Here is a 72,089-nt window from a genome sequence, read left to right on the forward strand (position 1 = left end):
CAAAAGGGTCATTAAGAAGAGGTGGAGAATTGTAAACAATCACAGACAGTTCTGTTTCACAGACAGTTATTTTAATTGCACAAATAGTTCTTTGTAGTGGCAAACGGTTCTTCAGATTATTGAAAGGTTCAGATTATTTCTGCTAAAAAAGAAAAATCTTTTAAGAACTGTTCCATGGAAGGTTCTTTGGTGAACCCAAAATATACATACCTGTAATGTAGTAATAAACATTACTAATAAGACAGCTTGATCATTTTGCTCTTTAAGCACTGAAAAAAACATTTAGTCTAGATATAACAGAAATTTGATAGAAATGTGGACCTGCACTCCCAAAATACACTGCAAGCGAATGATGGAAAGCTGTTGAACATCGCAGGACTCTAATAGTTGATATGTAAACTTGGGTTCACATTGTAGCTATGATGATTATAACTGACCATGAATATTATAAGAATGTGTGATGTTGTGGTTCTCAATTTCTTTAATTATCTGTTCAGAATTTTTCACACTTTTATCAGGTCAATGTGATGTTGAACTTTTACGTACAGTACTTGATTTACACACCTAAAATTAAAGTTTCAAAAAGTGCTTATTTTTATTTTTATAGCAATACCAGAAAAGAGCAATTTTTTGAGGAGCGTCTCGCTGCAGAACACAAGATCCAGGGGGCGTGGTTGGATCCAGATCCAACTCCTCCCACCTTACATATACTTAAACCTACCCGTCTCCACCCCCTGATCCCTAAACCCACCCATCTCCACCCCTAAACCTACCAATCTCCACCCCCTAGATGTGGATCCATCCATGCTCCCTGGTTCTTGTGTTGTGCAGCGAGCCCTACTTGAATTTTTTTGTTGCTTAAAGAACCTTTTTAGTGAACACTTTTTCTTAGTGCGAAAAAAAATCTACTATAAAATAGCTCTCAAGTTATATTGGATATGTATAGCCTACATAAAGTCATTAACTGAAATTAATTGTTATTACAGTTTCATGGGTAATAATCAACATTTAGCATGTGATTATTTCTCAGATAAAGTGCAGTACTGCTCTTTATCTTCACATATCACATACACATTTTGCCGTCAACCATCCAGCTGTTGTAAGACAGCATCACCCTACTCCAACAGCAGGAAGTAAAGCTTGCTCTGTATGGAGATTTACGCTTCATTTGTTTTGCCCCAGGGGAGCGGGTGGCTGGGTGTGAGTTTTTCAAGGAGATGGGTATCGTCTCTCCACCAGTCAGCATCGGTAACATCACCGTATGACTGAGTCCTGTCCCCACATCACAACCGCTCTTGTCTGCTTGTCAGTCACTTCTGGCCTTTCAACCAGTGGTTCTACAGTTGCTGTGTGTCAAAACTCAGTGCTCAGCGTTCCAGAAATAACCGTTGCTTCCAGGGAGATGATGGGGTCTCCCAAGCTCTCCCCGTCTCCTAGTTTGCTCTCTCTGTGTCTCATGGCACTCACAATGTTTATGGCTCTCTCTGTCTTCCATTACACATACACTTACACCCTTTGGCCAAAATGTCTATTTCTGCATTTTCTCTCGGGGGATCCCTATAGATGACCTCGGCTTTAGATCCCTGAAGACACTAGTGGGAGGAGGAGGATGGAGAGAAGGATGTGGAAACATTACAAGAAAGGGGAAGAGAAGAGAGAATGGATTAATAGAGAGAAAGAGAGGAAAGAGAGCAGGGAGGTGGAATTAATGTGCAGGAAAGCAAAAGCTTGGTCACTGGTGACTCACTGGTTGACTGTTACGTAGGTATTCATGTCCTATTCACACCATAGTGTACAGCTATGCTCTTTACGAGCAGTGAGTCACACAGAGCATCTCAAGCTTCTTGGCATATGATGTCTTCCATATTCTGACTTACTACAAAGTGTGGGGAAAACGTTGTAAATGGAGAGATGACAGGAAGCAAATGTGAAAAAGATCTTTAAAAAGCAAGAGTTATAATAATAATAATATATTTGTCATCAACATCAGGGCAAAAAGCATCCTCCAACGTGTTCGACCTTACCATGTAATGTATTTGCATATTTATGTAATGTATTATTTCTAGGTATATTTAAAGGGGCTGTATGTAGAATTCAGAGGCCTTTGTTATTTGCAACACCGGTGGCCATTAAATGAACTGCAGCCAGCAACTTATTGCTCATGCTCGCCCTCGCCCAATCATAACATACAGTACAATAGACTGAACACGGTACGGTACCTGAAATACTCACAGTGAAGTTCTTTTTTGTTCTTTGCTTAGAAGAAAAAAGAAGTTGAAAATATCTTTGTAGCGAAATACATATTAATGTCCAAGCTGCTGAGAGTGACGTTAATATGAATGTGTAAATATGTGCTGTGCACTTTCCTCTCAATAACAAAATAAACACACCACAAAAATGACAACGATGAGAAAGCAGCTGTTAAGAAAGCATCGGATCATAGCAATGTGGATATGTCTGCACCAGCTCTGCAGTTTGGCGGCATCAAGTCAGCAGATGAAGTAATTAAAATTATGCTGGCACGATAGTTTGATTATAAAATAGCCTATATATGATACTATATAGATCTGGCTATGTGATACTATAGTTTGAATTACTCCATTGTATTACACACTGGCATTACAGTTCAGATACACACACTAGTAGATGCATAAGAATAGATATGATATATTTTGATATTATATTTAATAAAATTCACATAATAAAACAATTATATAGAGCTACAGCTATACAGTTTAGATAGAAATTTTGAAATAAATAATCAAAAACTAATTTTCTTTCTTCCACATACATTTTTACCTGCTTAACATTCTCTTTTTTTCACCATCATTCATCACCTCTAAATACAGTATTTCCCGCTGATATTTTTGCTCTCTTAAACTTCCGCACTCTCCTCCATGTCTTCCTCTACGGTTTCCCTTACAGCCTTCCACTCTTTCCCTTCGTTGTTCTCTGTCTTTCCTTCTGATGTCATAATCTGTGTGCACCTTTGTGCTCTCTCTCTCTCTCTCTTGTATGCTACTTTTCACCTCCCTCTCTCTATCTCTGCAGAGCTGAGCTGACAGGGAGACTTCAGTGCTCCAAGTGCTCGGAGTCTCTTGCTGAATTATTTACAGACTGGGACCCCCCCGAGTGCTTATGCCACCCCTCCCTCTCTCCTTCCCTCTCTGTCTCCTGCCATTTGCTGCTGGCAGCTTTCTCTAACTTGCGTGATTTTGACACACTGACTGACTTCAGCTGTCGTGAACAACACTATTTAGCCATGGATTTGACTGAATAGGTTTTTCCTGTCAGTTCTAAATGGAATGTGAAGAATAACTAGGGAATTCTGTGGTCTCAGTAGGCTATTAGGAAATACGAGAAACAGACATTTTCTTTGGGAAATGACTCTGAGGTGGGCGAGAATGAGTATATTCACACATACACAGACAATATATATTGTGCATACTGACCAGATGAGTATGTCCGTACATTTACAATTGTTCATATGGCAGATGTTTTTCTTAGGGCTGACAATGCATTCAAGGTTTATATTTTAGTATGCGTGATCCCTGGGAAATGGCATTGCTAGTGCTCTGTCATTTGAGCTCTTAAAACAAATCCCATTTTCTATTTTACTTATGCATTAGCCCTATTATTTAATTTATTTAATGTCCTTTATTTAAGTCCTCCTTGAATTTGAGAAGCCCTGGCAATGTTTAATAAATGTTTGGGAAACACTTTAACCTGATGATATACACTGCTGTTCAAATTTTGAGGTTAGTCTTATGCTCACAAAGGTCACATTTATTTAATCAAAAACAGTAAAACAGTAATATTGTGAAATCATTTAATTTAAAATAACAGCTTCCTATTTTAATTTTATAAAATGTAATTTATTGCTGTGATGCAATGCTGAATTTTCAGAAGCCATTACTCCTGCTTAAGCACAATAGGTCTGTTGTGGCTCTGGTATGCTACTTTTCGCTTTAGGAACATTTATGTGTGAATGTGAAAGAGACTGAGAGATTGAACTAATTTAGCACAATCTGCTTTATTTCAGGCTTTGCACAGTCTTACATTGTACAAAGGCAAAATCTTCAGTGAACATGCATTTTTCCCATCACATTTCTCTCATATAGATTAAACAAGAATCAAATTTAGCATCCTTTAAGATTAAAATGGAACCTGTTACCTTTAAACAAAAAGACATACATTTAAACGCAACTTCCCATCACCAAGACAGTGATGCCACATTCGGTACGCCATGAATCCAAGTATGACTGCACAGTCAGTAAATCTGTTCGACATCCCACTATTCCCAAACTTAACCCGATCAATAAAAAGTTTTATCACGTACAGACAAGAACATTAGCCAATCAACAGCAATGACTCATTTATCTGATGAACGAGCCAGCTTCAATTTGCTGTATTGATCCGAATTAACGATCTAACCTCAGCTATCCAGGAACTGCCAATGTGTGGTGAAGTGTTTAAAGGATAAAATAATATGAGAACCAACTAATTCTAAACTAAATCTATACTACGGATCCTAAAAATATCAACTGTGCAGATTCTGGCCACTTAAATGCATTGTTGAAGGGAGTAAAATGTGTGTCTCTTCAGGGAACAGAACACAATGAAGGAGTGATACTGTTGCAGTTTACCGCTGCTGCCAGCAGGGGGAGTTTAGAAGTGAGTCACTCCTTCAGGCACAAAATTAGATCAGTAACATGATTGGGAATTAACTTATGAGGCCGCAGTCCCAGCGCACTCAAACAAGGGATGAGGAAATAACAAAACAAAAGTATGCAACAGATACGCATTACGTAAACTGTTGCGTTTAAACTACAGTTTCCGTGAAATACATTTCCTCCTTTGGCCTTTCTGGTGTCGTATGTGAGTAAAACCCTTTTTTCAAAGGCGCAAAAACACAAGTTCTACTTGTTCAATTACTCCTTTCCATGCGCACATCTACATACATACAATAAAACAAAGAGTTTTAAGCTGTGCTTTGCTGGCATGTGATTGGCAGTCACCACGGTATTGTACATTCACATTTTTTGCACCAGAAAACGCTGTGAATATGTATAAGTTCAGCGTGTGTGAGTGTGTGTTTAGTGTGTGCGTGGCACGGGGTGCTGCAGGGTCATGTGTTCTGCTCCGGTGAAAGGTAGGCGCTGGGTACAGTAGTGGTGCACCACTTCTGGGATGCTTGGGAACACACAGCTGGTCTTTTCCAGTGTGTAGCCGCACTCTTTAGTCTGTGCTACGATGATGTGCACGCATCCTTGACTCGTCCTGTCGAGAGAGGGGAATAAGGATCTTATATCATCTATGTCAGCTTTTCAGGACTGCTAACTCATTTCTTGTTCTCTTGATTTCAGAGATATACAAGCATGCACTTACTTGAGGGCGATGGAGTACTTGCTGGTAGCTGATTCGCTGTCTCGCACTAGGAAGCTGGCCTCCCTACAGTGCTGCAGCTGAGCCTCCGCCTCCTGACGACTCACACTGCCATGATACCAGCTGAGGAGAGAGACAGAGAGGGGAGGAGATTCTTATTTCTATGTTGTATGATTATGTAATATGATTATAGACAGTATAAAATGTATAAGAAGAGAATTAGGAGGCATCACGAAAGATGTACAACTGTACAAATGGATAGATTTGCCAAATAATGCATTTTAAGTGTTAAAGCAACATTTTCAAACTAAAACTCATTATTAAATTGACAATGTATGACTTTCTTTCTTCTGTGGAACACAACAGAAGACTTTTGGAAAAATTTCTCAGTGTTTTGGTCTAGAGTGAAGTCAGTGGGGTCTTTGAAAAACATTTTTCAAAATATATATATTTTATATATTTTTAATATTTTCTAAATATCTATATTTTTCTAAATATCTATGTTCCACAGAAGAAAGAAAGGCACGTGTTTGAAATGACATGAGGGTTAGAAAATTATGACAAAATGTTTTGAGAACGTGCTATACTGTAAATATAGTGAAGTTACATGCACTTTGTGAGGCATGTAATAGCCATAATAATAATAAATAAAAATTCATAATAAACTCAATAGTAAAATTTGCACCCTTCATGTTTTTATTTTGTTTTATTTTGTGTCAAAAGTTTGGAATAATTGAAAAATATTAATGTTTTTGAAAGAAGTCTCTTATGATCACCAAGGCTGCATTTATTTTATCAGAAATACAGTTAAAAAAAAAAAAAAATAATATATATATATATATATATATATATATATATATATATATATATATATATATATATATATTATTACAAGTTAAATATATTTTAAATTGTAATTTTTTCCTGTAATGGAAAAAAAAGGAAGTAATTTTTCCTGTAATGGACTGCAGTCTTCAGTGTCACATGTTTCTTCAGAAATATTTAAAAAAACATGATTAATTGTTTCAAACGTTATATAAAATAATATAAAACATTATGTATGCAAAAATGACATAATTCTATATACATTTTTAAAAACATACAAAATAAAAACATTAAGGGTGCAAATTTTCATTAGAACATAATGTTATAGGCTAAATTCACAAAGTGATGACATTCTCCTTGATATAGTTCCTGTCATGTAAACTAAGGTTAAGTTGGCCTCTATTGTACAGTAAGTGCTAATATACACAGTAGCTAGATGATCATGTTTTTCATGTCATAGCTGTTAACATACTGTATATTTTAGCACACATATTCTCATGACAAATTTATTTTCATCATTTCGTTCTTTGAGTTTCAGGTCATCCAGATACAATCACCACATTTTAAAGACACAAACACATACCTCTGTTTCTCCAAGGGCAGGGTGGGATCAACTATTGGTGTCTCACTGTCTGGGGTGGTGCTGGGAGATGAAGGAGAAGTTGGGGACGGGGGATTCGGTCGAAGCGTTTTAGGGGTCCAGCTCTTATGTCTCAGTGTTTGCTGTTTTACAGTAGGAGAACCTGGTTCTTCCTTCGACATGCGCTCTATTCCATCAAACTGAGCTGTACACAGAAAGAAACATCAACCACCACAGGCTTTATAATGGCATCTGGCAATAATGACCCCCACCCTGCTATTCCAAATGTTTTGAACAACTGCTACATCATAAGTACCTCAATAACATGAACTGACTTCTAAATGACTGTTTAATAGCTTTCCTCATTATACTGCACTGTAAAAAAAAAGATTTTTGAGTTTTCTCAACTTGTTGTTTTAAGTTTATACAACAAAAATAAGTTGAGAAAACCCTTGGCTGGTTGCCTTAATTTTTTTTTTAAATTTTACAGTGTGTGTCTATGTAGCAGTAAAGTTAAATAAAGAAGATGCTTCTAATATGAATGTGACGGCTGTTACCTGACAGTGCTCTAACAATCTGCTCCTTCTTCCACTCCCAGGGTAGCTCATATTCTGCCGGTGGTCTGGGGTCAGACTCGGGTCGGGTCAAGGGGATTCCCTCCAGAACCTCCTCATATGGGACATCATAGATCTGAGGGGGTCCAGAGCCTTCGCTTTCTCCTCCATTCAACACCACACACACTTTCAACATGTCCTTCGAGCCTCGTCGACGAATCTCTGTGTAAGAGCACAAATTTACATGTGGGATCAGAAGTCTTTCAAGAAGATTTCACAGGATAAGAACATTATTAGAAAGTTATTTGTGAAACATTGCCCAAGTAAACTAGTTATTCTTCGGCATTAATTACAGTGTGGTCACATTAGCAAAATCATTTTTCAATTGTCAATAATGTAGAGATGTATGACGTAAAGATCACATAGAAGTTACTTTCAAAATAAGCAGATTTCTGTTGGTCAATACAATTGTTGGTCTGTTGGTCAATCTGTGTGGGGAAATCTTTCAGTCTCATGTGAAATTTCAGATCACGTGGATTCCTATTGACTAGATTTTGCGAAAAAATTTGCAGATGCAGAACAACGGTAAATGTGACTGCACCTTTAGGCTCACATTTATCAAGCTTCCACATATTCTCATACTTAACCATAATAATATAATACATTCTGTTACGGACCTTGCATTGGAGCAGCCAACCACTGCCCACTTTTTTAAATTCATCATTAAATCAGGACTGAATTAATCGCTCTGTTTCACCGAAAGTGGAAAATATGGCCGTACATGTCCCTAGAAATCACTACCTAATATGCATCTCCAGATGCTTCATTTACAAGTAAATAGCCCGTGTACTAAAGATGCAGAACAAGCTGTCAACATTAATGATTCTCTCTCTCTCTCTCACACACACACCATTATCCAATGTGTTAAATATTGCAATAATTGTTAAAAATATATAAATGTAATTCTTAATAATTGCAATATATGACACTGAAAAGTTTTTAGAGCTTCATACACAAAGTGATTTTTCCCCTATTTGACACATTCCTAACAAATCACTGCATAACTGTTGAAATAGCAGCTAGGTAGAAGTTAGCTCACCTTACAAGTGAGTGAAACCACAGGAAATTATGATTAAGTCAAAGATGAATCTATAGTATACCAACAAATACCAAGATAAATCATAAGTCTTTGTAATCATAAGCAACAGGCAGCAGAATAAAAATCTAAGTTTAGATTTTATGTTTAGACTGAATATTTAAATGTTTAGATACACATTAAAATATGAAAAAGGGAAAAACTAAACCTTAATACATGACACAAAACATAGAAACCTATCTTGTATATAGACTTTCTAAAGAAAAAAAAAAAACGTTTTCTGTGATGAAAAGAAAAAATATAGCACTTTATATCATTCTCATCTCAACCATAATTGTATAACAGTGCATTTTACTTTCATCTCAAACTCCATGTACTCATGCACCTATCCATTCCTCAAGATTTAAAGTTCAACATCAACAAAACATTGCCTGGAGCTCCATCGTTCTCCCTTCACTCACTGTTTCTTTGCTGTCAGTTTGTGTCTGGCCTATTGTGTGAGAAAACAATGGTCATACCAGGGGAAAGTCAGACCGAGTCTGTGATTGGCTGGCTTAGCTGGCCACTTCCTGAGTTCTGGGAAGTGATTGGGGGGAGTGAGGAGTGTTGGGGGGTCTTTCTCACATAGCCAGGCATACTGGGGGGACGGCAGGGGTCAACTTCCTGTCCATAGAATGGGGCAAAGGAAACACAGACAGGAAACAGGAAGTAGAAAGAGGAAACTGCACCCATTGTCCCAGCACAACACTGTCACCGTGGAAACCACCAAAGAGGGGAGAGAGAGGGAGCCGTGATTTTTCATACCCTTCAAATCCCTGAAAATCTACTTGTTACACCTACAAATACTGTGAGCAAATACTGTGTATTTGTAAGAAATGTTTTAGATGAATATACGATTATAAGAAAGAAGTAAAGAAGAGGTGATGTACCTGTAATAATGAGCTGGGCATCATAAGGTTCCATGTAACCATCATTCTCTCCTTCTCTTTCAGCCTCTCTCTGTTCCCTTGTTTTCTCAGCATCAAATGGGTCAGCATAGTCCTCCAGGATGATCTATTACGAGTCAGAAGAAAAGAAGATGTCTATGATTTGTGTTCATGTCTACAAAAGAAGATACACCCTCAAAAGTAAAGAAATATTCAGAGTTTAGATTAAGTTTAGCTCAAACAAAAGCATTTGTGGGATAATGTTGATTACAACAAAATTTATATTTTGACTCATGCCTCGTTTCTTAAAAAAAAACCCAAAACAAAACAGGAATTAAGGTTACAGTGTGACTCTTACAAATAAATTGGATATAAATTCAGAAATGTGGAGCTTTAAATGTTTGGAAAAGCACTTATGTTAATTACTCTTAAAACCTGTGCATGATTTCAGCTGTAAATATGTTCTCTTAAATTTTATGGTTTAGGCATTACAATGTCATGGTAACAAAATTGGATATTACTACACAGAAAAGGTTAGTAAACAATGTTTCACACTAAAATAATGTTAACATGCTTGAGACTATACTACTAAAACAGTGAGTAGGCCTCTTAGTAACAATGAGTATTTTAATGTTATGGATAAGCCCAATTCCATTGTAAATGCCTGATTTTTGTTTTAAGAAAAGGCGGAAGAAGTTGAAATTAATTTGTGCTAATAATTTTTTCTTTCTTTCTGTTTCTAACCTTTCTTTCAGTGTTGCCAAGTCTGCAGTTTTCTTGCGTAATTGGGCAACTTTTATACTGTTGCCACTTTTTATTTTTATTTTGCTTTATAGGTTGAAGCGAATCCTGTCGGAAATCGATTTTAATAGTTAATTTCACCCAATTGGTCTAGTTTTGAGTACCATTTGGGCTGGTTTTGTTACGCAGACCTGGCAACCCTGCTTTCCTTACATATCAATGTAACATTATAAATTACATATCAAAGTATATCAAAGATATTGACTGAGCTTAACTTTACAGGAACTTAAAATATTATGTAAATAATATGATACAAATGTTCGTTAGTGGAGGTACTGCAATCATCTACTTCAGAAATAGTGCAAACCCAGCTTTAAAAAAAAAAGGGGGAATTTTGTCAAAAACTGGAGTTAAATTACATCTTATTGGGTGGAATGGAATTCTTTGTTCCATCTCATAGATGAAGAATCAATGCTTCTTTAGCTAAAGAGCTTACGCTTATTCTCCAGCCCATCTTTCCCCTTTCTTTCTCTGATTCTCCCTCTGGACTTAATTTTTTGTGTGTGTGTGACCTCATGAGATTCTGATTTCTGTGCTATTATGTTCAAAGTGAAGCTGGAGGGGATGTCCGTAAATGGGAGAGGATACAGTCTATGTATCAAGTGACATAATTCTTCAAACACTGCCTTCACCAGGGACTGGAAGAATGGGATGGAGCCATTGTGTTATGTATGCATTGTATTCTTTGCGTATTTGTGAGCAAGGGTGTGTGTGTATGCGAGCACAAAAGTGTGTTTCCCACAAAGACAGAGTGAAGAGTGTGTGCATGACTAGGTAAAGAGACAGGAAGAGAGGCAAGGAAAGGGCTCTCATTGTGTTTGCTGCTTTTCAGCTCCACTGTGTCTGCTTATAATACAACATTTCAATGAAAAGAGCATATAGGGAGAAAAAGAGAGATGCGGGGAGGGAGGAAAGAAAGATACGAAAGAGAGAAGAGGGGGGCTGAGGGAGGGGAGAAGAAGATATTGCTTAAACAATGAACTGGAAGAGAGATATTGATCTCAATTTTCAAAACAAAGACGTTTGTTTGGTTCTCACAGTCAACGGGGTATATCATGTACTAAAAAGAACATCCTCTCTGAGGCCTACTTTATCACTCAGATCAAACCTATTCTTCCTTTATCCCTGCTAAAAACCCATCCTAACCAGCCTAAGATGCTGGTCCCAGTTGGTTTGAGCTGGTCTTATTTCATTTCATCAGCAAGTAGACCAAATACCCCAAAACTAGCAAAAGATCTGCCATACAATAACAATTTTTCAGTGAGCAGTTCTTAAAAGAGCCATTTTTCTCCATAAGTGTGAAGAACATTTTAAAAAGTCTAAACTGTTTACCACTATGAAGAACCATGGATGTTCAAGGTTCTTCGTTCAGCCATAAATGCCAATAAAGAACCTGTATTTTTAAGAGTGTAGGAGGTTTGCTTTTTGTCCAGAGATGATTTTAAACATTTTCTTGAAAAAAGTACATGATATACTAATTATGATTGTTTAGTGGTGTTGCATCATTCTCAAACTTACCGTTTCTGTTCTGATTGGTGACTTGGCCCTCTCGCTGTCTGGAGATGATCCTCCTGCACTGGATTTTGGATCATTAACCTTGATCATTCTGCTCATGTACGCGTCAGCAAGACTGGTGGTCCGCAAGGTGCGATGGTCTTCAAACCCCTCCATTTTGGTGTTCTTCTTACTTTTCCCAGGGATCAGAATTTCCCATATCTTCCCGTCTTTTATCGAGCCGGTGCTGGATTGGTTCCGTCCCAGCTCGATGGCCGAATTTTTACGATTTCTCCCGTGGAGAAGCGAACCCACCACCACCACCACCACCACTGCCACCGTTTTCCGCTCCAGAATTTTTACGCAGACTCCCCTTCGAACCAGTACCGACAGTCAGAACCGGTTTGGGACGAGACTGAGTTCCCGATTCCGAAGCAGAACGGATCCGGTCGGATCCAGTCTTCAAACTAGTTGGGAAATCTTTAAACCACTTCGCCATGGTGAATACGCACAGGTGTCCGCGCTACTCTCCATACACACGCGCAGCTCCTTTAGGAATAATCGGCTTTTAAAATATCACTCACTTTGGCCCCTATAATTGATTTGTGCCTAATTAACAACACTTTAACGCGCAGTTCAGGGGACGCAAGGTTGTTTTAAATTTTTAAAAACAAGATTTTTATTTACTTAGGCTAATTTAAAAAAAAAAAAAAAATGAAATATGTCAAATTGATTTAGGGAAAGGTTCCGAATATTAAAATTCCTTTTATGCAGGCTAATCTTGTTTACAGAATTTATCCCATTCGTATTTCTTTTCAGGAAACTTCTTACACACACAACTATACTACGATTCTTCACATTGGAATATAATGTCTTGTTTTTGTTTGCTCCCAATTATTCCCGCAAGATAAAGAGGAGTCTCTGAAGGGCATAAACACGGAAAAATTTAAAGTTTTTCTTAGCTCTCGCTGAAGATCCCATTCCTGGTATCCACTCCAAGCGACAGACTAAATGAAGTGAAGGGGACGTACATGTACGTGCGTTTGTGCTGCAGCTGTGGGTGGGGGTGGTTTCTGTGACTCTGTGCAGGCAGCTACTGTTCCCCTAAATGGGAACTTTTCATTTCCTGGGCGCTACCCACCTGTAGATGCAAACCTATTTAATACTCTGGTGCTCAGTAAATACATTTTCAGTTTTTATCAAATGTTTCCATTTACTTGCACACTCTTTACTCCACTGAGTAGGCCATTTTACTCCAGTGAAGGTCAATTTCTGGTAAAGGCATATAAATAAATAAACTATTTGACATTTCCATCGTTGTACTCCAGGGGGTAGGCTAAACCAGTCAATTTCTGGTTAAGCAAGCAAATAAATAAATATACAACTATAATAAACAACTACCATTGTTGGCCACGAGATAAAGATCATTGAACACATGTTGCCCTAATAGCGGGGCATGTGGTCTCATGGAGTAAGTTGTCATATTGAAATCTGTAAATAATAGGCCTATCGACTTTTTAGCTTAATTTAAACAGTAAATGTGAAATAAAATATGTTAACAATAATAATTAAAAAGCAAGTAAAATGTAAGAAATATTTAAATATGATTTTGTACTTAATTGATAATTAATTAATTAAAAAACAAACAAACTATAAACTCCTACAGGCTGAAAAATTAGGCCTATTGTGCAAGACACTACCGCAGAGGGGCAGCAGTTTACACCGGGTAACTGGCCTAAATCAGGCCCTAGTTGTAAGGGCAAACACATGGGCAATTTAAAGTTATTTATACTGCCTCCATCTAGTGGCTGATTAAAAACATTCATAATTCATTGATAAGACGTAAACATTAATTAACTAGCTTTAATTTAATTAATTAGACACAATACATTTGTCTGCTTGAAAACTAGATATTTTTGCATTACAAAGTTTTAAAATTGTCTAATTGGCACTGACTTTACTTACTTTACCTACCTACTGTATATGGTTATACACGCATTTCTATTTTGACATTGTTCTGAAAAGATAAATGCACTTAAAATACTGGAAGCTGAATACTTGATACTTTGCCCACACGTGACTAGTGGCGGTAATTACCACAGTAAAGAGAGTAACAGTATTTTTAAGTGTTTATGAACTCTGTCAGTCATCTCAGTTCATCGTGGAACGTCTTGTAAAATTTATTGAAAAGCATCTGAACCAGTTTTTCCAGTTATAGAAAACGATCAAAGGAAAATGAAATCCAGATGCCTGAATTACAAGACAGTAGACCTACACACAGGACACTCATCGGCGGACCAACTAACTAGTATAACCAGTTGCACTCAGATTCTGCACTATGTTTGATTGTAGGCTACACTGCAGTGCTTGACTGTAGTTTGTATGATGCGCATTTCTCCATTCTCATTTTAATGCATTTTATTTACAAAACCGGATATTTTTATGATACACAATTCTTTATGATACACAAACTTTCCTGTCTTTAAATCAAATTTACATTTCACTTCTCCACAGACAAACAAGTTCCAGATTTAATTGTGATTGACACATAAACTCACCAATAACCGAAACAGAAATGGTTTCACGCGTTCCACCCACGACACCACTATCAGCCAATGAGATTATCCTCACGCGTAAAGTGGGCGGAGCATGTGGTATCGGTCTGAAAGGTAACAGGTTGTCTTTAGCAAATGTTTTCCCTTGGGATTATTAGTTAGAGCTGTCACATTTAAAGAGACCTTCTTTACTTTTACGCGACTAGTTCTCATGAAGGAGAACCACAGGAGGAAACAGAGGAACATTCAGCAGAGTGAAATATAAACTTTGCCTTAACATCAGGTACGTTAAATGTTATTTTTGTCTCGCTAAACCTGTTAGCCTGCGACTAGAAATTGATTCTAAATTGTTTGTCGAGCAGATACTCCAACTCCTTCTCGAGCTCAACTTTCTTCCACTGGGAGTGACACTTGTTTCGCTCGCATACTGTGCGGAGGTTTAGTTGTATTTTGTCTTTTTATTAAGTGGTCTTCTCTGAAGATGGATTAAAGTCTGGCCAAAGGATTATTGTGTAGCCCGCGTAATGACAGTATTTTCCATTAGTTTAAGCTGAAAATGAGCGCTTCGCCCCGAGAGACTTACTAACCCATTGAGTTTCGCACATAGCGCAGGTGCATCGCCAGGTGAACACCTGCGCTTCTCGCTTTGGGAACAAACTCGAGAGAGAAAGGCTCGACGTGGCAAACAATCCCGCTTTAACAGTGTTGTGATTGTTTACCTCCTCACCACAGCCCCGAGAGTCCGCTAAACATTTAAAGTCTTGTTTGAATAGCTCAGTTTTCATTCAAATGAAGAACGAGTTTGTGTCGAACATGCCGTGAGCGATCAGGTTACTTTGTCAGGTAGGCTGTCAAACGAGTGCTGTTTAAAGGGGCTATTAAACAACAACCAACTTTTAAGTAAATTAAAGTGCTGATGTTGGTTAGGCCTATATTTGATACATAGCTCGTTTGGAGCTCCGTGGTCATGTTATCCAGACGTCAAGACCTTTAGAGATTTGAAACCAGTGACTCAGTGCAGAAGAATTTTATAGGCCTGGGTTGAGCAGTGCCACTCAAACTCTACAATATTACTCATTCTCAATCATTTAAATAGTTTCTTTACGACCTGTTTTTGTTTTATGTACCCCCCACCCCCACTCAGCTCCATTGCTAAGACTCAATATAGAAATGTTATTTTTCTCTATGTTGGATATAATTCAGTATAATTGTTGATATTATTAAAGTGGCCATTATTACAGTAATTTACTTTTAAAGTTAAGATGAAATGAATATTCATTCTATTTTCTAAGTGTATGTTATTTATCTTGTGGACACTTTTCACAGACTGTGACAAATTTCCCCTATTATTAACTTTGGATAATCTAGCAAAGGAAACTAACATAAAACACACAATTCAAACTAGTTAACACTGCTGCATGAGTGCTTCTCATACAATAGCTGAGGGCAAATTTGACATTTTTCTCACATTTAACCAATGTAATAAATTTCTGATTTTTTTCCCTCTTTTTGAAAGTAATAGAAATGCTAAAGTGGATTTTTTTTCTTTTGCTATTTGAGCAAATGAGAACGCAAAAAAAAAACATTTTTATAATTTTTGTTTACCAATCTTAAAGTTTACCCAACTATGACAACTTTTCTTTTTTTTATGTCATATTTTTGGTGAATTTGATCTGTAAAACCTGAAATGACAGATTTTTCTCAAGTGACATAGTCTAGGGACTTCTCCAATCATTGTAATGATTTTAATTAAACCCCACACTTACTAACAAAATTGACTGCCAGGTCGAATTCAGATCTGCCTCCATCCAATCAGCTGATGAATTGAACCAAGCCTCTGCCCTACTTTTTTTTTCTTTTTCGATATTCCGTTTCACTCAGATGCACATACAGATGAAAAGATCTGTCACTACTTTCATTGCCATTTTATTGCAACCATGAAAAACCATTCTGTGGGCGAAAAATTTACTAAGTAGCTTTTCCCTAATGATACACATGAGCTTTTGATTTTAACAACTCTTGTTAGAATTATGGAGTATTTGTATTTATATTTATTTGTTTTTTTACTCCTATGTTTAATAAAATCTTGGTGAAATGATAGATATCTCTTTCTGGTATGTCGGACTCCAGCCATTTAATTTGCTTAAACCCTGGTACTTTAAATGGAAAAACAGTTCTGTGGGTGAAAAACCTACTCACCAAGTAGCTCCCCCCTAATGATACACACAAACTTTTGATTTTCATATGTTTTGATGATTCTGGCTGCAAACATGGAGTAATCTCCCAGAGAAATACCTAATAGCACATGTATTAATATGAAATCCTATAAAGTAGTAATTTATGTTTTATAGGTTTTAAGCAAAATCTTTCCAACTACCCCCTTGAACCCACTAAAGTATACTCAGCGGTGCACATATCCTGGTTGGAAATCTTTGGAATTAATTAAAAGCTTACTTTTCATTTGAATCATTGTTTGCACATATTAGACCATAATGTATTGTTCTTGCATCTCCCATATCACACTGGCATCTTGGTTATTGACCTATGACTACTTTGTGCTGAGCCATAGACAAACATAACTTATTACATATGAGATGTTAATTCTCTAGTGTGATTCACAGCTGAGAGTCATAACTAGCTTCGGTTTTTCTAAGCTGAAAAACTTGGAGTCATGAGCACATCATATGCGGGTATTAGGCTAGATAAGGTTTCTAAGTATATTGTGTGGGTTTCTGGAAGTACAATTTGTTTTTGGCAACAATGAAGCCTGTTTTAGTCATGCCGGTGAAATCCATTTGACACACAAGAAGAAATTCTTGTTTGTCTATGATTGAAACAAGAAGAGTGACTGAAGTTCAGGGAGGGAGGGGGGCAAGAAAGGAAAGAGATTGAGAGGGAGTTTGGCAGGAGACAAAGAATGTAAAGGGGAGTCAAGCACTAATGGAGGGATACCAAGACGGCATGAAAGCTTACGATAGGCTACATTTTCTCAGATGCTTTCTCACAGCAACTTGAGTGCTTAATTTGTAGAGTAATCTAGATGAACTCTATATCTCACCTCTGTCAGGTAAATCACCCCAGAGGTTTGTCCTTCTCAAATTAATGGAAACTATCAGAGATTCAGGTTGTGTTTCCCATCAGACTGCCATTACTGTCATAGTTGTAATATACACCACTGGTTGATTTCAAAAGTGTTACTGAAGTATGCTGAGAGGTTGTTGTTCAAAACCTAAAAGACTCTGGGAATGCTAAGCATGCTTGTTCTCTACCTCCTGTGTTAAGTGAATTCTGACCTGAAAAAAAGGTGACTGAAGTCATATTTTATATTGATATGAAGTCTGATGCAGTGCATGTCTGAGCAAAATTAAACATGCTCTGATGCACTGATTGTAGTCGCAATGATTTGGTTTGTAATAGTCAGCGGAGACAATACAAACTACACTGACTGCACAGACGTCTCCTGAATCCTACTGCCTCAGTTCCCTGCTAATTCTATTAGACGTTCCACATCTGAGAGCTCGGCAGTCCCGATTCAATTTCAGATTGGAGAATTCAATTTGATGGGTGATCAAGAGGTTGCAGACTCTGAGCTGTGGACAGGTGTCCCTGGAGGATCTGGTGTGAGGGTGTTTCCTTTTTTTTTCCTTTTTTTTTTTTTTTTTTTAGAAACATGGTTCATTAAGACCTGCTAATTGGACTGTTTGTTGTTGCATCATCTCCCTGAGCAGGTGAAATGAGACGTGGAAAGTACAGTATGTGTCTGTCCTAATGTGTAAGTGTATAATATTCTGTTATTTTGACATGTTTCTATGAATGGGCTAAATCTTGGCTGTGAATGTGTACAAGTAAGACGGTCAATAATAGTCTAGATTTGAGTTATATCTAACTATATCTATGTTTTTTTTTTTTTTTTTGGATTGTGATAAATACTTGGAAATTAGTTGGGAACAGATGCTTTTGTTTTGGTAAGTTATCATCACATTATTAGGGCTCAATTATGGTCTGTTCACATCAGGAAAGATAACTATAATTTTAGCATCTATACCAATGAATGATGATATAGTTCTGTTTATTATAAGCCAGTTATGTTGTCTACCATCTTAAATGCTCAAGCTGTTTAAAGTCAGGTGGATTCTGATTGGCTGTCAATGTTTTAATAGTTCATCACCTGGGAAAAAAATGTTCTGAATGTGATTCCATCGATATTGTTCCTCTGTGTCGTTAGCGTTGTGGTTGTGTGGACTATTCTCAGAAATTATAACGATTACTAAAACTTTATAATTAATGGTACGTGTAGAGAACCATTAGTTGTCGTGCATATAAACTGTTTTATGTGGATATTGGGACATAATAGGCTAGCAACCAAATGTTACGTTGCAAATATGAAACCATTTGTATTCACCCTTCACCTTCATAAAGGATTGTGGGGTAAATGTTGTTATTCGCATATTTATGAATTTATTATAATATTTAAAATAGTTTAGATTGGCTACAGCACATGAAAATGCAGCTGCTTGTCCATTTTTAAAAACAGAAGTAATATTATACTTTCAAATGTGTTTGCTGCCATTGTTCAACATTTTCATCTGATTTCCTAATGTATGAAAGCTGAATAGGACTGGGGAAGCTGAAAGTTTTTGCAACTGTACACAATCCATGAATGTATAATGAGACCAGCATTGTTTAGTTTATGATCGGTTCTCAGTTGCTAAACAACTCACTGTGACCTTCTTGCACACCATTGTTTCACATTGTATATCTTTTGTCATTTGCTTTTCAGAAGTTTTTCTGACTCTGGAGTTGCAGGGTTAAAGTGTTAACCCTCAAGTTTATTAGGATATAGGAGAGAATGGATAGAATGAGATGGGATAGGTTCAGTGAGGATAATACTTTATTCATCTCTGGGAGGGAAATTGAGGCATTGCAGCAGACATACTGTAAAACATAGAATAGGAAAAAATAATTAAATAAATTAAAATTCAAAAATACAGCGAGAGGAAAGAAATAAGAAACATTGCTTCATTCAAAGTTAAAAGTGGAAGGTTAAATCTAGTGTTAAAAGCACTTAAGATGGGAAGAAGTCATCATGAAATCATCATAAGAGAAAATTATATAGCAGATATAATTAACAGTACTTTATTTTGAAGAGAGAAAAAACAATGGGTTGATTCATATTGTTTTGCCCTTAAAGCACAAATACTTCCTCCTAGAGTGGCTGAAATCAAGTGTTTTTGTTCAGGATAAGTAAACCCCTGCATACCACAGGCTATTGCCTATGAAGGGAACAGTGACATCTCTGATTTGGATCAGTGTATGTGAGCAGGAGAGAGCGAGTGTGATAGAGAAGCCAGTGTTCTCAGCATAGCTGCCCTTGTTTTCTGCCCCACTTCACTGCAATAATGGGAAGAGGGTCCTCGTACTCCCCCTCCGTCCCACTCACGGGCTCCCTCCATTCAGTCTATCAGATAATGCAGTGCTGAGAGGCTAAATGGTGCTCTGTTTGTCTGGCCGCTGACACACTGACACAGAGGAAATGGATCGCCGTAGACCGTGACCGAATTTTGGCTTTTTGTTTGACCAGATCCCTGTTATTATAAAAGAAATAATCTGACAGTCATCATGTGGATAATCAAAAGTGATTGAGGAGAGTTAAAGGGATAGTTCATATCTTTATTAATGAATTCTGTCATTAATTACTCACCCTCATGTTGCAGACCTGTAAGACCTTTGTTCATCTATTCTATAGAATGGAAATTCAGATATTTTTGAAAAATACTGTTTGGTTTTTTTGTGTGAGTCTATTTATTCTTTTAAATATGTAACTGGAATGTTACCTTGACCAACAGTTCAGGAGATTTTGAACTGTTTTTAAGAAAAATTATTTGTCGAATAAATTAAGCATGATGAAACATTCATTTTAGTTGAAATTGTTATAGATTATGTCTAGAGATTGCAGTGATACATGACATGGTGAAAAATGACTGAATGAATAATACTTAGGTTAGGTTAGGATGAATTTTAAAATTGTGCCCCCTAAAAGCACAACTAGCCCCCCTTAGTTACTGTGGTCTAGAACCGCCCCTGCTGCTATCAATAAAGAAGCACGTCCAGCTTTATAGTTCTTTTATGACGTTCAAAGTCTGTTGTCTAAGGCCGAAACTCCACCTATATGAGTGTGAGAGCTGGAATTTAATCATGAACACTGTAAAAGTACATAAATGCTGCTGAAGCTACAATAAACACAGATGATGAATGATTCCAAGAGAGGAAAATGATCAGTGAAGTGCTGCTTCTGCTTTCTCAGTACACTTGTGTAACCATCCACCTGTCTGTCCGTCTTTCTTCAGTCTCCTTTCAGTCATTGGCATGCACACGTCAGCCGTCTCAAACAGCTTTCTGGTGACAACACACATAATAGGCCCATTCTTTGTATTCACATTGCAGTAGTCATGAAGGCTCCTTTATATGTCTCACACAGTAAATATGTCTCTTAACACGGTCTTACTCAGCTCAGGCTGAATATTTGTTTTAACCAGACATTTGGTCCCTTTAACAAAAGCTGTAGGTTTATTGTGAACAGGAGTTGCTTAGTGCTCTTCCCATGATTCAGTAATGGGAGCGAATGTCCCCGATACTGGTTTATCATGCATTTTATTACACTGGATTCTTCATCACTTATGTAAGAGAAGCAGTACTGATCAGACTGAATGTGTTTGTATTTTGCAGTCTGTTTAGTGTATTGCAGAGCTGATTTGTTTTGTTTTGTTACTGAAGAGGATGACTAATGTGAGAGTAACAGACAGAAAGAGAAACGGTAAAGATGTACCAGTGTCTGAGAATGCACTTTGTTCCTCTGTCACACCCTTTATGCTATAATCTGTTCCTTGTTGAGATACTTTCATTCCATCACACCAGACACACCTTCATTTTTCTACTCCATTACTGTACATCACGAGTAATGCTGGAGCTTCCCTGGGTTTTGAGAAATTTTTTTAATGAAAAGTGATGTTTAGGATGGAAAGTCAATGGAATGTCTACACCGTGAAAAACAAATGTGTGTGTGTGTGTGTGTGTTTAGGTTAATGAATAATGAAGGCCGTTGGGTCTTCTGTGCCAGGAATCAGAGGTAACCGGCAGCATGGAGTAGTGTGTGTAATTCAATCCTGCCTCGTTCGACTGTCTGTGTGTCTGTGTCTGTCTGTATCTCAATAGAGCACAACAGTAGGGTTCTGCTTGTAAAAATCCCATTCAAATTCTCCTTTAGAGAGTAACGTAGGCTAGACACATTGTCTACAAGAATGTTGAAGTCAATATGAAATTGAACCCATTTACTTTATTATTAATAATGCGTGTTGCTGATCTTATCGTGAATGATTCATTAGTGTACATTATAACAAAGAAAATAAATGTGTATCTTTATAATCTTTTATTAATATGTAATAACTTGCTCCACCTCTAAAATGACTATTCCTGTTTGTGGTTTCATTCTGGAGTGTAAAACCTGAAGATTAATATATTATGACAAATTATGTTAAAAAACTTATTTTAGTTTAGTAAAAATCATTTGTATACAAACAAAAATCATTTCTAGCATTTAAGCACAATTATTTAGGCCAGAAGGATTCAAGATCATGAAAAACTCAATAAATAAAAGCTTGTTTAATTGTCAAATAAGTAAAGTAGGATACTGCCCCCAAATCTGGCACAATATCCAACAATAAGAAAAGGGAATTCACCATGGTGTCTTGTTGAAGTAAAGTGCTTTTTTGGAGAAGAGGAGAGCAGTGTCCGTAGAGGGGGAAGTAACTTCAGATCAGGTTGTGCAGTAGAGTGTAATCTGAAGGACATCATATTGCTTCTGTCAGGGTCAGTATGAAGAAAAGGACATTCAGGGATGTGACAGGAAAAAAAATACTTTTTCATTTCTTTGTGCTGTTGTGATTCACCTCTGAGCTGGTTGCTTTGGTTGAAGGGTTAGAACTTTTTATTGAAGAATTTTCTGAAACTGAAGGAGAAAAAAATAGTTCTGGAACTCAAAAGGAGTATTTGATCTGTTTGAGGTCACTAGATGCTTCGAGCTGTTATATTTTGACTTTTTTTTTTTTTGTCTGTCTCTCTTTATCTCCCCTCTAGAATGTCTGCTCCTGTCTCAGGTAAGAAGCCCCCCGTGGACTATGGCGTACAGATTCGCTTTATAAATGACCTGCAGGACACCGGAGGGGGAGTGAGTGGGCAGCCTCGGAAAGAGCCATCAAAAAAGCCTCAGAAAAAGCCACCGTCTCGCTATGGAGTGGCAGTGAGGGTGCAGGGCATCGGTGGGCAGCCCTACGTTGTACTGAAAGAGGGAGAAAAAGGAGATTCATATGGAGTACAGCTGAGAACCCAACCACCTGCTTACAGCAGCCTGCCTAGGTATGCTCCACGTCATTTTTTAAAGAAATTAAAAAAAATTTTGTAGTGCTGTCCAACGATTAATCACATCTAAAAAGTTTTTGTTTATATAATATATGTGTGTGTACTGTGTATATTTATTATGTATATATAAATACACACACGCATGTATATATTTAAGAAAAATGTTACATTTATATATTAAATATATTTATATATGATACACTGTAAAAAAAAAAATCCGTAAAATTTACGGTAAAAAAACGGCAGCTGTGGTTGCTGGAACTGTACTGTAAAAAATACGGTAGCAACACTTTAGGTTTTAACTTAAATTTACAGTTAAATCCCGTAATTTCATTAACTGATATAATATTAATATACCAACCTATTGAAGTACTGAAATCTGTTTTGTACCTTTGAAATACACTAACCACCAAATGCAAGTGGTGATGAGAAAGTCACAAGATGAACCAAAGCCCATCACAAGCAGCTTTTAAATAATAACATGTATAGAAAGGGCACGGTGTCATTCACACAAACACTAAACACCATCATGGTGAGACTCATTAAACTGAAATTTGCAATAAACATTAATTTAACAACATTAGATGTAACATACAACCCTAATAAACATAACTGATAAGAAAAAACATCAAATTCAAAAGAAATTTGAAATGCAACGCTGGGAATTCTGGGAACATCAATTTGCGTTTTTTTCCCCTGTAAATTTTACATTCTTTTTCACTTCCAAAAACGGTATTTCACCGTAAAATTGTCTGAAATGTCTATTACAGTTTATCACCGTATATATTAGGGGAACTTACCGTTAACCATTTAACAGGTTTTTCCTGTAGCATTTTGACAGTTTTTTACTGTTAAAATTAAGGTAAAATATACACGCGTAAATACATGTAAATATTTTCAAAATATATGCTGTATGTGTGTGTCTTTATATATACATAATAAACATACACAGTACACACACATATATTATGTAAACAAAAACTTTTATTTTGGATGCGATTAATCACGATTAATCATTTGACAGCACTATTTTTTTATTTATTATTATCTTAAAACCACCTCATCTAAATACCTGTGCTTAAAATGAATGTTAAAAATATTTCTTGCCTATATATATATATATGAATATCTTTACTAAAATTAGCGATTGGTTGCAAAATTAAATAATTAATTACACATTTTTCTGTAATTAATTGTGATTTGATTGCATATTAATATCATATATTTATATTGTCATAATTTTACATTGAATTTCCAAATTAATGTAGAAATATAAGTATCGTATATTTTTTTTTTAATGTGTGTTTAATTGCATCTTTTTACCAAGTGGCCTGTTATTAATGAACGCCAGTATCATTGATACCAATATTGCTACTGATGTCTCTATTAAATTAATTTTCCTCCATTTTAGCCATTAATTATAGCCATTCAACATTTACAGTATAATTGAATGCCATTATTTTTAACATTTGAAAATAGTGAACTTAAAATCTTCATAAAATATAAATTGTATATGCAAAAACTATATAAATTGAGTATAGATTAATCTTTATTTAAGCTAGGAAAGAATGTTTAATCTGTATCTTTGAGTTTTGTAATTCTCTAATTGTGTCTGTTTGTTAGGAGGAGAGAGGATGGGGTAATCCAGGGGCCGTATTTCTCGTCTGGAGATAACAGCCCCCTGCGTCGAGCTCAATCTCATGGCTCCCTGTTGGATAGAGAAAACGGCAGCGAAGACTTCACAGATCAACTCCGACGTCCGCTAGGAGATGGACGCTCTGGTAGCTACGGAAACCTGGATGGAGGTATTGGTATGGGAGCAGAGAGGGAGCTACCCAGAGAAAGGATGGAGAGAAATCAGTGGGGTGGATCCTACCAGACAGGGCTGAATGGCACTTTGGGAAGAGGGAGAGCTGGAGACAGTCACTACACCTCATCAGAATCAGCCGAAATATCTCCATACAACCAGCACGCTCCCAGCCAATCAGCTCCCAACTCCATCCGTCAGACGCCTGCCCACAGACTCGCCAACAGGTTTGATGGGAGCTCTGCAGCACAGGCAGGTAACACTGGGACCAACACAAAGGGGCGCTATCCCATCCCAAATGCAGACAACAGACCCACCTCAACCTCACCATTACCTGCTCCTTCTCTCATCATAAACACAAACTCTTCCCCGCAGTCTTCCTCACCTGCTTCTGCCTACAGCAGCCTGGGCCGCGGCTCAAGTTCTGTCGCCAGGGTCACGGCTGTCTCTTCATCTGCTTCAGTTGATGGACATGTGAGTGATGGGTTAAATAAACTGAGGTTTGCAGTATTAAAAGTATGCACTACTCTTTGTGTTTAACATTAATTTAGAAATTAATAACAAGTACTGAACCTGTGGGGAACAAATCATTTCTCTTCTTTTTGACATCCATACCATGTATTCTTAACAGTCTCTTACATGTAGGTTTGTTTTCATAGAAATATTGTCTAGGGCAACTTTCTCTGTTTCTAGCTAGTTCTGCATTCACATAAAATCTCCTTAGTTTTGCCTCATCTGTCATGTGTTCACTGGCTTTGTTTACATGCAACCAGATAATCATTAGAAGAAAGATAGATTGATTGATTGAACACCACAATCTGTCATCATCTAATCAATCTAAGTCTTACAAATGTTTATTTTTGTCTTCTGTCCTTCAAACTGGTCAGTGGAGTAAACTGAATATTTACTAAATATTTGTTAAGAATGCTTTTCTGATAGACATGTCAGTTTTCTTTTGAGTTGTGTTAAGGCAAAAACTACTATTATGCTTGTGGTAGCTCCGGTGACGTTATGTTTTTGGTGACTTTCTCAGCTTTTGAATGCGGCGACTGGGCACTACGTGCTTAAGTTTTGCTCTGAATACATGTAGTGTACATGTAAATGAATATGCAAATCGGATTGCAAAGTTGATAACTTCAGAATCTGAAATCGGATTGGAATGATTCCAACTGATTAAAATTAGTGCATGCAAACATCCCTTCTGAGGCTTTGTTCCAAAATCTAGTGAACTGCTTTGCTGTCTACATAGAGTAGGCCGCTGTCATTGCTGTCTTATTTAGACTGAGTTCCTCTGATGAACAAGTGGAGGCTCAACTCCCAGTTGCTTCCAATAGATTTTGGTGTTAGCAAGTTAACATTGTTTCTCTAAGCATAAAACTACATAATAAACAAATGTTGGGTAAAATAGTAATTTTTTTAAATGAATTTAAACTTAATATTTAAGTAAATAAAAAATTAATTTAATTAATTAACTTTTAAATTAAATTATTAAATTGTGTTAATATTATTCCTGTAGCTCAAAAAATAAACTGTGTACATGCATGTATTTAATTTTTTTTATTTTCTATTTATTTATTTATTTATTTAATGAAATATATATTTTAAGTGACACTTCTCAACTCATTCTTGTTTACTTGGGATTGCATTTTTTTCTTTGTGAAGAATGCATGCCAAAAAGGGATCTGCTCTTTGGAACACCCTTTGCATTTGGACCATTTTGGACATTTGCATGTGCACCTCTGATGCTTTAAAGTTTAAAGGGACAGTTTACCCAAAAATTTAAATTAATTACTTACCCTCATGTTGTTCCAAACCTGTAAGACATTCGTTCATCTTCAGAACACAAATTAAGATAGTTTTGATGAAATCTGAAGGCTTTCTTACCCTGCATAGACAGCAACGCAACTGACACGTTCAAGGCCCAGAAAGGTAGTAAGGACATCATTAAAATAGTCCATGTGACATTAGTGGTTCAAATTTAATTTGCAGCTTGTTTGCAAGCAGAGGAATGCACACATACGTTGCGGTACTGTTGTGAACGTGTCGAAGTCTGACTCGGAAGAGAAGAAATTGCTGAATAAAGTTATTTGTGTTGTTATCTTTGCGCACAAAAAAATATTCTCGTAGCTTCATAAAATTACAGTTGAACCACTGATGTCACATGGACTGTTTTAACGATGTCCTTACTATCTTTCTGGGCCTTGAATGTGGTAGTTGCATTGCTGTCTAAATGCATCCCTTCAAAATGCTGTCAGAGTTTTGGAAGAGTGTCATTTGAGTAGGTTACAGTAAAGCTATTCATCAACCTGATACTCTATTCTCTCTGGCATTGAATGTCATTTAGCTTGATTTAGCTTGTTGGTGTCCGCTGACAGAGTGCACACTTATGTTACTACTCAGATGTATCAGTTGTAGCCCACTCTTTAGACTGTTTAAGAAATGTTACTTTGTTGTTTTTCACATATTCTATGTGGGTTGTATTTGATGCTTAATAAACTGTTATCTCCATTTAGGTAACTCCTGACCTTTTGATGGACCAGGGCCAAAGTTCAGGGTCAGAGTTCTCAACTGAAGATCAGATACAGCAGATAATCTACGATGTTCTACGTCAGGGGTAAACCATTGTTCTGATGCATAACAGCAAAATATACAGAGTAGCATTTAGTAACATTTTGTGTCTCCTAATTCTTCAGGAATACAGAGGGAGATGCTGTCATTAAGCACAGAGTTCGAGTCATCTGTAATAAAATTCAAGGACTGAAGGTACAGTCTGTCACATTTTGAAGCATTGCTTCACTTTAATTTTCAAACATAAAACAAATATCAACACCTGATCATGTAACAAAAAATGAAAGACTTGTGATTCAGGTGCTTCTACTAGTATGACACAACCAGTTCAGCTTTTCAGGTGAAAAGAAGCACAGTGTGTGACCGTACAAACAAAAAAGACACAATGTCACAATGTTCTGTTCAGGTTTTAATATTAAATTATTTATTTTATGAGAGGTGGTTCAGGTGTACTAAATCAGAGACTGTTATTATGTAATGTCCTGCCCTTCAGTTATAAGAGCCAGTAGGTGTTTTTGATATTGCTTGTTTATTTACTTATATGCACTTTTACTGTGCTTTGAACTAAAGAATCAAAATGTATGATAGAATTGCTGATTTCATTGGTGATTTGAGCTGTTATTAAGGCATAATCTTGACAGACAGTTTAGAATATTGCCATCCTTCCTCATTCAAGTACATAAAAGATGTACTTGTATTATCTGCTTAGAAAATTGCAGCCCGGGGTGTTACCAAGATAGCCACAGAGTGATCCGACTGTGACTAAACCCAGCTGCAAATAAATCTGCCATTTTTAAAAAGCTGTTATAAACAAGTGTCCGCAGTGTGAGATGATTTACTCTAGTGATAAAATCACCCGGTCTAGCTGTGGAGGTAGGCTCAGTTGGCACTGTATTCAGTGCGCAGACAGGCATTGCTAAAATGGGCATTACATTTGATGGCTTTTTAGGTGTTGGCATCTCTTTCTAAGCTATAATGAATTGGCAGCGGATCCCACCTCACTTACAACAGCTGAGCTCATTTTAGAGTGAAAGGAGGAAGGAATGTTTACCTTCACTACACAAAAGCTCATTAATTATACAATGTAAAAAAGATCCTGCATAGATCAATCTAAAGTAATACAATTATATAAAATTAAAAATGCTAATAAGTTACCATCAGAAATTCAAAAGTTAAACAGATACTGAAAAAAATCCTGTAATACCTTGTCATGCTTATATTTGAACATTGTTAGTAAACCATGATGTACTGTATAAGTTTGCAATGCAAGTCATAAGCGTTACTCTCTGAGGCAAACAGTGGGCCATTTAGCTTCTGTGTAATTATCTGAGAAGACCTAGATGCCTGATGAATGCATCTGGGTTTTGCTGCCAGGAGCAAGTTAACATCCTTGGCGATTTTTCTGAGTACCTGAGCTGAAGTTATGAGACTTTTAAAACTGGTGCAGCAAATTGAAAAAAGCCTTGAAAAGACCTTGAAGTTATACTGTTAAAGGCATCAAAAAACCTGCATACTGTGCTAAATGTTGATGGAGGTATTTTATATTGAAGGTGATTCAATGTAATGTTGGTTTAATAGCTTGTGGTTTATTTGATAATATATTATCAAGCGACCATTCAGAAGTTTGTTGTCTGTAATATAGAATACATTTTTTAATTTATTTTATTTTTTAAAGCAATTAATTCACAGTTCAGCAAAGTGACAGTAAATACATTTAATATTGATTTCTATTTTAAAATAAATAGTTCTTTTGAATGCTCTATTTGAACTTTCTATTTGTTTAATGATTAAGCAGCAATAATTTCGACATTGATGATAATAAGAAATTATTTTTTGAGCACCAAATCAGTATATTAAAATGATTTCCGTTGACGTGTAAAACTAAAGATTGGAGAAATGACTGATGAAAACAGCTTTGGCGTCACAGGAATAAATTATATTTTAAAATATATTAAAATAGAAAACAGTTATTTTAAAATGTGATATTACAGTTTTAACAGTTTTTTTAACCAAATAAATGCAGCTTTGGTGAGCATAAGAGACTTCTTTCAAAAACATTAAACAAATCTTACTAACCACAAACTTTTGAACAGTAGTGTGTGTATGTGTAGTATTATTATAATCATTCTTTGTCTTCAATGCTGAGCTTTTGGGAATAATTTAAAACTCTCATATGTACTTGTTTGCTTTATAGGCAAGGACTGCATTGTTTCTTTCTGAGAGCAATTACTTAGTATAGTGATCTTTAGACAGGATTAAATCCTCAAGCCTATTACTGTATGTCTCAGCAGGGGTAGCAAACCACTAATTACTACTGTCTTCTAAATACTGTCATAGAGGTGGACTTGGATTATAGTGTTTTGAGCTAATTGGAGCATAATCTGGTAATGCCTTGTTTACATGAAAAGCTGTTTGACGCACAGTTATATACAGTACAGTTCTTCTCTACGTTTACCGCAAGATGTTTTTATTTAGTTCTGTCCTAATGAAGTTATAATTTGTACTGTATTGTATTTTATTATTTTTTTACATTTTATGTTAACTATTATAAAAAGCAACCATTCAGCAATCAAAGTAATAATTATAAAGTTATAATTTAGTACTGTCAATATAACTTACACAACGGTTCAAGCCCCCAGCGTGCCCTGCATATTTGAGTTCTTCCCCACAGTGACTATCACAAATGACTGCAAGCAGTTGATGCTTGAGGCAACACATGATAAAATGTGAAACACAAATACAACTAAATAAAATTATGATCTTTTTTTATGAAGTGTTAAATATTCTTAAACTTACGAGAAAAGGGGTATGTATACTTAAGATCATAGGTGTATAACCGTTGCCCCTCGGGTTTCAGGTGAACAGATCTGATGACTCCTTGAAGGAGGAGCTTGAGGAATGTCTGGATGAAAATGTACAGCTGCAGGAACAGCTGGGACGGAAGAATACAGAGCTGCACCAAACACATTCAGAGTAAGACAAACACAAATACCTTTGTCACTATTGTGTGTTTACCAACATGGACATTCACACGTCTGTGGTGAGAATGATATAAAATCTGCAAAATAATGTATAGTTAAATTAGGTTTTATCTGTTTACTCATCTCTCTCTCAGGCTAACTCAGTTACGAATGGACAGAGAGAATGCAGAATCTCATGTTAGAGAGCTGGAGGATCAGCTGGCAGGACTACAGGAGGAGCTGAGGAGAGAGACAGACAACAAAGCTCAGGCTGACACTATGCACATGGTGATCATACACAGACACACACACACACACATGCACACACTCTTTAGACTGAGATTAAAAAGGTCACAAATGCAACAAAAATTATTTATAATGACAAAACACCTCATTGCTGTTTTTGACAGGTGAAAGTGTTCTTAAACCTGTGAAAACCCTTAAAATATTTCATTCACACATACTGTACTGCACATATTAGGCTGCTGACAAAAACTGTAAATTACTAGTAGTAAAATGTTATTGCTGTGCTGGTATTGAGATTATTAAAAAAATTATGATTTGTTTGTGTACAGGAGTTGTTGGCAGTGAGAGGTGAGTTGGCCGAAGCTACAGCACTGTGTCAGAAGCAGGAGGACATTCTGAGGCAGAGAGAGAGGGAGCTGACTGCTCTAAAGGGGGCACTGAAAGATGAGGTCTCCACACATGACAAGGAGATAGAGGCTCTCAGAGAGCAGTACAGCAAAGACATGGAGCGACTACGAGCAAGCATGGAGCAGGTTTCACAGGTACACACCCAACACTATACAGGAAATTAAATGGGACCCAAGATAGAACCCTGCTGAACACCTGTTATTATGCAATTTAGAAAGAAATTATTCAACTCGCAGTACTTTGCATAGGAATCATGTTGCACATATGCATGGCGTGATTATCTCTCTGTACCTCAGTCTCAGGCAAGTATTGAAGCCGAGCGTCACCGTGTGAACTCTACAGTAAGGTCTCTTCAGCAGCAATTGGAGGAGAGCAGAGATGAGGGAAACCACTGGAGAGAGCAGTTTCAGTCCAGCAGAGAAGAGCTACGCAACACCAAACAAGAGTGAGTCACACTTACACAAGTTAGTTTAGGTATACAGTTTAATTAGTTTTGCATTACACTTATTTCTGTAATTTTTTTTTTAATGTGTATTTGTCTCTCCTTTTTCGTTGTATGCATTTTGTTGGGGCAGTGGACAACGGGTTCAACCCAAAGCAGAGTGAGAGACACTCTCAGATTAGCTGAGAGAAAATTGTAGATTTCTCTGTAGATGTGTGATTGAACCTATTAGTATTTGTAAGTCTGACTTGTAGTCTAAGATTCCACAACTATATTTTTAAACAAATGATTTGATGATTTAATAAGTTATTGAATGCTTTGTTTTTGTTTTTTGTTTTTTTTGTGTACTAAATCAAAATTTTAAAACACAAAATCCTTACTGAATTTAAAAGAACTAGTTTTAACATGACTAAACATTACAGAAAATTGTGATACCTTCTGTAAAACAACTCTAATTACTTCATCACTAGTTCATCATCACAAATACTCTGCATCAAGAAATAAAATCCTGCTGCTTGTTTTTTTTTTTCTCAGAAAAGATTCTGCTAATCTACAAACTTAAATACACCAAAGTAATTTTTTCCATCTCTGAATGGCCTGTCTGTTACACAGCAAGATGGTTGCATTCATTGAGACAAAGTCCAATAAAAAATGCACATAAGCAACATTACTTTCACATTATGGATCTTGGATCTAGGATCTTGACACTAAATCAATAGTTCGTCCACCCAAATTAACATAATCAGGAAATATTAGGAGTTCAATCACATTACAATAAGTTCTCATTTAGGACATTTTAATAGCTGCTATGCACAGCAGACTGTATACATATTTGTTATTAAACACTTACGGTTTAGCTACTTTGTGTTTTGCATATGGTGTTTGTATTATATGTGTATATATGTGTGTTAGGTTACTCCAGGCTCGTATGGAGAAAGAGGAGTCTGAGGAGGAGCTGAAAGATCTGCAGGAGAAAATCAACACAATGAAACAACAGATACCAGATCCCAAACAGACCCAGACAGTCTGCCAGGTATATACACGCTCTTATGAATGTTAAATTAATAAAAGTTTTCAAGACTTAAAATACTCATTGTATTTTTATAGGAACTTGAGCATTGTCGTGCTGACCTACAGAAGGCCCTGGCAGATATGGATAAATTAAGAACAGATCTTGACAAGAAGACAATGGAAATTGTGTTATTAAAGAAGAGCAAACAGGAGCTTGAAGCAGAGCAGAAATATGAGATTGACAGATTGAGGGACCAGTCACGTAGAGATAAAGAAGAGCTGACTAAAGCTCATGAGAGGGCCAAACAGGTACTGTACAGTATTACGGCATCAAAGCAGGAACCATCCGTTTTTGTTGTACTTACGATTTTTATTTACATCCGGCAGCTAGCAGAACCTTCATTGGTGGAGGCCCTGCGCAAGGAGTTGAGTGACATGCAAGAAGAGGTGGGCCAACTGCGCAGTCAGCTGCTCTCAACTGAAGAAGAGCTGCAGGCAGAGAGAGACAAACTCAGCTCTGCTCAAACCCAAGTAAACAATCTGACACATGAGCACAAGGAACTTGAGGAAACCAATGCACGTATGAAGGAGAGAATCATTCGCCTGGAGGTTAGGATCAGGATTAACATAATTATGTAATGATGCACCTTATTTCCCTCTCATTAAACTACAATAAAAGTGTGTGTAAGTGCATTGGTTTGAGAGTGTGGGGTGGTTAAGTGCTTACGGTCAGCTGCATTTTAAAATATGTAATGGATGCAAAAGATGTCTGGGGTTTTGGGGCTTAAGGTGGAGGTTGGCAGCACATTACACTAGAGGGGAACAGAGAGGGTGAAGGTTTTGGAAAGAAAGATGCTGCTCAGTGAGCTTAAAGGATTAGTTCACTTCAAGAAAAAAAAAAAATCCTTATAATTTATTCACCCCCATGTCATCCAAGATGTTCATAACTTTCTTTCTTCAGTTGAAAAGTAATTAAGGTTTTTGAGGAAAACGTTCCAGGATTTTTCCCATATAGTGGATTTCAATGGGACCCAATGGGTTGAAGGTCCAAAATGCAGTTTCAGTGCAGCTTCAAAGGGCTCTACACGATCCCACGATCCCACAAATGCTGGTCTTGAACTTGCTCAACTTCATGCAATTTACTTAGTCATGTTGGAAAGGTAGTTGGACATAGGCGGAAGTACCGACCCAGTGCATCGAACATGCACAGAAAAGCAAACACCCTTTACAAAAAAAGGTAAAACAACGATGTTGGATGATTTTGAAGTTGGAGGAGAAAATGAGATGGAGTTTTTCGCTCTACCCTACTTTTTTAAACTGAAGTACACGGGCAAAGAACTAACTATTCGTGACCTTTCCAGTGTGATTAAGTAATGCGTGAAGTCACGTATGTGCATTGTAGAGTTAGTGAAAGACGGGCATTTGTACTTAAAGTATACAAATTTTTATTTTTAGAAAATGACAGAGTGTTTCGCTAGATAAGACTCTTATTCCTTGGCTGGGATTGTGTAGAGCCCTTTGAAGCTGCAATTTGGACCCTCAACCCATTGGCTCCCATTGAAGTCCACTATATGGAGAAAAATCCTGGAATATTTTCCTCAAAAACCTTAATCTCTTTTTGACTGAAGAAAGAAAGAAAGACATGAACATCTTGGATGACATTGGGTGAGTAAATTATCAGGAAATTTTTATTCCTGAAGTCAACTAATCTTTTGATGGTTGAAAAGTTACTTTTTTTATGATCCTTTCTGTCACTTTTGAGGTCACTAGCTGATGTCATGCATTCAAAAACAGACAGTTATCTGTTTGCTCTCTCTTTTTCTCTGACACATTATCTGTGTGTCTATAGTCTCAGCTGCAGGAGCGCACGTCTCAGAGTATTGAAGCCGAACAGGAGCAGCAGGAGGAGACCAGGAAACTTAGGCAGCAGCTGGAGGAGTCCAGACGTGAGAACTCCAGACTGGGCCTAGAGCGGGACGAGCTGGCCCATAATCTGGAAGAGAAGGAGAAGGACAGAGACACTGTCCGAAAGGAGAACGCACAGCTCGAGGACCAGAAGAGGCAGCAGGAGAGAGCAATAGACAAACTCAATAAAGAGGTATGTGTTCATTGACACACATTTGAATCTGGCATGCGACATTTTACTTTCTTGTCTGTTCTTATCTCTCTCTTGCTTCCTCACACCCCTTTTCCTCCGTTTCTGTATGTCAGATGGAGCGCTTGTCTGCAGCATCCCGTGAGGAGGTGCGACTCGTGCAGGCTCAGCTGGACGAACAGAAAGAGAAGTGGAGAAAAGAGCAGCAGGACTCACATAAAAACGCCAAAGAGAAGCTCAGTGAGCTGGAGAGAGCACAGAGCAGCATCCATTCCCTACAGGAAGAGGTGCAGCACTGGCCTCATAAAAATCTAAACATTTTTAATCCATCTACAATTTGTGGTCATACAATTTTGCTTGTTTTTAGTTGGCCCGTCAAAAGAAGGAGCTGTTCTCAAGTTATGAGGTTCGAGACAATGCTTTATTAGATAAAGAGATGCTCACCAACCGCCTCAAACATATGGAGAGTGAGATCGAGACACAGCGTACCACACAAAACGACCGCTCGCGGGAGATCCGCAGCTTGGAGGTGTGTTTCACCTTCACATCTGGTGTTTTAGTGAAATGGTGTAATGGTGATAGTGATGATGTGGTAACACTCTGTCTCCACCTGCAGGACAAAATCAAGCACCTGGAGCTTGAGTTGGATGAGGAAAAGAACAATGCAGAGATGCTGACAGAAAGAATCACCAGGAGCCGAGATCAGGTACGCTGCCATTCAAAAGTTTGGGGTTGGTAAGATTGTTTTAATTCTTAATTAAAATATCACTTATTCCTGTGATGGCAAAGCTGAATTTTCAGCAGTCATTACTTACCTCAAACTTCTGAAAAGTAGTGTATACACAGCTGTAATGCTGCCTTTGTTTACTAAATGCATTATGTACCATAATATGGCTAGTTGGTATAGTTCTATTAGTAGCAGCAAAGGGTAAATATTTCTTAGTAATGTTGTTATATTTTTGTATTGTAGTGCCCATAATTAGTCAATTAAAGTTACTTTCATTATCCTTGTGCCTCTACAAGATATTCAGGTCTGTGATCTGCTAAATGCTTTAATCAAAATGTGGGGGTAATTTTACGCTCTTTGTAGATTGAACAGCTGCGTGCAGAGCTCATGCAAGAACGATCCTCCAAACAAGACCTGGAGCTGGACAAAAATGCTCTGGAGAGACAGGTACGCCACATGACTATTGAACAGTACGGCAGATCTATCATACTGTATGCTGCATTCATCTTTGCCTGAGTTTCTTTGATAACAAAAATGATAAAAGTGTTTCTTTTTTAACTTTCATTCAAATTGGCCACAGGGTTTCATCTAATCTGCATCTCTTTCAGATAAAGGATTATAAATCTCGTGTAGCTGAGATGGAGGGCCAGTCACGTTCCTCTACTGGTGTGTCTCAGCTGGAGAGCAAAATCCAGGATGTCGAGGAACGACTACGTGCAGAGGAGAGGTAAATAAAAAAATAAAAAAAGAGAGGTCCTAATGAACTGTGGTTCTAAAACCACTACCATGAAGTGGCAGAAACAATTACATTACCCACAAAGCACTACAGAATGCTTGAGAAAAGCACTCTTCTTTAATTGAAAGCACTTTATGCTGCTAGACACAGACTGTAGACAATGCAGGCCAAGAAGCAGTTCACGAAAACTACTGCTTCTACTTTAAAACTACTACTAATTTCGGATGCTTATTTTTTATAAAATAACGCTGGGGGAATTGTCAGTAGATTTATTTGCCTGATTAGATTTTGCTCTGCCAATATTTTCACTGGCTTCACCAAAAAATGTTTTAACATTTTTTTGTAGCTATGTATTTGTATATGCACCAGAATAATAAACAATTCCACTGGAAAAAAAATGAAATTCTCAAAAAGAAAATCGACAACATCACCTGAACAATAAGAAAAATTGCAGTATATGTCAAGTTAAGGAAGTTCTGAGGTTCAATAATATTGTTGTTATTACAGAGAGAAGAACTCAGTCCTGTCCTCTCAGCGACGATTGGAGAGGAAACTAAAGGAGCTGAACATCACCCTGGATGAGGAGAGACATCAGCACACAGAACAGAAAGACCAGGTGAAGAATACACACGTTACATGTGCACATATAGAGCAGTGTGTGTGAGAGACCCGTGAGTGTTTGTGTGTTTAATGCATGTGTTCTTCTTCAGCTGACTCTGCGTGTGAAGGCTCTGAAGAGGCAGGTGGATGAAGGAGAGGCCGAGGCGGAGCGGCTGGAGGGATTGAGGAGGAAGGCCATCAGAGACATGGAGGAGATGCAGGAACAGAAGGAGGTGCTGCAGTCCAGAGTCACGGCACTAGAGAATGAGCTCAAGTAAGTGTGTTTGACTGAGAGAAGAAAATGGTGGAGTATGTACTGTTTTTCATATAAATAAGCTTTTTGTTTATAAAGAGCAGTTATGGCTAGTTTGCTGTTTTGGTGTGTTTGGTTCAGTGTGAAGAGGCCAATAAAGCAAACCAAAACCGCAGGAGCTGAGTGAAGGAATAACTTGTGACACATCAGTTATCCTTTACATTTGTGTCTAGAAGTTCATTTTATCCATCGAAAACATGAGGCATTTCTTGAGGGTTCAGAAGATTATTTAAAACAAGGCAAAAATTGAAACAAAAAATGTGTGTTCCAAATAATTTATGACACTCCCATATTTGTCAAAAATGCCACAAACACAAAACATTGCAATAATTTTTTATGGAGCAGTTAAATCAGTGTGCGGGCATTACTTTTGTATTTTACTTCCATATTTGCCCACAGTCATATGACATTAACTTTAACATGAAAATTTAAATGGCTTCTACACAGTGTTCAGAATAATATTGCTATTTTTCATATTATTTCTATTAATAATGATAATATATTTATTAAAAATATTTTCATCCGGTGGCCCACTTGGAAGTTTGCTTGAGGCCCCCCTAGTGTGCTACGACTCCCTGGTTGAGACCACTCAAATAATAGTAAAAATAAAATGAAGGAAAATAATGTCAAGGCTAAAAAACTGCATGTATATAATAGGGGTGTAACGGTACACAAACATGGCTGTTTGGTACATACCTCGGTTTTGACGTCATGGTTCGGTATGGTTTCAGTACAGCATGAGAAAAACACTAAACAACAATGGTTTACTTGAACTAATTGCTCTTTCTTACAAATTTCTTAGGGGTAAAAATCTACCTCAGCTTATGGTCTCTAAACTATAGTGAGTCCTTTTGCTTCACTATAAGGTTATATTTAACAACAGAGCGCAAACTTAAATTCAATTACTATTTATTTTTAACTATAACAATCAACACTCAAATTTAAAACATTTGTGTGTAAACATGTAAATTGCACATAATGCAGTTTTTAAATGAACTTCTAAGTTATACAATTTCAATGTGTTGTTGAAATATAATAATTTACACAGTGGCTATCATAACTTGTTTCAAAAGATTTGTTTAAACATACATTAAACAATTAAGACATCACTACCAAGTAAAGTGAAATATAATTAAGTATATAGTCTAATATTTCACAAAATGCTCTTAACTAGACTTAATTTCTCTAGCAAATAACAAGCTATAGACACTGCTAACTTGCCTGAGGTAGGAAATGCTACGTGACATTTTGTTTACAAGCTGTTTTAATGACGTCTTTAAACGGTTGAAACACTAATTGAGCGATTACGTGAGAGGTGAAATGTTCATTCATGTTTACTTTGCATTAAAACTAGTAGTAAAGAGGAAGGGATGATTGCTGCCGTTAGAACTGAGCGATCTGTCAAATCACATCAAAGAGCACTAAAATGGCATTTTTTTTGGCCAAATTTCCTGAAAAAAACGAAAGACCCTCCTGGAAATTTTCACTACGAATACATGTACCGTTACACCCATAAATAACGTTTAATAATTACACAAGAATTTGTTAAAAGAGTTTTAGATTTTTTCTTAGACACTACTGTTAAATAGTATTGTTTTTTTCTCCTCAGGAGGAAGATCCAGCAGGCCCGACAGTCAGCTCTGGAGTCTTCAGTGCTCAGCTCTGATGATGATGACGATGATGGATTGTATGATCATTCCAGCATAACCTCCATCCTCACCGAGAGCAACCTACAGACCAGTTCCTGCTGAAGACCGAGAGAGGAATCTGGAATTCCTCTTCATTGATGCTGCATTCCTGGACACACAATAACTTCAGTCCTGCTCTAAAATTCACACTCGGCTGTAACTGCTACAGCACCATAGTTATAAATCAGATTGCACAATCTGTAAAACAGGACGACAGCTTTTCGCACACTTTGAGACACCTGACATTTTCACTGTCAGTGAGTCAAATAGATTTCAGACGTGGCTTTATTTATCTAGACATCAGTTCCACCTTAGAGATTTTTTTATGAGAAAAGCCTTAATGATCCCTTTAGTATAAAACAAAAGACCTTTTTAGAGAAGATCAGTTCAGAGTTGAAGCCGTTTAGAAACTGAATTTCACCTCAGCTCAAATTAGCAAAGACTTTTTTTTTTTTTAGTTTAAGTAATTAGGGATTAATAGAAGAAATAAGAACTTTTGAATAAAGTGAATTAACAGAGATGGAGGGAAAGAACCAGGATTTAATTTTGTTTTAAGGGTACTGTGACCGATTATGAGCACTGATGATTTCATTAGGAGTGTGTTAAGAGAGGCTGATGGGAGATGAAGGATATCGGGTATTAGAAGAAGAAATGAACACAGCAGAGAATATTTTTCCAAAAATCCAGTTAGCAGAGAGAGAGAGAGAGAGAGAGAGTAGTCATCTGAATGGGGGAAGAAAAGAATAAAAAGTATACATCACTATAATGTAGTATAGCAATACAAAGAGAAATACAGATAATAAACATGCATCTAAACAGATCCAAGAGAATAGATGAGAAAGAGGAAAATCAAGTTTTAGTGTGAAGAAAGAGATTATATTTCATTCACTGTTTAGACTCAACTCTTCTTGTTTCTTTATGTTTACAGAGTAAGGTACGAGTGGATCTGCACTACACAGTGATGCTAAAATACAATTTATAACAACATAATCACAATAAGGACATTTAACATTTCAGGCATTACTACTATTTCCGTACAAATGCTGAACTTAAAAAATGAGATTCAAGTTCAGTGCTGATGTACCTGTAGCAAATGTAATTTAGCATTATAATACAGCAGAGCGTTTCTAAATCAACTGCACTGTGAAATTCTGTCTTTTCTGTTATGCAATTATTGTATATTTTTTTTTTTAGGTGAAAGCACAACTAGTCTTTCTGTTTCCACCAAAATTGTTAATCGTTAACCGACAGGCTAAAAGACAAATCAGTGTTTGTTCATTCCTGATGTTAAAACAATGAAAATGATTATTAGTGATTAATGATTTTCTTTATTTTGTTAGTTTACCAGCACATGATCTACTGTTTTTTACTCCAATGTATAATATTGAAGCAAATGTTATAAAAAGTAGCTGAAATAACTGATATTTTCTATCATAGTCGTCTCATAATCCTCTAGCAGACACATTAACTCATTTTTTGATACCAAGCTGCCTATTCTCGTCTATATCTACAGGACTTTATCAACGCACAGCATCTGATTCATGTGAATGGTACACCATTACAATGCCTTGTAAATATAATAATAATTTTTTTGTAATTGTTCTTGTTCCAAAGTAAATGAGAATGATTTATGTACATGTATTTTGTATTTATTTGTAATAGAATTTGCATTAAGCACTGATCAAATCAAAGGTTTGTATTTTTCTGTAAGCAAAACCTTTTCTATCAGAAATAAATTCAGTAATTTAGTAGTTCCTCTCCATTGTGTTTTTATGGTGTACTTGTATTTTTTTGTAGATATTGTAGCTGATGTGTCTCATGGACATATGGTACAACAGCAGCAGTACTACACCAAACAATTCAAAGTTTTTATCTTTAATTATGTTGAATATATTATATTGTTTTTGATAATAAAATCATGTAGCTAGTTGATTTGGTGATTTGAAATGTGCAAAATTGTATGTCTCTTGCATTTTACCCAGAGTTTACATAACAGTTTTATGAATGTAAAAGGTCTTGTGGCTTGAGCTCATATTCAGTTGTTTTGCAGTGAGCTACTTGAAACGTCATGTGATGTGATGTAATGAGGTGTTTTAGTCTTCATATTTCCATCTTCTAAATATTCTAACAGCAGCTTTCTAATATAAGGCCTCTACATGAGCACAGAAACAGACCATGTTTCCTACAGTACTTCCGCATTAAATTTACAATAACTGAAAACGACTCTGTGAAAGTGAAGTGGTGTGGCTGGTTCTCATATAGAGTTCAGCTGTGAGCATTTGTATATGATGAGGAGTTCTCAGTCTTCATGTTTCCTACTTCTATATCTTCTAATAGCAGCTTTATTTGAATGCAAAGGTAAGTGTAATTATAGAATTATATATATACAGTATTATAGAAACACTGCCGTAATAATTCAAATGTTGTCATTTATGTTACATGGTGGACTTGCAATTTGGAAGTTGCTGTTAACCTCTTGTTTGTATAAAGATATATCAGTTTTTAAAGTAAGAAAATGTCATTTGTAGAATATGTGTATGTAAGGACAAAAATAATGTGAACACCTGGGAAATAGGCAGTATTAATTTGCTAAACAACCCTTTGCCTTTTATACCGCTTGCAACCTTCTTAGAACAGATTTACACAACTTTGGTATAGTCTCCATTTAAACATCGTTGATAATATTCTAGTCAGGTGATTTGTCTGGCGGGGGAATATGTTGAAGTTCATCTTGGTTCTCCAACTGTCGAGGACTTATGATTATGACACCATCTTTTCCCCATTGTGTCTGTGATTAAAGTTTTAGCAGTGTCCGCTCTTGGATGTTTTCTTTATGAGGTTCATCAATGTGAATACTGAGGTTTTCTGTCCCTTTGCTGTGTTGTTTAGACAGTCCTTCTAAGTGTTTGATGGTCTCTATCGTTCGCTTTCAGTTTTTGACCACTTTTCTTTTTCACAGATGTCTTGCCAAGCTTTGTCTAGCTACATAGTGATAAAGGCTTTTAAAGCAGTGTAAAGGCTTCTGTTTCTTAAACACCAAACAATTGGGCTGTGAATGTTACGGATGCTCCTGCTAAACAGGCTTCCATGATTTTCCCTTTTTAGAAGTCTGACAAGTTTCCATTTCTCCCACAGCTTTACTAAACACTGCTGAACACTACTTACTACACTAATTTACAAACTAGTGAATATAGACAACAACAACAAACAAAAATAAATAACACCATTTTTTTTTTCAACTGTATCCTCTGTAGCTTTTCACTAAAATGTATTGTTCTCATTTTCTAAAATGTGTTGATGCTTGTAGAAGTAAAACCAGCTAAAAAAAGTAGAGTTACCAGGTACTCAAAATAAAAAGTAAATGCTGTTTGTTACTGTAAGTGATGTGGTGGTTTTCACGTCTCTCTTCTCTCAGTGCTTTATGTCTTATTTTGATCTTCATTTCCTTTCAGTGGCGACACAGAGACGCTGCAAGCAGGTTCATCAGTTGAACATAAACTGTGTTCAGGGTGACAGCATGATTATTTCTTGTCTAACCACAACCCACTTGCTGGAGTCTCTAACAGTCAAACTACACAAGAGTAACCAAGATGAAGACATCCTGATGTATCCAGACATCTCTCCAGCATCAGAGCACCAGAAATGGTCTGTGAGGAAAGATGCTGGAAATGTTACACTTGATCTGAAAGACATCAGATTATCTGATGATGGCTTTTATGACTGTCAGGTCTACAAGGATCAGGACTGCCTTCATGCAACTCGATTTAACCTGAGGGTCAAAGGTAAGAATGCAAATTTCTGAAACAAGCAAATAATCCCCAGGTAACCCATTGTAATATAGTATGTTTCTCTGGTTTCAGAGTGTAAAACTTTGGACTCTGTCCATCCAACACCAGGCTCTTCAGTGTTGCTGCCATGCTCTGAACATCCTCTACAAAACAGAACCGAGCCAGTCACTTGGAAAGTTGTTAATGGTCACCAATCAACAGAAATAACCCAATATCGCCCACCAAACAAGCCCTCAAGCAGCACAGAGAAACTCCTGAAGCCTTTGTATGTGAGAGCGAGACAACTAGCGAACGGATCTCTGCTTATAAGGGATGCAGTGTACATCGATGAATCATGGTATCGGTGCAGAGTGAATGATAAAACCTGCTATGAAGTAAAGCTGCTCATGAAAGGTATGTTTTCAATCCAATATATAACCATAAAGTCTAAATGCAGACTCTATGACGGACATTGATTAAATTGTGTAAACATTTGTTGTGGTAATTATAGCATGTGGTTAGATTAAGTCAAATCAAGTCACCTTTATTTATATAGCGCTTTTAGCAATACAAATTGTGTTAAAGCAGCTTTACAGTATAGGAAAATAATGTGTAATAATGCAAAAGACAACAATAAACACTCAATTTTCAGTTAAAGTCAGTTCATTGATTCAGTGGTGTCATCATCCAGCTCAGTTCAGTTTAAATAGTATCTGTGCAATCAAGTCGACGATATTGCTGGAAATTAAGTGTCCCCAACTAAGCAGGCCAGAGGCGACAGCGGCAAGGAATCAAAACTCCATTGGTGACAGAAATGGAGAAAAAAAAACCTTGAGAGCAACCAGCCTCAGTCGGGGGACCAGTTCTCCTCTGGCCAGACGAATCAGCAGTTTAATTCCAGGCTGCAGCAAAGTCAGATTGTGCAGAGGAGCCATCTGGTTCCTGTGGTCTTGTCCCGATGGCCATCTAAGTGACATGGTATTTGCTGGGGATCTGTCTCTGGGGCACATCTATTAGATTATCTATTAGGGAATAGTTTAAACAAGCTTGTAGTAGGATAAAGTTTTTATACCATTTGAAAAATTAAAAATTTAAATATGTTAAGTAAACATTGTATTACTATTTACTTATGTTCTGAATTTTTGTATACAAACTGTTTATATTTTGATTATATTTTGATTATAGAGTCTTTGATTATAGAACGTATTCAGGTTATTATTATTATTTTTTTCTTCACATTTTATGATGTTCCAGCCTTATGCTAAAAAGTTATAAATTATTATATTTTTATTATATCAATCCATAGTCCATACCCCATAAAGCAGTTGTGATAACTGTAAATTTAAAAAGAAAAACAAATAGGAGGGGGAGGAGGGGGGGGGGATCATATTGTCAAGTATTCAGTATTCAAGTATTCAGACTGGTATGACATTTGAAATCAAGCTCAGCTGAAAGCCATTCTCTGAATCATCTTTGAGAATATTCTTCACATTTATTGGAGTAGAAATTGTCATAGATCTGCTGTATTGAAGGTTCCTAAGAGCACGATGGCCTCCTTAATTCTTAAATGGAACAAGTTTGGAACAACTAGGACTCTTCCTAGAGTCCTGCAGCTTTTCACTTCACAAGACATTAATTGATGGACTGGAGCAATGTACTTGAATTATTGTGATGGGTTTTTAAAAAAATTTTTTATCACTGTTTGGACTCATTCTGACGGCACCCATTTACTGCAGAGGATTCATTGGTGAGCAAGTGATGTAATGCTAAATTTCTCCAAATTTGTTTCGATGAAGAAATAAACTCGTTTATATCTTGTCTTGGATGGCCTGAGGGTAATGTGGAAAAAAAATTCAATAAAATCTTGACATTAAAAACACTTTTCACAGTATTGTTATCCTCAAGACAAATACTTGAATTCATGTGTGTGATAAAACAAAATAACCTAATCAAACTCACTCAGATGATGATGTTCATTTATCATTTATCTTTTCTCTAGTGATCACACATGCTCCGATCACAGATGCTCCAATCACAGTGGACAGTACAGTTGGTCAAACTGAAGACAACAACAGTGACGAGAGTGAAACAGTGACAGCTAATCTGACAGTAGTAGTGCTGACCACAGTAGTGTCTCTGTGTGTCCTCATATCACTGATCGTCTGTGTCATTCTTTATTTCCAAAAACAAAGGCCCATAATTGACAGCCAAAGTAAGTCCACAAAAGAAGACCTGAAAAGTTGAACATTGTTCTTTAACAGCATTTTTTAAATAATGGCTTATTGTAAATTAAAGAGAAAGTGATGATTGTTCTTTGTTTTTTTATTCACAAAGCCTGTTTGCATGGGTAAATTGTACTTTTCATAATACTCTGACTAGTTATTCAAACAGACACCTGGATCAGCTAGTTATTCATCTCGGTTACTCATTTTGTAGATATTTTCTTTCAAATGACTGAATTTAATTGCTGTTCTTTGCGAAATTGTAAGATGTGTTGTTACAATGTCAGTATGTCAGAAAGGAAAAAGCACCCAAGATTAATGTATGTAGGATTTTAATGTTTTCAGTCTTCTGGGTGTGTTGCAATAAGACATGACATACAGTTCATATCATGCCATCATTGTGATGAGAATCCTCATGTTGGAAACAAAGAAACTTGGTAATACTGTAACTTTCATGCCATTTAATGGTGGTAGAAGTTGATCAGATGGTAAAGAACTTATTTTTGTGTCTTGTAGTTGATTTGAACTGCCAGTCTTCAGTGAATTATTCTGACATTTCTGGAGGTAAGTGATATTCACGGTAAGTCCTTATAAATATATGTAATATGTGCACTTGATCAAGTGTATTTAATAAAAGTTGTTTTCTTGCAGTGGTGGATGTCCCGTTGTATTCTTCAGTCAAACGTCAAACAAACCATGGTCACCTGTAAGTTACTGCAATGCAATAGTTAAATCATTCATTTTATATCGGTCCTGAACTACATACAAATATGTAAGTCACATTAAATTGGTTTGGACTAATTTACCTGCTCCACTAAAAAATTCCTTTTAGACAGTTCATATAAACACACTCAACAAATGTGAAACATGCTAATTGTAATACTGGACTTCATATTCTCTCTAATCTGCATTTAATGACTGGCATACTTTTGTGAAACCACATCAAAAGATATGCTATATGTAGCCTATATTGCCATTTTTAAGAGTTTTGCATAATTTATCATCTTAATTTTTGAACTTTATCTCCCAACAGCTGGTGTGAACAAACAGAAGCTCCTGCATGTAATCCAGACAACATCTATGATAATAGAATGCTGTGAAATAAATTACTCTGACTTTTTTTTGTTTTTGTTTTTTTTACAATTGTAATGGCTCTGTAATCATTGTAATGCATTACTATGAGAATGCTTTTTTTTCTTGTATCTTTTTTTCTCAAATAAATTTTTTTTAAAGACATGGACAGAAGACCTTGCTGCATATGAACCGCTATAAACAGACTTTACTACACTCTGTAGTGTACACAATACACAATGCCGTGTTTAGGCATTTCTATTCCTTTAAGAAATGTTACTGGGTTGACAGTTTTTTACAGTTCAATATGAGATTATTACAAGTCTTGTGCTTGTGAAACAAGGAGCTTTTTAAAGAATTTAATGCTGCCATTTCTTTATCTATTTTGTCCCCTAAAAAAAATGCAAGTGATAAAAAAGAGAAGACACTGGCTTTTCTTTGAAAAAAGTTCTTCTTTAAAGTGCCCCTATTATGGGTTATGAAAGGTTCATATTTTGGTTTTGGGAGTCCCCAACAACAGATTGACATGCATGCAATGTCAAAAAAACACTTATATTTTTATCTTATTTGCTCAACGACTCCCAAACGATTCGCTCAATGATTCATTTTTCCAAACTGGAAAACGTTGACACTAATCTGCGGTGATTGGTCCGATTGGTTGATTTCATTTAAAGCAGAGGCAGTGCTGCTTTGTGTACAGCCGTTACCGGGGAAACAGCTATTTTTAACGCTCCAAAAGCAGCACCTAGTGTCAACAAGTGGGCTGGCAATATGCTAATGTTTCATGTTGGTTTTAAAAACGACTCGTTTCAATGATTCAGAGTCGACTCTTTCTTTTGAGAGACAATAACTTTATACACGGTGCACTTTCAGAATTAAAACTTTGTAGGATGTTTTCATTCACTTAGAGCTGTGTTACACACTGCATGAAAGATCATTTTCAAAAATCCATAATAGGGGCACTTTAAAGGATGATGATTTATAGAATAGTGAGTCAGACTAGATTTATATATGAGGGGCCGTACAAGCCATAATTAATTCTGGTGCTCTCACACGCTTACATTCTCCTTTCACATACAGTGTCTCTGGCAACACAGCTGAGGCTGAGCCTAACTTGCCTTCCGTTTCCACTATACTCTCTCACACATCAGTGGCGGGCCGAGCATTTTACACCTAGGCCTTCAATGGCATCCTACATGAATTAATCCACCTCTTAATACCATCATAATGATGCCACGGCTATAGACACCATAAATATTACACAGAAATGCAGTGAAATGAGGCATTGCATCACAGACAGGTATCTTATGTAGTGAGAATGAATGCTATTACTAAACCCAATTAACACAATTCAACTAGTTGCCGCATTTTACACACACATGTATTATTTATTTTTACATACCCACATTCTAACATTCATATACATATACTGTCACTTTCATATATGTATATGTTTCTCATTCGTATGCATGCATGTCTTATCACTTTTTTTATCCATTACTTCCTCTTTAAACTGGAACTCTCTCTCAAACCAGGAAATACATCTGCAAGACTTGCTCAGCTCATCCAAATACAACTATACAGTTATGCTATTCAAAGTCATCCTGTTTTCTTTAAGTTTAGTTTATTATTTCTATTCTCACACGCTTACATTCTTCTTTCGCATGCATATATTTTAACTCTCATGAAAGTGGTTTGGCTTTTAGCAGTGTTCATCGCCATAGTAACTTACGCTCCACAGCTAACCTGCTCTGATGCAGGTTATGTTCTGGTTTAGAGATCTTAAACCAAAATGTGACCAATCAGCTTCAAGCAAAGTGACAGATCTCTGATGCAATAAAGCTACTCCTCCAGTTTCTCTTACTCCAAATTAAAGGATGCTACATAGTAAAACATTTTTAAAGATAAATCATCAGGTATTTAGAGATAATTATTATAACCTTAATCCATTACACAAGCCAGCTTAGTTTAATAGTAATTAAGCTTTTATTTTAAATTAATATAAACATATAGATAATATGCAATATAAATAAGTTTTAGAATCAATAGCTGTAAACATGACTATATGAGTTTAGATTTTTAAGTGTTTTTATACCTATTAATATTATAAACTATAAACTAACTTTACAACTTTTACTTGCACTTATGGTAAGATGTTCTCTTTAAGTTTTCTTCTTTCATGGATAGATCGTTTCATCTTGCTGTATAAATGTGTTTAAATTCTTCATATTGTTCAATCTTTTAATCTTTGGTAGTGAATCTCACAATAAGTGAATCACAGTTTCAAGGCATGTGATTGGGTACTGATGTCACACATTCATGTGCACATGCTCCATTAACTCAGGATCAAGCCTGAGTTGACCGAGAAAGTTGATGATCAGCTTCATGGTACCAACAAAGCCAGATTGGACTGGTTTGTCGTCATGTGACACATAGCAGCTACAACAGCACTTATGTTTTATTTATTTTTTCCTTTTTATTCGAAATATTCCCAAACATATTAACTATATCATGAAATGTGATTCTCACCTTTATAGATTATGTTGATCTATAGTCGGCGATGGTCAAAGTCACCTTATAATGTAATCTATTAATATGAGTAAAACCTGTCTGTTTACTTAACAGATGGGTATCTGGCCTTAACATATTTTTAATACGATTGACTTTATATTTAATATGAATTTAACATTGAAAGTTATTGTGAATAAAAACATTGCAAGTTAGGCTACTAATTATAACACTTTCATTGTACAGAAAGAGAGCAAATAACATTTTCATTGACTAGTTCAAGCACTCTCAAAAACTCCCGTTAGAATCACTGAAGCGGTTTACACTGTGAAATTAATATCTTACAGATTCGTACACACATTTGCACTTTGTTTCTGACGAGAGGGGCATTCAGTCAGCCAGCCAGCAAGTGAAGAAAACACCGGCATTTTAGCGATGACTCACCTGAATGTCTCTGATTGGTCATTGCATTCATAAGCTAAACAGCATCGTGTGTGATTAGTTATAATGCGCAGTGCTGTAAGAACTCGTCTGTCTCTGGCTCTGCGCCAGCCAGCGAACACAGATTTTAATTTAGCAGCAGATGCTGTGCCGCACTGAACGTTCTAATCACGCCGGTGTGATTGTATTAAATCTAGAAAATATTAATCGGCTATTTTTTGTCTTTTGGAAGCTGCATTCAAAATCCACTTGGCTCAAAAATCTGAGGGGGCACGTGCCCCCTTACCTTGAATGGGCATGACGCCTGATATTCTTACTGAAACTTAAACCTGGCTTTATATCTTGCAAATAACATCAGACAAGGCATAAAGCAATAAAAAGTCAAAAATGAAATATAACCTACCATACTCTAGTAGTTTTTCATCTTCAGGGGTCTTTCACAGTGCCATTGCAGAGGAGGTGTGGTTGTTTTTTGCGGTCATTAGTACTTTAGTATTTAGATTTACAGAAGGCGAATATTTTTCAGAATGCGCTGAAAATATACAATAATGCACTGTACACAGCATATAAGGTAAGAAACATGAGAAACATTAATAATACTGTGAAAACAAAAATGGTTTACAGTGACTTACTAGCTTTGACTAGTACACTCTCCGACCATCCAATCAAAGGAGAGAAAATGCTGATGCTATAGTAAGCCTGCTAGATGGCGCTGGTGCTGCCAACTCGAAATCTGATTGGTTAAAGAACGTCTCAGGTTACATATGTAACCATGGTTCCCTGAGTAGGGAACGAGACACTGCGTCCTCTAGGGGTCACTATGGGGACGCCATCAGCGTGACCCGTTTCTGAAGCATATATACAAAAACACCACATGTTGGCCGGCGACAGCCTATGACGTCACTACCGGCACGACCACAGTATAAAGGGGCGCCAGGAAAATACGTCATTCACTTCTTCGTCTGAAGCTTGCGTCCGAAGCATGGCACCGAGCCTAGAGGACGCAGTGTCTCGTTCCCTACTCAGGGAACCATGGTTACATATGTAACCTGAGACGTTCCCTTTCGAGGGAACTTCGAACTGCGTCCTCTAGGGGTTGCTATGGGGAACGGAATACCCACGCCACCATGCTGAGGGGAGTGCAAGCCAAGCACAAAAAGGCGAGCACTAAGTACCAACTCTACCCGGCTAAGGGAGTTGCCCCTGGGACGGTTCGACGGCTGTCAGTGACATTATCCCCTTTGGCCAAAACCTGAGCTGTATACCCCAGATACTTACCTGTTACGGGCCGGGCCTCCTGGACCCAGGGTAGAGCTCAAAGGCTTGGAATCAGAAGCAGAGATTCCTTTAAGGGGATACGACCAAGCACCTAGGATAGTAACTAGGTCTTGGCTTGTCACCCAGGGGCTACTGCTTGCTCTGCATGAGTTCGCTGAAGGAATTGCCTCAACAGATCCTTGGTAGCAACACCCTGTTCAAGTCAGTATGACTGGGGATACATAGGTAGAGTGGGGCCCAAGGTGAAAACCGGGACCTGACCGACTCAAAGAAAAGGCACGAAGCCGCAGCGCGTAACCCATACCATACAGGATTTTAGAAAGATCGCAAAGCACTTGGTTTGCGATCTTACCACAACGTGGCTTTCAGAAAGTGCACAGAGACTAGCGTGCGCACTTACCATAACATGGATTTGAAACACCGTTCTGGAGAGCGGAGAACCCAACTCCCAGCATGAGAGGGAACTCAGACGCTCAGAAGGGAGCTGCATGCCCATAGGTGACCCTCTATGATGAGGGCAGCAATGCTAACTCTACCAACAAGGAGAGCAACCCAACAGGGAGGCATAGAGAGGCCTAACAACCTGAGGCTGCTGATGACAGAGCTCTGGAGAGCGGAGAACTCAACTTAGCATGAGAGGGATCTCAGATGCTCAGATGGGAGCGGCATGCTCATAGGTGACCATCAGTGGTGAGGGGAGCGATGCTAGCTCGACCAACAACATAGCTCTGGAGAGCAGAGAACTGAACTCTCAGCATGAGAAGGATCTCAGACGCTCAGATGGGAGCGGCATGCTCATAGGTGACCCTCAATGGTGAGGGGAGCAACACCAGCTCTACCAACAAGGAGAGCATAGGGCTGAATGACAGAACTTTGGAGAGCGGAGAACTGAACTCTCAGCATGAGAGGTAATTCAGATGCTCGGAAGGGAGCAGCATGCTCATAGGTGACCCTCTAAGGTGAGGGGAGCCATGCTAGCTCGAACAACTAGGGGGGAGGGTTCTATCACAGAGCTCTGGGGAATGGAGAACTCAACTCTCACAAAGAGAGGGAACTCAGATGCTCAGAAGGGAGCGGCATGCTCATTGGTGACCCTCTAAGGTGAGGGGAGCAAAGCTAGCTCGACCACTGGCCTAAAAAACCGGTAAGCCTGCCACAAAACTTATTAGCTATTTAGTTAAACCCTAGCAGGGGAGACGCACACTCTAGGCAAGGGCTCAGGGAGATTGCTACTTAAAAACCCTCGGAAGGGGAGCAGTCCCTAAGCTAGCACATAGATATCCTCAGATAGCCATGCACCTTCTCAAACCAAAGAAACTGAAGTAAAAAGACCCGCAGGTCCTGGAACTGCAGTGTTGCAAGAGTGGAACACCAGTAAACCGTAGAACTGGATCGTACTCACCCATCCATGGTTCCTGCGCATGAGATCAGTCCCGGAGGCGAAATCCGAAGAGTCGGGTCCAGACCATCAGTAAGGTAGTTTCTATGAAACATAGAACTTAACCAAAACATCATAAGTCCAGCATAGAGACTGCAATGATTTTAAAGCGCAGGTTTCTATCTTGGTCCCCACCCGACCTCGGTCAGGTGGAATAAAACGGTGGTTGCAGGGGAATTAGAGAGGGGAAAGGGAGTAGATGTTCAATTCTTACTCTGGTCCGGACGAGAGCGTTGAGAACGCTTCGTCTGGATCACCTCCCTCAGGTCTTGCCTACCTCTCTTTGACCCGTGCCTCCCTCTAGCCCTACCCGCAGGCGGGGGAGGGGCACGAGTCGCGACACTAGCCTTCTGTGCCCATCTCTGATCCCCAGATGGAGATGGGCCAGGACCCCTGCGTTGTTCGGGCTCAGACCTGGACCTTCAGACCTGGAATGAAGGTTTTGAAGGCCGCTGAGCGCGCCTTCGCCTCCCTAAATTTCTCGACCACCGTCTCGACGGAGGTACCGAAAAGCTCGGAAGGCGAGACTGGAACATCGAGAAGAAAGCCCTTCTCTTTCTTCCCAACATCTGCCAGATTCACCCACAGATGTCTCTCCGTTACCACCATGGCCGCCATAGATCTGCCCATAGCAGTGGCTGCCTGCTTAGTGGCACGGAGAGGCAAATCCCTGGTGTGGCGCAGCTCAGCTACTTCATCAGGTGACAAGCCCTGACCCTTATCCAGGTCCTTCAGCAGATCAGCCTGGTATGCCTGAAGCACCGCCATCGTGTGCAACGAAGCGACAGCCTGACCTGCTGCGTATGCCCTGCCATTTAAGCGAGATGTTTCCTGAAGGGGCCTAGATGGCAAGGAGGGAGCCTTGAGAGAGGATGTCTCGCCCACAGAGAGATAGCTGGCCAGCATCTCCTCCACAGGGGGCATCCCCTCATAGCCGTTTTCACGCATTCCCTCAATGTTAGCAAAACTGGTACTTTTGCTGAAACCTATGAATGCGAGAGGAAAACGGCTTTTTCCATTCCCTCTCAACCTCCGCATGGAGATCAGGAAGAAATGGAAGGCTCACTCGAGCTGGGGGGCTATGACCAGAAAGATAACGCTCATCAAGAGTTTTTTTTTTTTTTTTACCCAGTAGCGCCACCATCTTGGCCCGCTTCCATGGCAAGTCAAGCCTCGCCGTGTTGCGTTCCATAACCTCTAACAGCTCGTCATACTCAGGGCAGGAGGATTGAGAGGGCTCAGTCTCAACTTCTTCACCCTCAGACATCTCCTGCTCTTCCTGGGCATATCCCAGCAGAGCACTAGCCACTGGATCAGATGATGTCAGAGAGATCGCATCATCGTCATCCAGCGACTCACTCTCGTTCGCAGCCGACGAGCATGAGATGGAAAGCCCCCTCTCTAACTCATGAGCCAGCTCCGCCTGCGAGCCCCACGAGCTCATTCTCCTCCGTTCCTCAGCAGCAGTGGGTACTGAGCCGTGGGAAGCAGATGGCTGTCCCTCCTTCCTCGAAAAGAGAGACAGACGAGAGCGGAGCTTTCTCATAGAAAAAAGCTCACAGTGCACGCAGATCTCCTCGCCCAAACAAAAAGACGCAAAGATCGTGTGTGTCATCAGGTGTCAAATAACCAGGACACGGATGCACACATCTCTTAAACGCCTTGCTAGTGCTCGCCACAGTAGAAAATCGTTTCTTACCTGTAGTATACACGCTTCAAACAAAACAGTCAATGAAGACGAAGAAGAGAATGACGGATTTTCCCGGCACCCCTTTATACTGTGGTCGTGCCGGTAGTGACGTCATAGGCTGTCGCCTGCCAATATGTGGTGTTTTTGTATATATGCTTTAGACACGGGTCACGCTGACGGCGTCCCCATAGCGACCCCTAGAGGACGCAGTTCGAAGTTCCCTCGAAAGGGAAACGGTTTCATTGCCATTGATTTTAAGCTGCATCTGCACTGTTGATTCTGAAGGCCTTAGGCAGATTTCTTTGACCCTGGCAACATAATTGCTGAAATATGGATAAAAAGAATATTGGATAAAAGCTCTAATATAAACTAGGGGTGTCCCCAACTAAGGATTTTCATAGTTGAATCGGAATTTTCGAATCTTGCTGATAGTTGACTGATAATTGAATCATAAATTTGGGGGTGGGGCAAAATACATTACCAAGAGCCAAGTCAGACATTCCACAATCATAAATACTGACTTTAACACACAGGGAAAATGTGTAATGGACGCCTCGCAGATACAAACAGAGTGAATGTTTTATGTTTTGATTAAAAGATAATTAACATTAAATGTCAGCGAAACACTAAGAATTCACAACATTTTTTACAATAGTGCTCTCATTATAACATTATGTGTATGACAGTTATTAATGTTCTGCATTTCTGTTTTGAGCTGCGCGCGCTGAATGACCAGTAGACTGAAGCATTTAATAGCAGGTTTTTAATAAATGGGATTTAACTCACTTATCTCATATAGAATAAGCTTCATTATTTATACAACATAACGTTAATATAACAAAGGCTATCTGCACAAAACGCCCGATGCATGAATGTGTCTGCGCGGCTCTGACTGAATTAACTCATTTTGTGGACGCGTTCTTCACGCAACAATGTGCAGAAACATGGTAACTAAACTCTAAAAATTCACAGTTTTATTATAATAGTGTTCTCATTATAATGTTATGTGTATATGACAGTCCCAGTCGTAGTCATTAATATTCTAAAAAAACTGGAAGTGAATGACACCAGAAGTCTTGCACTTTCAAGGTAACAATAGTCACATATGCTCTTGCGTTAAAAATAAGGTGGATGCTTTTTCTGGAAAACAGTGACATACAACGCAAAACACTACTAATTTGTTTAAAATTTTGAACTCATTCTAACCAACTGATGCTTCCAGTCATTAAATGTAAATGTAAGTGTAAATAGGAAGGCCATCAGAGACATGGAGGAGATGCAGGAACAGAAGGAGGCGCTGCAGTCCAAAGTCACGGCATAGAGAAGGAGCTCAAGTAAGTGTGTGTGACTGAGAGAGAAGATACATGGAGTATTTTAAATCTTTTATTTTTACGTATAAATAATTATTTTTTAAAATAGAGAGAAATTATGGTTTGTATGCTGTTTTGATGTGTTTGGTTGTACAGATCATACTGTTGAATACGATACAGTACATGTGCACGTATGAAGTATATTACTTTATAGGGTAATGCTCACTGAAGCCTGTAGAGGGCATTGTGTTTCTAGCAAAACACTGGAGTGTCCAGACTGCTCACATCTCTAATCTCTTTAGCTTTCCAAACCTCCCTTGCAAATTATCTTTTCTCTGATCTCAGATCAGCCGCGCACACACATTGCACATTTTTAATTTTATTATTATTACAGCACTTACAAAAAATGAAAGTTCTTCAGTAAAAACCATATTTATTGACATCTGTCCAGTGTGTTCCAGATGCTGGAATAGGCTCCAGAATCATTGTGATTCTACAGAAGATAGGCTAAAGATGAGAATGCATGGATGGATTTATATGTTATACCAAAGGACTCTACTGTCAAACTGCATACTTTTTTGACAGTCAGCTCTAGAATCTTCAGTGCTCAGCTTAGATGATGATGATCGTGAATATTACGGATACAATTTTTAACAACAACATAATCACAATAAATATATTTCAGCTACTTCATTTGCTAACATTTCCATACAAACAATGAACTTAAAAGATGGACATCATGTTCAGTGCTGACTTACTTGTAGCAAACAGCATTGTTAATAGCAGAGCCAAATCAACTGCTACAAAACAAAGAAATGTGTTTTTAATTGATTTAGTTTGTTCTTAGATTTGCTGTTGTTTTCTTGAATATATAACATTGAAGCATATTTATATAAAGTGACTGAAATAAATTAGAATCATTTATGTATTTTGTATTTATTTGTCATGCATCAAGCACTGATCAGTTCAAAATAAAACCTTCTCTATCAAAAAAAAAAAAAAAATTCAGTACTTTAGTTGTTCTTAATTAAATTAATTAATTAATTAATTAAACACATTTGTATTTACATTTTGTACATACTGTAGCAGATGTGTATTATGTAGACAATTGGTACACCTGAGCGTTGGATACTGGATCTTCAAAATACATGTAATACTGATACTGGACTAAATACACAAATATAAACTTTACAGCAAAATAACTAAATGCCTCATAAATATTTAAATGACTCTCTGGACTAGTTTATATCTTTAAATATGTTGAATAAATGATTTGAACTATTATGTTGTTTTTATAATACCAAATTATGTAGCAAATTGATTCATTGTTTTGAGATGCGTGCTAAATTGCACGTATCAGACATTTTGCACAGATCACATTTCCTACTTTGGCTCTTCAAAAACAACTTTGTGAATGTAAAAGGTCTTGTGACTTGTTCTCATATTCAGTTGTATTGCAGTGAGCTAATCTAAACTTTCAATGTCATAAGGTGTTTTAGTCTTCATATTTCCATCTTCTAAATATGCTAATAAGCAGCTTTCTTATAAAGGCCTTTATATGAACATAGAACATATTTCCTACTTCCGCAATACATTTACAGTAACTGAAAACAACTGATGTGGCCGGTGCTCATACAGAGTTCAGCTGTCCTGCAGTGAGCGTCTGTATATGATGAAGAGCTTTCAGCTTTCACATCTCCAACTCCTGTATCTTCTTATAGCAGCTTTATTAGAATGTAAAGGTAAGTGTCTTTTATATGAAGTCAAATGCATTTAACCTACATACAAACAAGAGATATGCATATTAGCAATGTACTGTGGGTGTGTAAATGCAGCACGGGTGTGATATGAATATGATCAATGTCAAGTCAAGTGAGTTTTATTTATAGCATTTTGCAGTGAACATTGTTTCAAAGCAGATTTATAGATAACATGCAGTTATAATGACTTAAATGTTGCCATTCATAGGTTACACATCTGACGTGCAATTTGAAAATTGCTTTTAATCAATTCATTTTTCTTTTGTATAAAATATTTTTGCTGTCAATTGATTACAAAAAGAACTAATTAATCATACATTTTTCTGTAATTAATTGAGATTATTTGCACTTAACATTGCAATTTTTATATTGTAATAATTTCACATTGAATCTCCAGATTAATGAAGAAACAACATTTCAAATATTTGTTTAATGCCATCTCTTTACTAAGTACTATAAAGACAGTTTTCCCTTAGACCAATACTCCTACTGATGCCTCAGTTAAATTAATTTTTCTGTTTCTGAGGATGAAATGAGTATAGCCATTCAACACTGCATTGCTAATGTTGTATAGCCTATCAGTGCAATTGAAAATAATCATTATTAACACTTAATAGGTTTAATAAGAATAGGACTAATTGGAGAAAACGAATGCTGCATTAATTGTGTTAGATGATTTCAACGCATTGAATAGAAAAATAATGCAAAATTTTAATAAAAACATGTAGCTGCTTCCTTTTTTAAAGCAAGAAAGTGTGTAAGTGAGTCTATCACAAAGAACAGTTTTAATAAACACTGATGTGTGAAGATTAAACTGTATTACTCAACTGATCAATTATTATTAGACTGGCAACATCAGTAGATGCTTTGATTTAGAGGAAGTCCAGACAATACATTTGTAGAAAAGGTATATATACAGGGGTTTGACAAAATAAAGTGAACATCCATTATTATAGGAGTTTTTATAATTTCTGTGGGCTATTGTGAGAAAAAAAAAATGTTGCGATTATCTTTTATTTATCTTTTTGTTGTCTATATTCTCTGTTGAATATTAGTACAAGTTGTGTTCAGCAGTGTTTAGTAAAGCCATGGGTGAAATGGGTAACTTGTCAGACTTGTTTGACCAGGTGAAATCAGGTGAAAACTAAATGCTGTTTGTTACTGTAAGTGATGTGGCGGTTTCCACATCTCTGTTCTCTCGGTACTTCATGTCTCGTTTTGTTCTTCATTTCCTTTCAGTGGTGACACAGAGACGCTGCAAGCAGGTTCATCAGTTGAACATAAACCGTGTTCAGGGTGACAGCATGACTATTTCTTGCCTAACCACAACCCACTTGCTGGAGTCTCTAACAGTCAAACTGCACAGGACCAACCAAGATAAAAACATCCTGATGTATCCAGACATCTCTCCAGCATCAGAGCACCAGAGATGGTCTGTGAGGAAAGAGGCTGGAAATGTTACACTTGATCTGAAAGACATCAGATTATCTGATGATGGCTTTTATGACTGTCGGGTCTACAAGGATCAGGACTGCCTTCATGCAACTCGATTTAACCTGAGTATTATAAGTGAGAATGCATTTTTCAAACAAGCTAATAATCACCATTCGAGAGCCATATACATATGACTACTTCTGTGTTTCTCTGATTTCAGAGTGTAAAACTTTGGACTCTGTCCATCCAACATCAGGCTCTTCAGTATTGCTGCCATGCTCTGAACATCTTCTTCAAAACAGAGCTGAACGGGTTGCTTGGAAAATCATTATTGGTCACAAATCAACTGATATAACCCAGTATCAGCCACCAAACAAACCCTCAAGCAGCACAGAGAAACTCCTGAAGCCTCTGTATGAGAGAGCGAGACAACTAGCGAACGGATCTCTGCTTATAAGGGATGCAGTGTACATCGATGAATCATGGTATCAGTGCAGAGTGAATGAAAAAACCTGCTATGAAGTAAAGCTGCTCATGAAAGGTGTGTTGGAATGCAATATTTCTAACCCTAAAGTCTCAATTCAGATTCTCTGACAGACATTGATTAATTTGAAAGATTAACTTAAAATATGCTATTAAAATGTAAGATGTTGTAATGGGTTAGTCAAAGTGTTTTTTGGATTATTATAATAATAATAATATAATAAATATAGTAAAATAAGTCAGTAAAATATGTTTAGGTAATGTTTAGATTTAAATCATGTTGTGGTGATTATAGCCTGTGGTTAAATTGTCTGTTTGGTCATATAGATGTGTGACTGTGTGACTAAAATTCATGTGTGTAATATAAAAAAATCTAATCAGACTGACTAATGTTCATATACTGTAAGTTTATCCTTCACTTGTGATCACATATGTTCCAGCCCCAGCTGACAGTACAGCTGTTCAGACTGACGAGAGTGATACAGTGACAGCTAATCTGACATTAGTAATGATGACTGCAACAGTGTCTCTGTGTGTCCTCGTATCACTGATCGTCTGTGTCATTCTATATTTCCAAAAACGAAGAAGCAAAATCAACAGCCAAAGTAAGTTCACAGCTGTAGTCCTGAGACGTTTAATACTGTTGACTTGTTCTTTAACAGTTTTTATCTTACATTTGCTTGTTTTGCAGTTGTTTTCTATTTTAAATTAGTGACATTCATATTTTATATTTCATTTCAAATGTGTGACATTAAAGTTCATATCATGCCATCATGTTGATGAGAGACCTCATGTTGGAAAAAAAGACAATTGGTAATACTGTAACTTTACTCCCATATTATGATGATAAAACATGATCTGGTGGTAAAGTACATATAGATTTGAACTACTCGTCTGTTGTATATTATTCCAGCATTTCAGGAGACAAGTGACATTCATAGCAAATCCTTGTTTAATATGTGTATTTGATTAAGTATGTTTAATAAAAGTCTTTTACTTGCAGGGATTGATGTCCCGTTGTGTTCTTTAGTTGAACCAAACACAGGAACAATGACCACCTGTAAGTAACTGCAACACATTGCAACCCATTCTCACTCCCAAGGCGTCAAAAACTGAAGCATGGTCAAACTCCTTTCGCGTCACTATGAAGACGCCAAAGGTGCCCCTAGGCGTCATTATATGACAAAATAGGATCTCCATTGCTTTCAGTTACTTGCTTTATGCGTCAGGTCAAGACGCTTATGGAAAATGACAACACGTTATCCTCCGTTGTTTGTCTTAGTTTAATGGTTTGCATGCATTTGTAAAAAATTTATAAATCATTTTATATACATTTATACTTTTATTGGAGCACCTAACCCCACCCCTACCCTAAACCTACCCACTTCTGAACAACATAAAACACGTAACAGGCAAATATAAGTGCAGTCACAGGTATTTATTGCAAAAACTGACCATAAACAAGCATTATAAAAGCATTACAAACAAGTCATGTTGCATTCCAAGTCTTCTGAAGCCATACGAAGTCTTTGTGAGAAGAAGAGAGCAAAACAAGGTTTTAATCGCTGAAAATGATCCCGCTCTTGTTAACGCGCTCGCATCTCATTCAAAAGATACTCCAGTCCCGTAGCATGACGCAATTGGTCACGAGACACAGAAGAGCCAATAGCCTGTCAGAACAGCATGACGCAATCGGTCACGAGACACACAAGAACCAATAGTATTTCACAACCAAGGCTGACGTAAGGCTTCTTCTGGCGGCATTTTTTGAATTCGCGCACAGACTGCAGCACAGGATGAGTTTAACGGCGGAAGGAGACGGCGATCGCGTTTATTCCTCTCACAAATCAAATGTTTTGCCTCGGAAGACTTGGAATATTCATATTTTTTAAATAAATTATGACGGTAGTTGTATCTGCCTGTTATATCTTGTGTTTTATTGACAAATGGTAGGTTTAGGGGCAGGGGTTGGGTTATGTGCTCACAAATGTGTAAATATTGTAATATAAATAAAACTGTTGTGGCTGTTTACATTGAAAAATCACACCCCAACATATATGCAATAATGGCAATGTTATTACCCAATATATAATTTAATTATGACGATAAAATTCCCATTTTGGCGTCGGCATATTGACGCTAAGGGTTTCCTATTTAAAGCAACGGAGGACCCTGCAAGTCGAAAAATGACGCTAAGGGGTACCTTGAGCGTCAAAAAGCGACGCCAAGTGATCCTGACCAAGCTTCAATATGTGACGAGTTGGGTGCGAGAATGGGTTGCACATTAGCTACATTTGTTTGAACTATATGCTTCACTAAAAATACATTTACACTCAACAAATGTGAAACATGCTTATTGCCATTTTTAAGAGTTTCATAGAATTTACTGACTCACTTCATAACATGGCCACACATATGCAGCACATTTCTGCTTAATGTGCTTCAAACATGATTTTTTTCCACCAAACTAATTTTCGAACATTATCTCCCAACAGTTGACGTGAACAAACAGCAGCCTCTGTATGTAAACCAGATGAGAAGTATGACTAAATAAATGTGCTTTTTTGGGTTGATATTTTTTAAAATAAGTCTTTGAAAAAAGTCCTTATTTAATCATTTAGCCATCTGTCACAAATTATATTAAAGAGGGAAATAAATTATGCAAAAAAATTGCACATTAAAGTTTCAACAACATATACTGTATAAACCATCTAAAATGATTTTTCTGTACACTGAAAAAAGTATCACTGATCCTTTTCGATCTATGGAAAATTATTGCTTAATATTATCAACATAGTTACACTGCTTACATGACAATGCTTTTTGTATGTCTCATTTTAACAGATAAAACTATTTACATTTAAATTCAGATTTAATTGTCAGTGAGTTTTGTATTCATGGACAGCTAGAAGTCTTGGTGCATTTAGACCCAAATTTGACCCAATTCTGGGACTGATATAAACTGACTTAAGTGTCTTTTTCTGTTACTGCTAACAGTAATGGAATTTTAAAATCATCCCCTAAAAACAAATGATAAGTGACTTTAAATTGTCCTTAAAAAAATTCACTTCATTGCTGTTACAGTAAAAGAGAAAACTTAACATAGATGTTATGAATTTTTACATTTGTAATACAGTTTACATATCAGTTTAATTTGTTTACTGATTTTCTACACTCAACTATCATGTGTGAAAACATTTATATCTAATTTAATAACTTGAAAATTAAAAATTAGTGTTTTAAGTAAATACATTTTTCATCCTTGCATTTCTGTTTACAGTAAGGTAGAGTGGGGGAAAACGGATGACATTAAGGATTATGTCATTTTTTTTCAGTGAAACAAAAGTTAAATGTGTCCGAAAAAGTTATCATAGTTTTAGTGACAGTGGCATAAATTATAAACCAAGTATGAAAAATGTCCAGAGTTTTCAAGTTATTAGATTTTTAACAAAAATTTTATTTGTACCAAAGTAAAAGCAAAGAAAAACGCCCCCATGGGTGGGGTAAAATGCCCCACAGTCTGACAAAGCAATTTGCTTTAAACATTTACAGCAAGATCAGAGTACAGGCAGTTTTAGCTTAAAATTTAAACGAATATAATCAATAATTATGAATTACAAAATTATAATAGCCTATTTGAAACATTTTGTTAGCTGATGCTAACTGGCTAGCTAATTAGGTACCTGATGCTAACTTGAGGTAATTTTTAAATATAAAATCCAAATATTTTTATTCAACCAACTAGTTAGAATACATTTGATGGAAAAACAAAGGATTTGATGTTCAGAACAGAATAACTACAGTAATATCCCATTGCCCCCTGGGGGCATTGGGGGTGGGGGCTTTTCCCCCACTCTACCCTACTTTGTAAATATGCACTGAACATGCTTACAATTCAAGTCACCTTTATTTCTATAATGCTTTAAACAGATGGTTTCAAATCAGTAGTAACAAATCCAAATACTGCTGTAAAGCAGATCTAACCAGTCAATAGTGTCATTATACAGCTCAAGTCAGCTCAAGTCAGTTCATTTCAATAAAGTTCATCAACTGTGCATACACACTGTAAATGCAGTGTATTTTTTGCACATGTACATGTGAGTGCAAAGACAAACTTCACTGGAAACTGAACAAGCAAAACACACAAGGTAATAGTAGTGTTTTATATTTGTCATATCCGTGTGTAGTTTGGTGCGTGTTTGTGTGAAGAGTTTCTATGCAAAACACCATTTCTATAAGAATTAAAGTTTTGAAAGAAGTGTTTGCTTTTGCAAGAGATGTGTGATGTTTTGCATGTTGTGTGGTTTTGTGTGTAGTGTTTATAAATAGTGAAATAAAGTGATGTGAAGTATATTAAAAGTAAATATTAACATGAAAACTAAATGTGTGTTCTCTATTGAAATTAGATCATTTTCAAATGCACAAATACACTAATGAAAACACATGTTTTGTTGTAAAGTTCAAATGGGAGTTTTGTTATATACATACAATAAAACAAAATAGTACTATAAAGAGCTTGGCCAAGTTTATATCTTTAAGTAAGTCGAATATATTATAGTGTTTTTATAATATCAAAATCATGTAGCTGATTGACTTGGTGAACTTTGAAATGTGTGCAAAATTGTACGTCTCACCTTCTACAGAAATCACAAACTGTGTGAATGTAGAAGGTCTTGTGGCCTGTGCACACATTCAGATGTCTTGCAGTGAGCTACTTAAATGGTCTGTGATGAGGTGTTTTTAGTCTTCATATTTTCATCTTCTAAATATTCTAATGGCAGCTTTCTAATCGAGGGCCTCTGAGCACAGGATTAGAACATATTTCCGATTTCCGCATTAAATTCAGAGTACTTGCCTCTGTGAAAGTGAACTGATGTGGCCGGTGCTCATACAGAGTTCAGCTGTCCTGCAGTGAGCGTCTGTATATGATGAAGAGCTTTCAGCTTTCACATCTCCAACTCCTGTATCTTCTTATAGCAGCTTTATTAGAATGTAAAGGTAAGTGTCTTTTATATGAAGTCAAATGCATTTAACCTACATACAAACAAGAGGTATGCATATTAGCAATGTACTGTGGGTGTGTAAATGCAGCACGGGTGTGACATGAATATGATCAATGTCAAGTCAAGTGAGTTTTATTTATATAGCACTGGACAGTGGATGTTTCAAAGCAGATTTATAAAAATAAAAAATAAAAAAACAGTAATAATGACTTAAAAGTTGTCATTCATACACACATTCACACAGTGGATTTACAATTTGGAATTTGCTGTTAATTAATTTTTTAGATGTGTTCATAAATTATTAATATGTGATATGCTAATATTTGGTAACACTTTATTTTAGGGTCTCTTAACTAGTTGCTTATTGGCATGCATATTACTAGAATATTAGCCATTTATTTGTAGTAATTAAGCACATATTAATGCCTTATTCTACATGACCTTAACAACTACCTTACTGACTATTAATAAGCAGCAAATTAGGAATTTATTGAGGGAAAAGTCGTAGTTAATAGTGAATAAGTGTTCCCTATTCTAAAGTGTTACCTAATATTTTTATGTTTTGTAAATTAAGTTATAAATCGTTTACAAGTGATTAGATAATGATGAACTAATCATTTACAAAACATGACTATACGTTCATAAATGATTATTAAGTAATATGCTAACGATTTACAAATCTGTTGTAAGTTATCTTTAAAAAATAGCATATCATGAAATAATAACAGATAACAGATCCTTAGTAAACGGTTAATAAATTACTAGTTAATATATTATTAATCACTTACAAATCATTGAAATGTCAACATTGTACTATTTTATCAATAAACATTTGTTAATCATATATGGGTATATAATTTATGTATGTTTCATTAAAGTTGTAAGCTGGTCTGTTAAAAAGCACAAAAAAATGCAATTATGCTAAAACTTTTTTTTTTTTTTTTTAAAGAATAATAAATTATTTTCTGTCAAGTGAATAAACATGTAAATGACTTCCAGTCACAGTTAGGGGATTCCAGTGGGTTGTGTTAAACCCTTTCTCTCATCAGCAAAGACTTGCTGTGTGGAGTGTGTGGGATCTAGTGATAATGTGAACCGGTTTTACCCTCCACTGAAGATCACATTAGGTGCACAGTGTTAAAATACTCCATGTGTGTCAGAGAAGACATCTGTCTACACCCTCACCAGTCAGCCCTTACATTGCAGTACACACTACAAAGTATTCAAAACCTGTTGTGTAAACACATGAATAAATCACTTACAAAGCTTTCTGCATCCCCTAATCTAAAGAGTAAACTACTCATCACTTGTAAATGTGTTACAAACCTTATGGTTTCCAGTTGTGTGTGCGTAAATATATATACACACACAAACAACCTGTAACCGGAAGGTTTGTAAAACATTTGCAACTGATGAGTAGTTTACACTTTAGATTAGAAGATGCAGAAAGTGTTGTAAATGCCATGTACACAGCTACAGATCATTTGAAACAGGTTAGAACAGATGTCTTCTCTGACACACATGGAGTATTTTAACACTTATGAATGTTTTGTAAATGATTAGTTCATCATTAACTAATCACTTATAAATGAATTACAACTGAACGCTATTATAAAGTGTTACCACGATTGATTTCACCTAACATTACAATTTTTATTAATATATTTGTATATTGTAATTTTCACATTGAATCTAAATTAAAGACGGTATATTTTAAATATTTGTTTAATGCCATATCTTTACTAAGTACTATGAAGACCAGTTTTACCGATACCTACTGATGCCTCTATTTAAATTAATTTTTCATTGTTTTTGACCTGATACTTTTGTCTGACTGTACAGCACCCTTCTGTGCACGTGTTTTGGTGAACACAAAGAGAAGATTCAGACAGCGCGCCAGTACAGATTTGAGTTCTATTTTGTGTCTTGTCTCGCTTGGAAAAGCACTTGAATGAATGAGAGTGTGATCATATACTGTAACACTAGCCAAAGAATGCCAGAAAGACGTGCTAAACAAACAGAAAGAAAGAAAGAAAGAAAGAAAGAAAGAAAGAAAGAAAATAATAAATAATCACAAAATGAATGCATTAATTTTGACAGCCCTAATAAAAATATGCAAATGCTTCCTTTTTTAAAGTAAGAAAGTGTGTAAGTGAGTCCAGTTTTAATAAACATCAATATGTGAAGAAGATGGTGTCATAATCATAAATCCTGAACAGAAGGAGCACCAAGATGAACTTTATCTTCTGCCCTGGCCAGACAAATAGTCTGATTTGAATATTATCAAACCATTGTATGGATAGTTTTGGAGAAGAGTGAAAAGCTGATTCAACACCTGTAACGCAACTGGCAGATGTTCTGTTGAAGTATATGAATACACTGTATGAATTTTATATTTAAAAATATAACATTTTTAAACATTGACAGAGTAGTTCATCAGGTTGTGAAATTTTGTGTTCTTATTTCATAAAATGTATTAATGCATGTAGAGGTAGAATCAGTTGCTAAAAAGAAGGGGCTGTTTATTACTGTAAGTGTTTTGGTGGTTTCCACATCTCTGTTTTCTCAGGGCTTTATGTCTTATTTTGCTCTTTATTTCCTTTCAGTGGCGACACAGAGACGCTGCAAGCAGGTTCATCAGTTGAACATAAACTGTGTTCAGGGTGACAGCATGACTATTTCTTGTCTAACCACAACCCACTCGCTGGAGTCTCTAACAGTCAAACTACACAAGAGCAACCAAGATGAAGACATCCTGATGTATCCAGACATCTCTCCAGCATCAGAGCAACAGAGATGGTCTGTGAGGAAAGATGCTGGAAATGTTACACTTGATCTGAAAGACATCAGATTATCTGATGATGGCTTTTATGACTGTCAGGTCTACAAGGATCAGAACTGCCTTCATGAAACTCAATTTAAGCTGAAGGTCAAAGGTAAGAATGCAAATTTCTAAAGCAAGCAAATAATCCCCAGGTAACCCATTGTAATATAGTATGTTTTTCTGATTTCAGAGTGTAAAACTTTGGACTCTGTCCATCCAACACCAGGCTCTTCAGCGTTGCTGCCATGCTCTGAACATCCTCTACAAAACAGAGCTGAACAAGTCACTTGGAAAATCATTACTGGTCAAGACCCACAGACATATTCCAATATCGCCATCCAAACAAGCCCTCAAACAGCACAGAGAAACTCCTGAAGCCTCTGTATGAGAGAGCGAGACAACTAGCGAACGGATCTCTGCTTATAAGAGATGCAGTGTACATCGATGAATCGTGGTATCGGTGCAGAGTGAATGATAAAACCTGCTATGAAGTAAAGCTGCTCATGAAAGGTGTGTTTTGAATACAACATTTGTAACCATCTCAGTGCAGACTTTCTGACAGACATTGATTAGACTGAAAGATTAAATTAAGCTATGTTGTTAAAATGTACGTTTTTGTGATGGGTTAGTCAAAGTATTTTTGGATTATTATGGGTGTAAATATGGTCAAATATGTTGTGGTGAATATAGCCTGTGGGTAAAGTGTCTGTTTGGTAATATAGTACATACGAATGTGTAAATGTTTAAATAAGCATGTGAAAGGTTAAAGTTTTTATACCAGCCGGAAAATGTGGGTTATGTATTACTGTCAATAATGTCAATACTGTAAATATATGTATGCAATTCTAGATGCACTTCGAACTGTAAAAGTTGTTTGTATTTTGATTATAAATGATAAAACATTTTATTCAAAGACAATTTTCCACAACATTGTTATCCACAGTTAAGACAAGTGCCTAAATTCATGTGTATGTTAAAAAATAATAGGAAGAAAAGAATGTTCATATACAGTAAATTTATCTTTTCACTTGTGATCACATATGTTCCAGCCCCAGCTGACAGTACGGCTGTTCAGACTGACGAGAGTGAAACAGTGACAGCTAATCTGACATTAGTAATGATGACTGCAACAATGTCTCTGTGTGTCCTCGTATCACTGATCGTCTGTGTCATTCTACATTTCCAAAAACGAAGAAGCAAAATCAACAGCCAAAGTAAGTTCACAGCTGTAGTCCTAAAAAAAAAATTGAGACTGTTGAGTTGTTCTTTAGCAGCATATTTTAAATCATAATTATGGTTTATTGGAAACAAAAGAAGAGTTTTATCTTAAATTTGCTTGTTTTGCAGTTTTCTTTTAAATGAGGAAAATGTCTTAATGCATCTTTAAGATGTGCTGTTACTATGTCAGTATGTCAGAAAGCACCCAAGGTAAATGTATGTAATGTATATAAATGTTTTAAGTGTTCTTGGTGTGTTGCAATGAGATACAGAAATAATATACAGTTCATATCATGCCATCATGTTGATGAGAGTACTCGTGTTGGGAAGAAAGACACTTGGTAATACTGTAACTTTATTGCCATATTATGATGATAAAACATGATCCGGTGGTAAAGTACTTATTTTTGTATTTTTTAGTTGATTTGGACTGCTTGTCTACTGTATATTATTCCAGCATTTCAGGAGGCAAGTTACATTCATAGTAAATCCTTGTTCAGTATGTGTATTTGAAGATGTGTGTTTAATAAAAGTCTTTTACTTGCAGGATTTGATGTTCCGTTGTGTTAGTTGAACAAAACACAGAAACAATGACCACCTGTAAGATACTGCAACACATTAAATCATTCCTTTTGTATCTGTCCTGAACTACATAACAATATGTTAACAATTAAGCTGGGATAAATCACATCAAATTAGTTTGGACATATTTACATGCTTCACTAAAAAAACATATTTTAGAGAGTTCATATAAACACACTCAACAAATGTGAAACATGCTGTTTCATGTCCTCTCTAGTCTGCAATTAATGACTCTGTTATCTCCCAACAGTTGGTGTGAACAAACAGAACCTCCTGCTTGTAAACCTGATGAGAAGTATGACGATATAAATGAATCACTTTAGTTTTATTGTGTATTTTTTAGGGGTTCTAATTTAATAATTTAGCCATCTGTCAGAAATTATATTAAAGGGGGAAATCAATTTTTAAACTTTAATTGTCAATATATTTTATTTTCATTAACGGCATTTAGACCTAATTTTGACCCAAATGGATTTAAACAGACTTAAGCGTCTTTTTCTGTTACTGCTTACAGTAATGACATTTTAAAATCATCCCCTAAAAGTGATAGAAAACTTCACATTTTCATTGAAAATTCACTTTGTGAAAGAATGATGATTCATAGAATAATTAATTTGCTGTTAAAAGTGAAAACTTAAGTGTTATACTTTTTATATAAAATTTCTTCTTTTTTCTGCACCTACTCATTCTTTAATATGATATTTTTATTATGATAAACAATTTATACAATAAAATACCATTTGAAGCAATTCCTTCTGTTGTATTTCTTCTGTAACACCCTGGGCTATAATTGTCATATATTAAAACAATATAATGAAAACAAATACCAGTTTGCAAAATCAAACAACATTATGGGCTGTTTTTGTAAGGCTAAAATAACTGGATGCGACTGATACAGTCAAGGTAAAAATGTCCATTCTTACATTAAAAATGAAGTTGATAACACACTTTTTCTGGAAATCAGTGGCATGAACTGGACGAGTCCAGCCCTAATATTGATGCTTTTAAGGAGCTGAGCAAGGCAACCGACCTGGCTCTGCGTGCTAATAAAGCTATTGCGCAGGTAATCAACACGATCATGGCCAGCTTGGCAGTGCTTGAGCACCCTTTTCCCAAGCGCTAGGGACCCCGCCCTGGAGTGGCATTGGACCCTGAGCTCCAGAAGCAGTCTTGATCTCTATGCAGAGAGGAAAAGGTCCTGCCGAGGCCAAACTGCTCAAAAAGAAGTACTCGCTTTCCAGTTCCCTGTTTAGCTCCAGGCAACGGGAGTGTTGTTCATGCTGGGCCCATCCTTCCCACTCAGACCACTTGCCACCCGGCTCCAGGCTTGGAAAGCCATCCCGGACTTGTCAAATTGTCTTCTGCATACCATAGAACGAGGTTATAGATAGATAATTTATTTGTCCTCAGAGAGGAAATTCATTTTCACAGAAGGTGCATATACAACAGAAGGACTGCTATTATGTACAAACTTGTCACAATACATACACGAAAAGTTACGTACTCCACACAAAAAAATAAATAAAAATAAAAATAGCAAGACTGTAAGATGATGGCTAATTGTGTTTAAAGCATGTATTGCTGTAGGAACAAAACTCTCACTAAAATTAGTCCTCCTACACATAGGTAGTCTATACCTATGGCCAGATGGGAGAGGGATGAATGGGTGATCTGGGTCATTTGAAGAATCATAGTTGAAGTAACACACTCCAATAACTTAGGAGTAGGAATACCAATAATCCTACTAGCCAAATGAGGTATCTTTAAAAGTTTGTTCCTATTAACATTATTATTAACATATTAGCATATGAAAAAAAATGGCACCATACATAAGAACGGGCTCAATAATACTCCGATACAGGAGAAGAAAGAGACGAGGCTGAACAGACAGCTGCTTAAGTTCACGGAGAACTGTAAGTCTCTGTTGACAGCCTTTATGGATACCTAAGATATGCTGATTAAAACTGAGATGATCATCCAATGTAATGTCAAGGTATCTAAAATACCTCCATATTCACTCCAATTCACTTGCAGACCCCCTTGCTCCTGAGGTATTACTCAAACTTTGGTACAGGACAACAATTCTCATGTTTTCCTGGCCAAAGCGAGTCAGGCTTTTACAGCCACCGCTTCCTCATCCCCAAGAAAGCTGGCGGGCTCAGGCCCATCCTTGATCTCAGGCATCTGGACTGTGCATTGATGAAATTCCCTTTCAGGATGTTTACTTCAAAACAGATCCTCAAGCAAATATGCCCCGTATGTATCAGTGGATCTGAAAGATGCTTACTTTCACATCAAGATAGCCCCTCATCACAGAATGTTCTTGAGATTCACATTCTAGTGGGTGGCATATCAATATACAGTCCTGCCATTCGGACCGTCTCTGGCCCTTGTGCGCTTTTACAAAGTGTGTGGATGCGGCTTTTTCCCCTCAGAGGCAGATGGTAATCGAGATAATCTGCACATTTTAGAGTGGTCTTTTATTGTGGCCAGCCTAAGGCACACCTGTGCAATAATCATGCTGTCTAATCAGCATCTTGATATGCCACACCTGTGAGGTGGATGGAGTATCTCGGCAAAGGAGAAGTGCTCACTAACACAGATTTAGACAGATTTGTGAACAATATTTGAGAGAAATAGGCCTTTTGTGTACATAGAAAAAGTCTTAGATCTTTGAGTTCAGCTCATGAAAAATGGAGGCAAAAACAAAAGTGTTGCGTTTATAATTTTGTTCAGTGTAAATAAACTTAATTTAAGGCTTTAAAAAAACTAGATTTTTATTTTCTTAGACACAACTGTCTCTATTGCTATATTGTATTGCTTTTTCCCAGCAGACTGTCAGCTCTGGAGTCTTTATTGCTCAGCTCTGATGGAGATGGATTGTATGATCATTCCGGCATAACCTCCATCCTCACTGAGAGCAACCTTCCTGCTGAAGACCGAGAGACGAATCTGGAATTCATCTTCATTGATGCTTCATTCGTGGAAACACAATAACTTCAGTCCTGCTCTAAAATTCACACTCTTGGGCTGTAACTGCTACAGCACCATAGTTATAAATCAGATTGTACAATCTGAGGTAAAAGCATCTATAAAACAGGACGACAGCTTTTCACACTCTTTGAGACATTTCAGCAGTGACAGCAACAGTACTAAACATTTTTTAATACTTTCTGGCCAAGTTTATGTCTTTAAGCATGTTGAATATATGAATTTCTAAAATAAAAATCATGTAGGCTAGCTGATTGATCAGGTGACTTTAAATGTGTGCAAGATTGTAAGTCTCTCACATTTTACGTAGATCACATTTCTTATTTTGGCACTTCAAAAACAACTGTGTGAATGTATGTCAAGTCAAGTCAAGTTGAGCTTTATTGTCATTCCGCTACATGCGGGGCATACAGTGGAACGAAATGTCGTGCCTCACAGGACCACGGTGCTACATAAATACAGGCATACAACAATGGAGTAAGACAATATAAACCTATACACAACTATCCTACTGATAGATTTTGACTATAAATATACTATCTATAAAAAGTACCTATACAAACTAAAAAATACAAACTATACAAACTATACGAATGCTTCAGATAAATACTGTACATGTGCAAGGAGAAACATTGAGTTCAAGCAGCTGGCTGGGGAACAGTGCAGGATGATTTGTAGTGCATGAGCATGTAAACATACATATATTACTGAGTTCTTTTTGTGGGATTTGTGTACACACAGCAGTGTGTGTGAAAAGTGACTAAATGTGACGAGGAGGTGTTTCCATCTTCTAAATATTCTAATGGCAGCTTTCTAATATAAGGCCTCTACATGAGCACAGAATTAGACCATGTTTCCTACAGTACTTCCGCATTAAATTTATAATAACTGAAAACAACTGAACTGATGTGGCTGGTGCTCATCTGTATATGATGAAGAGCTTTCAGCTTTCACTTTTTCAACTCCTGTATGTTCTAATAGCAGCTTTAGAATGTAAAGGTAAGTGTCTTTTATATGAAGTCAATTAATTTAACCAACATACAAACTAATTTACTATCAATGGGTGTGTAAATGTGGCATGTCTTAATTTTACTAAGCAATTTCCACAGTGGACATTGTTTCAAAGCAGCTTATCGAAACACTGCAGGGGTAGACAGTACATTTGAGACATGTGTACAGTTGAAACACCTTAAATAATTTGCGTAAAAAAGAACCCCGAGCCGTTATTTTTGCTCCACACGTGTTTTAGTATACTCTTTGAAATGTGTGCGTCTTTCCACTCCGAAGATATCGGCAAAAGATTTTTTTTCCAAGGTGAGATTTTCATTTCACCATGTCCCTTCCACAATGAATAGCTTATTATTCTTTTATGATTGTTAAACTTAACTTATATCATTGCAAACATTACTCTGTGCTCTATAAATAGACATATTTTATGACATTGTGCAATGCAAGGTCTTTTCATAATCTAGAGAAACGTGCGAGCATGTCAGTGGTGTACGGTTAAGACACAGTGAATCAACTGTACCCGGATTGGTCTCCTATTGCTTCACATGCTGTTTAGTTGTACAGTGTTATGATAATAGGAAAAAAGTCACATTTACACATATGCTATGCAAATTCTATAAAAAATATATATATTTGTGATATTTCAACTGTCTATTATTAATGGACATATTTTCTAACATGAATGTTAAAAGGATTGCATAGCATTTTAAGAAATATTCAAGGTGGTAAAGTGGGTACAGTTGAGACACCCTTTATAGGTTGCTATGTACTGTATACAGTAACAGTTCAATCATAGAAAATAAAATGCATACAGAGGTTGTGTTGTTTG

The 72,089-nt window shown here is 36.9% G+C and overlaps 3 protein-coding genes and 1 long non-coding RNA gene across 5 annotated transcripts; 3 read left to right on the top strand and 1 right to left on the bottom strand.

Annotated features, from left to right (window-relative positions):
• Positions 1-4,014: 4,014 nt before the first annotated feature.
• she (Src homology 2 domain containing E) lies at positions 4,015-12,703 on the bottom strand. The gene is given in 7 exon segments (XM_058748253.1): positions 4,015-5,280; positions 5,389-5,508; positions 6,794-6,995; positions 7,348-7,566; positions 9,370-9,493; positions 11,686-11,967; positions 11,969-12,703. Coding segments are annotated over 7 exon segments (1,323 nt in total). The 5' UTR covers positions 12,161-12,703; the 3' UTR covers positions 4,015-5,096.
• A 1,615-nt stretch (positions 12,704-14,318) lies between these two features.
• Positions 14,319-39,991, top strand: LOC131522341 (cingulin). Of its 2 annotated transcripts, XM_058747778.1 has the most exons (22): positions 14,319-14,499; positions 22,350-22,628; positions 24,255-24,690; positions 24,814-24,912; positions 26,952-27,052; positions 27,132-27,201; positions 29,864-29,979; positions 30,122-30,254; positions 30,542-30,754; positions 30,917-31,065; positions 31,975-32,095; positions 32,170-32,382; positions 32,461-32,682; positions 33,923-34,171; positions 34,285-34,455; positions 34,536-34,697; positions 34,785-34,874; positions 35,259-35,342; positions 35,504-35,622; positions 36,139-36,247; positions 36,342-36,505; positions 38,154-39,991. In XM_058747778.1, exons 2-22 carry the CDS (start codon positions 22,351-22,353, stop codon positions 38,293-38,295), a joined length of 3,441 nt encoding a protein of 1,146 aa, XP_058603761.1. In that variant the 5' UTR covers positions 14,319-14,499; position 22,350; the 3' UTR covers positions 38,296-39,991. The 2 variants fall into 2 exon arrangements, with proteins under 2 accessions (XP_058603761.1, XP_058603760.1); XM_058747777.1 differs by having other exon boundaries at positions 24,255-24,912.
• A 4,063-nt stretch (positions 39,992-44,054) lies between these two features.
• On the top strand, positions 44,055-45,318 carry LOC131521196 (uncharacterized). Its single transcript, XR_009266227.1, has 4 exons — positions 44,055-44,211; positions 44,738-44,785; positions 44,873-44,927; positions 45,255-45,318. It is a non-coding gene; the product is annotated as an uncharacterized LOC131521196 (long non-coding RNA).
• Positions 45,319-55,596: 10,278 nt separating this feature from the next.
• Positions 55,597-60,188, top strand: LOC131521682 (uncharacterized). The gene is made up of 6 exons (XM_058746630.1): positions 55,597-55,699; positions 56,957-57,286; positions 57,372-57,692; positions 58,075-58,239; positions 58,638-58,694; positions 60,130-60,188. The coding sequence occupies exons 1-6, from the start codon at positions 55,627-55,629 to the stop codon at positions 60,186-60,188; spliced, it is 1,005 nt and encodes a 334-aa protein (XP_058602613.1). The 5' UTR covers positions 55,597-55,626.
• Positions 60,189-72,089: the final 11,901 nt, after the last annotated feature.

The sequence above is a fragment of the Onychostoma macrolepis genome, chromosome 16, assembly GCF_012432095.1.
Source record: "Onychostoma macrolepis isolate SWU-2019 chromosome 16, ASM1243209v1, whole genome shotgun sequence".
In the NCBI taxonomy this organism is placed as follows: Eukaryota; Metazoa; Chordata; class Actinopteri; order Cypriniformes; family Cyprinidae; genus Onychostoma; species Onychostoma macrolepis.

Coding starts and splice junctions, on each gene's coding strand:
- LOC131522341 (XM_058747777.1), top strand. CDS start 22,351: ATGTCTGCTCCTGTCTCAGGTAAGAAGCCCCCCGTGGACTATGGCGTA. Junction 34,698..34,784: donor GGGAGATCCGCAGCTTGGAG/GTGTGTTTCACC, acceptor CTCCACCTGCAG/GACAAAATCAAGCACCTGGA. Junction 36,506..38,153: donor GCACTAGAGAATGAGCTCAA/GTAAGTGTGTTT, acceptor TTTTCTCCTCAG/GAGGAAGATCCAGCAGGCCC.
- LOC131521682 (XM_058746630.1), top strand. CDS start 55,627: ATGATGAAGAGCTTTCAGCTTTCACATCTCCAACTCCTGTATCTTCTT. Junction 55,700..56,956: donor AGCTTTATTAGAATGTAAAG/GTAAGTGTCTTT, acceptor ATTTCCTTTCAG/TGGTGACACAGAGACGCTGC. Junction 58,240..58,637: donor AAGCAAAATCAACAGCCAAA/GTAAGTTCACAG, acceptor TTTTACTTGCAG/GGATTGATGTCCCGTTGTGT.